Source organism: Microtus pennsylvanicus, chromosome 1, assembly GCF_037038515.1.
Source record: "Microtus pennsylvanicus isolate mMicPen1 chromosome 1, mMicPen1.hap1, whole genome shotgun sequence".
NCBI lineage: Eukaryota > Metazoa > Chordata > Mammalia > Rodentia > Cricetidae > Microtus > Microtus pennsylvanicus.
The window spans coordinates 143,246,650-143,318,738 of record NC_134579.1 but is presented as its reverse complement, the minus strand read 5'-3'; the positions used below and the strand labels follow the sequence as shown (position 1 = coordinate 143,318,738).

Genomic DNA, 72,089 nt, shown 5'->3' with positions numbered 1-72,089 from the left:
AAAAAGGGGGCATAATAACAGACACTGAGAAAATTAAAAAAAATCATTAGGTCTTACTACAAAAATCTATACTTCACAAAATTATAAAATGTAAAAGAAATGAACAATTTCCTAGATAGATACTATATACCAAAATTAAATCAAGACCAGGTGAATAATTTAAATTGACCTATAAACTTCAAGGAAATAGAAGCTGTCACCAAAAGCCTCCCAATCAAAAAAAAAAAAAAAAAGCCCAGGGATGGATGATTTTAGTGCAGAATTCTACCAGAACTTCAAAGAAGAGTTAATACCTACACTCCTCAAAGTGTTCCATATAATAGAAATAGAAGGGTCATTGCTAAAGTCTTTTTATAAGGCTACAGTTATGCTGATTACAAAACCACACAACGACTCAACCAAGAAAGAGTCTTACAGACCAATCTCACTAATCAACCTAGATGCAAAAATACTCAACAAAATACTGGCAAACAGAATCTAAGAACACATCAAAAAATTATTCACCATAATCAAGTCAACTTCACACTAGAGATGCAGGGATGGTTCAACATAGAAAAAAAATCTATCAATGTAATCCATCATATAAATAAATTAAAAGAAAAAAACCCATGTGATCATCTCATTAGATGCTGAAAAAACATTTGACAAAATCCAGCTCCCCTTCAAGATAAAGGTCTTAGAGAGATCAGGGATACAAGGAGCATATCTAAACATAATAAAAGCAATATACAGCAAGCCACAGCCAACATCAAATGGAGAGAAATTAAAAACGATTCCACTAAAATCAAAAACAAGACAAGACTGCCCACTCACTCCACATCTCTTCAAACATAGTTGATATGCTCTGGTTATAGCAATAAAACAACAAAAAGAGATCAAGGGGATTCAAATTGGAAAGGAAGAAGTCAAACCCTTGCTTTCTCCAGGCGATATGATACTATACATAAGTGTTGTAAGAAGAAGACCTGCGTGTTCTTCCTGGCCTCCCAGCTAGGTTGGCTCTCAAATAACCACACAGAAATTGTATTAATTAATTCACTGATTGGCCCATTATCTCTAGCCTCTTATTGGCTATCTCTCACATCTTTATTTAACCAATTTCTATTAATCTGTATATCACCACATGGCAGTGGCTTACCGGGAAAGATTCAGCATGTCAGTCTCTTGTGGCTCCATGGTGTCTCTCTCCTCTGCCCTTCTTTCTCCCAGCATTCAGTTTTTCCATCTTCCCTGCCTACCTAAGTTTTGCCCTATTAAGTCAAGGTGGTTCCTTTATTCATTATCCAGTACAAGCAACACACAGAGGGGACTCCCACATCACCTCCTCTTTTCTGTTTAAATAAAAAGGAAGTTTCTAACTTTAACATAGTAAAATTACATACAACAGGTTTCAAACAAGAATTACAGTTACAATATTTCTATTTACTTTGTCATTTATCATAACTAAGGAAAACTATAACTATAACTATTCTTCAACTCCATCAAAGACTCCATAAGAATATAATATTACCTAAGAAAACAGGAAGTGCATTGTAAGCAACTTCCAAAACTCAAAAATTGGCAGAGACATCTCGCTGCCTGGACAGCCACCCAAAATTTTTCTGTATTGTTGGGGCATCCATCTTTAGCCTACAAGCTCATAGTATCCAGCAGACTTTTTCATGAAGCAGGAAATTTCAATGACAGGTCTGCCTATATTGGCAGTTTGCCAGTCATTTTCTTTTGTATCTTGCATAACGTCTTGCTGACTCTTTCATAAAGCAGGAAACCCTAAGGATCATCTCACCTTTAGACAAGTTAAGCAGTAATTTCTTTGTGGGTACAGCATGTCCAGTTAAGCAGTCCAGGCAAGAGCAGTTTTTGCCCAAATCGCTAACCAACTTCATAAGGAGCCTCTTTGATGCTCATCTTCCTCTTGAAGTAGCTTGGTGCTGCCCAGAGTAGATGTGTCTCACTGTCATGAAAAGTCTTAAGTTCTTAACCATTTTAAATGCCTTATTCTGAAGGTGTCTGAAAGATTTGAAGGATACCTATCTAACTGAAATATACCTCTATACATCTAGAAAATCTAACTGACTAAAATATTGACTATTATAGATGACTATCTATTAACCTATATTTCTTAATTATACATTACATTTTTAAAAATGAGCTACACAATCACAATAACTTAATCAAGATCAGAAATACATATACACACAACAAAATTAACCTTAAATTTTTATCAATAAACCAAAATTCATACCAATGCAAATTAATCATATCTATATTGTAACCTCCTTTAAATGTAAAAAAATATAAACAATATTTGGGAATATGGGTATAGTTTTGTCCATACTGCTTCCTGATGTTTGGGGCACTGTTGATCAGGCCTTTCATGGTGTATCCTGTGTGCTAGGTTCATCTTAGTCAGCGGTTGGGTGAAGTAATTTTTTGAGGGTGTTCACAGCAACTTTTCAGGGGGGCCAAGCTGTGTTTTAACTTATATATTTTCTGTGTGATTATTTTGGGGCTAAGCTGGCTGGGCAGCTGGGATAAACACATGGGCCCTCTCCTTGGAACACATAAATGATGTTAAAGTAATGTTTGTAATACTTTAGAGAGGAGTAAAAATACGAGAGTGCATTGGAGAGTGTGAGAACAAGAAATAACTTCCATGAGAGTGATCATGGAGGGAGTAATCATCTGGAAGCACTCTTCATTTCCTAAAAATATCATCAAGCAGTTTTCCTCCAATCCCCAGAACACAGAAAAGTTTTCATCTATAACTTTATAGTTAGAGAGGGAAGTTTCTCACCAATTGTTCAGCTCAGTGTAGCATACGTGACAAGAAGCATGGAGGAGTCAGGTATTGTAAACGGAGAATATGTGAGTCACAGCACAGGCAGCTCCTACACTATCTGTCTTACAGTGAGCTGCAGGGGATATGATCTGATTAACCTTGTGAGGACATGACCTAAAGCTGCAGATTTGTATCCTAATACAAAGTGGTGGAGATCATGCCTTGACAGTGGATGGGGAACTCAGAGTATGACAGAAGTCTTCCATGCTAGGATATTAGGAGTGGGCTATGCATTTGTTCTTTAAGCCTAGAAGGAAAAGATGGAGAGTTACACATGTTCAGTAGAAGGAAGTCCTTGGTGAAGTGGACAGTAATTGCAGGGGGAATCAAATTGTTTTTTAGTCAAAGTTTATCATCTTTGGTGATCATTTTCTCTTCAGATGTTCCCAAATATGGCAGGGTTTCCTTCTAAATCAATATCAGATCATGGTGGTCCTCTAAAATGTCTAAGTGAGTAAAGGTACAAGCTACCAATGCTGACATGCCGAGTACAATCCCCAATTTCAACGTTGGTAGATGGAGAGAGCCAATTCACTCATGTATTCTAACCTCATTATATGTAAGTATAATTTTTTACCCATACATTGATGTATACATGAATAAACACATACACATATTCTCTCTTGTATCTCTTATTGCTCTTGGATGATCCTGGTCGGTCTGGTATTTGAATTTGTAATGTGTAATCCTCCCAAGAGAGAGGAGCTTTCTAAGCAGAACCTTTACTTAAATTAAATTCAAGTAGATTTTTCTGTCACTAACTCCTACTCTCAAGTTCCCTCCATTTGCTTTCATGATCACCATGACACAGAAGGATAGCTTAAATCTCTGAGCCATGCTGATGTTCCTTTACCACAAATACTCACAGATTCTGCCTTGTCTCAGCTGGTGATTGGCTTCTGCTCTCATTCCAACTGAGTAAGCAGGAAGTGCAATCAAGCGATTTCTAAAAGTGTACAACAAATGACAGAGACAACTGGCTACTTGGGCAATCACCCAAAGTTTCATTTGGAACATTGGAGCAACAAACTTTGGCTAAGGCCTAGCGTAACTTAAAGACCATTTCAGAGGTAAGAAATTATTCAAAGCCATCTTACCCTGTCTTGGCAAGATTTGACAGTCTTTTTTCTTGTATCCTGCTTGTACTGTCTGGACACTGTGCATTTTTGTCAGTGGTTGATGCATGGGCAGTTCCTTGTCCAAAGGCCAGTTTTGCCAAGAAGAAAACAAGCTTCAAGTGGAATGTCTTCAATGCTCAACATTCTCTCAGGGATAGATTGGTGCTGTCAGGAGCAATCATGTTTCACTTCAAAGAACCCTAAGTTATTTAAATGCCATATTCTACATTTCTTTGAAGTGGTTGAAGATTACCTATCTAGGCAGAATGCAATGTCTATGTATCTATAAAGAGCCTGATTAGTCTAACTATAAGTATAGCAAACATAGATGATTATTGCTCTATAATTATTCTTAATACCTATATAACTTATAGACTAAGATTTCATATTAGAATATTTTACAATAAACAACTGTGCAACAAATGAGGACAATGACCTCAAAATGTAAACAATGTATAAGTATCTTGATCAGAGGTAGAAATGTACATAGTAATATGATAAATATATCCTAAAATCATGTCAATATACAAAAATGTTTTAAGTGGGGGTACAAGCATGCATGCATACAATATGACAGAATAACTTTGCCTAGATATACAAATATTGTAGAGAAAAATGGGAATATATTCAATATAATTTAAGTTTGTATCTATATACAAGAATCTATACCAATATAAATTTCCTATAAATAATAGCTCACATGTATTCACTCTGTTACTCACTATTATTATTAGTGTGAGTAAACTAACATGATAAGGCTAAGTCTATCACTTTTTGGTATGATTGCTATTAATTTCTCCCAAAAAATTTACCACAAGCTCTTTGTCATGGTTCATTTTCTTCCCATAACTTTTTTATTTCATCATTAGTAAAAGGCACTATGATATCTGCTGAGTCTATACGTGCTAATTGATGAGGTCTCAATTTTTCTTTTATAATTAATTCAGAGACTTTTTCTACATAATTTTTTAATTTTTTCCTTAGTGTATGTGGTAAAAAGACCCATTCTAAGATAATATCATCCCTCTGCATTAAAATTTCTGTAGGAGAAATTCTAGAAGGCAATATGACTAGAATACAATTAAGATTTGGATTCACCCTATCCATATGTGCTTACTGCAATTTCTCCTCAACAACTGTCAATTTCTTTTCTGCTTCAGCTGTTAATTCTCTGGAACTATTCAAGTCTTTGTCGCCATCTAAGGTTTTGTTTAAATGAATTATTAAATCAGGTGATATCCCAATAGCTGGTAGTAGACTGGAAATGTCTTCTAACAGTCTTTGAAAATCATCAAGACAAGATCTCCTGAGTAAATCGGGACCTTGCAAGAGGACTGAAAGGGGGAGGGGAGCAGAGAAAAATGTAGAGCTTAATAAAAATCAATAATAAAAAAAATCTACAATCAGTCTGTCCTGAATTTTACTTTTTGTGTTCTAATTTTCTGTAAACCTATTCTATAACCCAGGTAATTGACAGAATCTCCTTTCTGTATTTTTTTCAGGAGAAATTTGTAATCCCCATTTTGGCAAAACTTTATTTCTTCAAACATTCTTTCTAAAGTATCTAGGTTTGAATCAGATAACAAAATGTCATCCATGTAATAGAAAATTAAAAACTTAGGAAATTGTATATTATTTCCAATGGCTGACTTACAAAGTATCAACACAGGACTGAACATTCCCTGTGGGTGGATGGTTCATTGATATCTCCTAGTAGGCTGGAAATTATAAGTAGGCACTGTGAGGGCAAAGTTTTCTCTATCCTTTTCTTATAAAGGTATAGTGAAGAAACAATCTTTCAAATCAATAACTATATAGTTTTGATAATAGAGGAGACAGAGGAATTCCAGATTGTAGAGGGCCTATAGGTTGAATTATCCTATTGACAGCTCTAAGATCAGGCACTATTCTCTGTTTACCAGATTTCTTTTTAAAAACAAATACAGGAGAATTCCAAGGGCTGGTTGATTCTTCAATATGGCTAGCATCTAGTTGCTCTTGTACCAGTCATTCTAAAGCCTGCAGCTTTTCTTCAGTTAGAAGCCATTGTTTAACCCATATCAGTTTCTCAGTTAACCATTTTAAAGTTAGGGTTGCTGGTATCTCTAAAGGTTCACTAGTTGCTTATTGTTCTTGTACAGCTCAAACGGCTGGTGACTTGTGTGTATAGTACCTTATAATATCCTTCCCAGAATTATGAGTTCCTGGGGCTGTTAGAATGTTAATCTTGGTATTCCATTGCTGCAGCAGTTCACAACCCCACAAATTTACTGCAATATTATTCATATATGGCCTCAGCTTCTCAGATACAGAAGCAATTAGATGCTGCTGGTGATGTTGAATCCTGTCCTTTTGCCTTCTTTCCCTGTTCATTAGCTCCAATAATTTCCTCAATTATCTCAAATCTTTTTACTATTGTCTTTTGTAAAGCCTGAATCTCCTGGCATGTATATATTTCTAGTTATTTCATTGAGGCACCTAGCCTCTGGTCCTCATTCTGCACATGTGATTCCAATGTCTAAGCTTCTCCTTTAAAGATAACACCTCATCCTTGGCCATTACTTAGATAGCATGCAGATTGCCATCCTGGAGAGATACTCTATCTGCTAATTTATCATAACTTTTTAATAAATTTTGATTGTCAAATTCAACAGTACAAATTCTTTCAGATAATTTTTCAGTACCCTTAGACATGGATTCATTGTTGTTTGTCAAATTATTGTTACCCTTTTTAATAGTATTAATTTTTTCAGGTAACTTTTGATTTTTGATGGTGTTAATCTTGTCAACTAGCTGTTCATTATTAGTCTGTAAAGACTGTATCATTTCTAAAAGTGCCTCATTCTTTCTTAAGGATATAATATGAAGAAAAAAATTGATTCCCAATATCCAATAAATGGATGTACTACCATAACCATATAAGTCTTGCGGAATACAATCTGTAATATTAGCAAAAAGTTACTGAATGTTTCAATGTAAATGTAGTCTTCTATATTGATTTATTAATGAACTCTTATGAGATCTGGTAAATTGTTTTAGGTGTAATAATCTTTATTGTCCAGCAGGTGTCGTGGTTGCAGAGTCATGACTAGCAATCATGCAGCCAGTGGCAACATGAACAGTCCTGAGCCGATTTATTCTCCTGCCTTGGTACTGGTTAAATACTGAGAAATATGCTTTGCTTGAAAAATTAAAGAAATTAAATCAATTCCATACATGGAGCAGAATCCCAGAATTCATGGGCAGGAAGCACAAACCAGAAGCTGCACAAGAAATACCACTCAGCAAGGAATGTGGCAGTGGGGGAGGAGATGTTCATGAGCTTGGGAAATTTCCAAGTCACTGCATGAAGTTAGCTCTGCTGTAGCAGGAGTTTTACAAAAAACTGCTTAGGTAAAAGCAAGCCAAAAGATCAGGGTTGGGAGATTTTCTGGGGTGTGGACTGGTTAGGCCTTTAGACTGTCCACCCAGTACATGTGGAGTCCAAATCCAATTGCAATACTGTTTTGCCAATAGCTTAAACATATTTTTATTTAGCTCTTATATCTTAAATTAACATATTTCCATTATTTTATATTTTACCATGAGGCTCATGGTTTATGGGTAAAGTTCCTGGGCATCTGTTTCCTTTGGTGGCAGCTACATGGCATCTTGCTGACTCTACCTACTTTCTCCCAGTTGGTTTTTACAGCTAGGTCTATTCTGCCCTATCACAGGACAAAACAGCTTCTTTATTCATTAACCAATAAAAGCAACACACATAGAGAAGGCTTCCCATACCATGGTGACTTCTCAGAAAATGGAGAATCAATCTACCTCAAGACCCAGCAATACTACTCTTTGGCATATACCCAAAGAATGCAGACCCATATCATAAGTTTATTTGCTCAACAATGTTCAGAGCAGCTTTTTTTCATAATAGCCAGAAAATAGAAACAACCTAGATGCACCTCAACTGAAGAATGATTAAAGAAAATGTGGTACATTTACACAATGAAGTACTACTCAGTGGTAAAAACCAATAACATCTTGAAAATTGCAGGCAAATGTATGGAACTAGGAAAAACCATCCTGAGTGAGATAACCAAGACCCAGAAAGACAAACACGGTATGTACTCACTTACAAGTGGATATTAGACATAAAATAAACAATATTCACATTTTTATATCCCCACCAGCTAAGAATAAAATGTTATTAGCAGTAAAAATAAATAAATAAAATACATGTGTAATAATAACAATAATGATTGCAGAAGAAGAATGAATTAGAAAGACAGTGGAAGGCATGGGAAGAGGTAGAGGATGAGAATGAGGCGTGAAAATGGTGTAATTACAATAAGCATCTAGAAAATTCTTAAAAAAAACTTTTAAAAGCTTTAAAAGGGGGTCAAAATAAGAGAGAGCAAGGGAAAGTGAGAGAATAAGAAATAAATAGTTGCCATGAGACAGATTATGTAGTGAGGTCAAGAAGCCACTTCTAAGAGTACTCTCCATTTCTGCTCAACATCACTGAACTGTCTTCAGATTCCTCACACAAAGGAGGGTTCTGATCTTCTATAACCTTATAGGGACAGAAGGAACTTACATACCATGTGTTTACATTAGTGTAGTGTATGTGACAAGAATCATGGAGGAGTCAGATGTTGTAAACTGAGAGTAGTCAGGTCATACCACAGACAACTCCCACACTCTCTGTCCTAGAGCAGCTGCAGAACATATGCCTGACTAAGGATGTGGGAAGGTGTGCTAAAGCTGCAAACCTGTGTCCTAACACATAGTTGTAGAGACCGTGGCCTGACATTGGATGAGAACTCAAAGTACGGCTAGACTTTTCTGAGTTAGGTGCTTGAGAGGAGACTCTGGGTTTGTTCTTTATCACAAAGGGTGAGGGTAGAGAGGGACAAATGTTCAGCAATAAGAAGCCCTTGGTGAACAGGAAACATTAAGGGTTGGGGGAAGCAGATCATTTTCTATTCAAATTTTATTATCATTGCCCATTATTGTCTAAAGACTATTGTTCCCAACTATGGCAGTGTTCACCCTCTAAATAAAAATCAGAGAAGGGTGGCCTAGTCTGACATATCCTGACAAGGGTGTCATGCTGGTTTCAATTCCTAGATCCAAATTGGTAGGAGAAAATCAACTTCCTCATGTTATCTAACCTAAATATAAGTGCAATAGCATTTTCTCGCCTATACACTGATATATACATGAATAAACACCCATGTCCTCTTTATCTCTCATACACATATCTAAAAATACACGAGTAACTGTAAATTAGAAATAAACTGTGGCATTAGTTTATTTTGTTATCTACCAACATGAGACCTTCAAATCAATGTCCTAGTAACATCATTCGTCATTCATTCATTCATTTATTCATTCATTCATTCCAAATATTCCAAAGCAGAAGGGGCACTCTGTCATCCCAAAGCCCTAACTGCAATGGATCAGAAGGCAGACAGGCATTTAGAAGGTGAATTCAGGAGCTGATCAGAACCACAAGGAGAGAAAAAAGAAGAGAATGAGAAAGGGAGGTTGAAGATATGCACAGTGTTTAATAGAATATTCTGCTGTTCCAGAGAACATGATTCCAGTTCCCAGAACTGTGAAGAGGCTTCCCAAGAGTACCTAACTCCAGCTCCATGGGGACTATGCACAACCCTTATGCATCCACTAATCACCTGGGCATCTTCTTCTGAGTCTCAGCATAGAGAACCCTGCTACTCCAGTGCCAAGGCCCTTAGCCAACTGTTCTGATGGACACTTTACAGGAAAATCAGGAAGTCCTAGCGGAGGGATAGAGGTCATACGTCCTCCTGATGACTGCATGTCTTCAAGGATTATAGCTAATTATGTCCTGTAGGCAAGTAGGAACAGATGATGCTGATCTCGACAGCTGTTCTGCTCCACTGTCAGGTCTTTGTTCATACCTGAGGCCACTTTATCACCTTTGCAATATTCATAAGAAATGTGTGCTATCACTGGAGAGGAGACGCAGAAACCACGGTGTGTACATCTGTCTCACAGGCCATGGGTGACAGGCAGGATGTCTGTGTACAAGCACATATCCGGTGTCTTCCCCCAGAGGTCTTCTCAGGTGCATGGGGAGCAGAAGCAGCTGTTTCACAGATGCTAACATAGACTCTTGGCAGCTTCTGGAGATGTCTGCTCTATGAAGTGAAAACAAATGGAGAGTTAGATTTTATTCTAGAACTAAACTACCCACTAGTGCAGGATTTTTTCAAATTTCAGGACTTCACAGCTCACATACTGAACAGGAAATCATTTGATTTCTCCCATGGCATGCTCATTACTCCAGAAAGGCAAAGAATATGTCTTTGATCTCACCCTTCCAATAGATTATGCATCTAACACAGGCCTTTATTTGGTCAGGCAGTCACTGATTTCAAACAAAATAACATTTGCCTCTTATCATATCTAATTGTATTCTTTAGAGTAGTGATGTTTTCAGAAATTGGCCTTAGATCCTAGGTACTAGTAACAGTGGTGTCATATAGAGAAAGTTAGGGCCCTAAATTTTTAATCCAGATCTGCCTAAAACACCCATCCCCTCCAGTCATAGTTCTAGTCAGACCTGTGTCTGAAAACATTCATCTGGGAGTGTTGGAGAGATGGCTCAGTGGTTTAGAATTCTGATTGCTCTTGTAGAGGTTTTTAGCACACCCATGACATCTCATAACCAATTTGTAATTCCATTTCCAGGTTATCCAATGCCGCCTTCTGGCTTCTGGGAGAATTGGGCATACTTGTGCTCCACAGATATATACAGTAAAAATAACTATACACCTGAAATGTAAGAACTTGGAAAAGAAGAAAAGAAAGAAAACAGAAACCTGCATTTCAGAAAATATCTTGCTACAACTTTTAACTGTGAAAAACAGAGCATCAAAAGCCAAGACAATGGTTCTGTTTCAAGTTCACTTTTAACACAGTCTTCCCTCTCATAGATTATTCTGTGATTCATCCTTTGAATTCAGGGATCCATGCCTCACCTCAGTCACTATCAACACCTCAGAAGACTGGCCCATTCTATGATTCAGTCTGCTTATTTAGCTGAATAGCAGGTCTACTCATGATCGTGTGTGATTTCTGTACACAAAAGCACTGATGGATATTTGTGAGGGATTCTCAGGAAAGCTAATTAAGAAGTCTTATTATATCCCTTCTGTATGACTTCTTTAAACCTTGGAGGTCACTGTCCCAGCGCCAGAAGCAGGTATCAGTACAGCAGGAGGGACACAACACTCCTTGGTGCAGTGTAAGCAGTGAATTAGTGAGGTTCAGAAGAGACAACAGGCATCTGATTCCAGATCCCAAGTGTATCATCAAGCTCTGAATCTCATCTCACAAATGACAAAGAATATTTTTCCCACACAGCAGAGGACATCCACAATCTCAAGAGTACTAAGGCCCTCCAGCATATAACTGTGAGTCATCTTCTGCCTTGTCCTCTAAGGACAAATATTGGGGGTAGATGTTAGAAAGGCCAACGCTGATTAAAAGAGGCCTTTGCAAAGGTCATAGGTCCCACAGAGTACCATCTTCTTTCTGTTATCTGCACAGCTCTGCTCCCAAGGCAACTATCACAAGCATCAATTCTAGCCCCATGGAGGTTGAGAACAGTAGTCTTAGAACATGCATGTGAGTGTCAGAATATAACCTCTATGTGGATGGTAAATGGTCAAAGTCTCTCACAAGTTAAGAGACTGAAACTCTCAGAGGGCAACTGTACTCTCACTTATTCAATGTCACAAATAACAGAGGACTCTCTGAGTGTATAATCTGGAAATGAATGACTGCCACCTGAGGTGATCCATTTAGCCTGAATATTACTTATGTGTAATATTCTGTTTCCTTCTTACTATAACTGGCTATATACAGAGAGCTAGAGCTTGGAAGATTGGTGACTTTTGGATATTAACACAGAGCTACCGCATAGATACCTAGGCTGGCCAAGGAATCCTGCTCAACTGAGCTGGAGGGACTTCCCCTTCCTTGACTAGCTCAGGGTGATAGACGTAGGGGATATCTCAGATTCAGGCTCAGTACACACATGAGATTCCAGTGGGTTTTTTGTGTGTTGGGCTAGTGATAGATCAAGGGTTTATGTATGCTGCACGAATACTCTTCTAGTAATCTGCACCCCAGCTCTAATTGGGAACTACTCAACAGAGGTGGTAAAGCAGATAGATACTAGAGCCTTCTATACATCAGGATTTTCCTGTTTCTTTGCAGGTATCACATGTGGCTTTATTTGGTTTGCTCCATATTGTTCAGATGATTTGATCATATTCATTTCAGCTAATCATTTGTTTCCAATGTCAAACCTAAACTTTTTCTGCATGTTGTATCTTACCCACCTTTACAGTACTCTTGGCTTATCAACAGAGAGCCCCAGATAACCTATTAGTAACTCTTTATTCCCAAAATCATTAATAATATTTGTAGCTCCTGTATCTCCCTTGCCTAGAACTCTGTCATTGGCATATATAGGCCCAAAGTAAAAAAAAATGCTAGGCTTGGGATGTAGATCCCTAAAATGACACCATCGAGCTTTGGGTAAAGCTTTAATTTCATGGATAGATATAGAAATTAATTCCTAGCTTTTGTCATGGTCACAAAAAAATCCCTATCATCTTGTGAGAATCCATCTACAATTCTTCCTCCTCTCCTTGAATCTCTGATTTCTCTTGGTTTACGTTAGACTGGTATTGGAATGTTAATTGGAGGGTTCTCCCAAGAGGGAAAAACTTCTCAGGCAGAGAGTTTAGTTAAAGTTAAGCAGATTTTTATTTCTGTCACTAACTCATGCATTCTTGTCACCCCATTTGCTCTCATGATCTCTATGACCCAGAGAGAACACCCAGAACTTTGATCCATGTTCATGTTCCTAACCCCTAAACGCTCCTGAATCCTGCCTTGTCTCATGTGGTAATTGGCTCTGCTTTGATTCCAATGGGGCCAAAAGAGACAGGAAATTAATGTGCCTGGGAGTACTGTCCTGTTTCAGGATGAAACTTATATTTTATTGATGCTCTTTCCTTAACTTTTCCCAATGTCTGTTGTAGGCATCTCAGTGTCCCTGAAATCAGTATCTAAGAAGTGTGAAAATTAAGACTCAGGGTGTCCTTTAGCTGTGTTCTGGCTCTGATTGGATACCAGCACCTGTGATGACCATGTCAAACAAAGATGGCCACTCATTTGAAGAATGGGGAACTTTTTGTGGAATCTCCCCATGGAGGAGGACTTAACAGTTTGAAACAGTGTCCTAGTTAGAATTAACTGTCATGCGGAGACTGCCCAAAATCACCTTAGAAGAAAGAAAAGTCTTGAGGCACAGACCATACTATTTAGAAGAACAGATGAATGACACCTGTGCCCGCTGAAATACACCACTGATCAGATTCTGTTCCCAAAGACCTGTCCCACAGAGTATGTGCTCCCATATTATCAACTGCACTGCTGTTGGGCCATGTCCCTATTCTGGCCGACTTCCTTTATTTAGGAACAGGGCACATCAATCACAAGAAGAAGAAGAGGAGGAGGAGGAAGAGGAGGAAAAGGAAGAAGAAAAAGTGAAGACCACGCCAGGAAGAAGAATAGAGACACCCTGCCTCGCCAAAATTAATCAAGACAGACAGAAAAGGACATTCATATTCATTAGAGAATAAGCCCATCAAGATAATCTCTCAATTTTGAACATTTATGCCCCCAATACAAAAGTACTCACATTTATAAAAGCAACAGTACTAAAGATTAGATAACACATTGAACCCCATGCACTAATAGTGGGAGTCTTCAAGACTCTACTGTCACCAATGGACATGTAGTCCAGACAGAAAATAAGTAGAGAAATAAAGAAGCTAACAGACATTATGACTATAATGGACGTAATAGCTATCTACAGAAACTGTACCCAAACACAAAAGAATATAATTTTTTCTTAGCACCCCATGGAATATTATCCCAAGCTGATCATATACTTGGTCACCAAAGCAAGTCTCAAAAGACACAAGAAAATTGAAATAACCACTTGTATTTTATCAAATCATTGTGGATTAAAGCTGGATTTCAACAGCAACAGAAACAACAGAAAGTCAGTAAACAAATGGAAACTGAACAACTCTCCGTGGAATTACCACTGAGTCGAGGAAAAAATAAAGAAGTTAAAGAATTTCGGGAATTCAATAAAATTGGATGCAGAACACATCCAAAGCTTTGGAACACAAAGTGGTGTTAGGAGTAAAGTTCATTTCACTAAATACTTTCATAAAGAAATTAATGAGATATCATATTAGTGACATAACAGTGCACCTGAAAGCTCTAGAACAAAAAGCCAACACTCAAGATGAGTACATGACAGTATGAAATAATCAAACTGAGGGATAAATCAATAAAATAGAAGCGAAGGGAAAAGTATAAACAATATAAAGAATCAATGAAACCTAGAAGGATTATGTAGGACTATTCTCAAGCCACATATCTGTGTGCTTGCTGCCATGATCTCCACCATGATGATAATGGATTGAACCTTTGAAACTGTAAGTGAGGCACCCCAGTTAAATATGTTCCTTTATCAGAATGGCCATAATCATGGTTTTTTTCTTTACAGCAATAGAAACCCTAAGATACCAAGCAAGTGAAAGACCTTTATAACAAGAACTCCAAATCTTTGAAAGAAGAAATTGGAGAAGATATTAGGAAATGGAAATATCTCCCATGCTCTTGGGGACATAGTATTAATATAGTAAATATGTACATCTTAACAAAAGCAATCTACAGATTCCATGCAATTCCCATAAAAATTCTAACACAATTCATCACAGACTTCAAAAGAATAACACTCAACATAATATGGAAAAACAAACAAACAAACAAAAACCCCGGATACCTAAAAGAATACTTTACAATAAAGGAACTTCTGGAGCTATCACCATACCCGACTTCAAGATCTACTATGGAACTATAGTAAAAAATAAAATAGCTGAATTGTCTTCTCATTAAATCAGACATGTGGATCAATGAAAAGGGTGAAGTGGGCAGAGGGACTGAGAGGAGAGGAGAGAGAGGACAGTGTGATCAGGATGCAAAAATACATGAATAAACAAATAAAAAACAACAGCAATGAAAAAGAGAACAGAGTCTCAATCAACCTAGTCAGACAAGGCTGTGCATTTTTGTGAGTGATTGTCTTAATTGATACATGAGGGCCTAGAGCACTGTGGGCAGCATCATTTCTAAGCAGATGGTCTTTGGTTATATAAGAAAGCTAGCTAAGCGTGAACCAGTGTGTGAGCTGGCAAATGAGCCAGGAAGCAACATGATTTTGACCTTGACTTCCTTCAGTGCTACCATATAACATAGTCCCAAGTAGGGAAATGGACTGTACTCTCCCTCCTAAACTGCCCCTTTTCAGGGTGTTTTTATCACAGCAAGAGAAATAAACATACAACAGTTTAGAGGAAAGATACTTCTATTTGAATCAATGTGAATTGTACTCAAGAGCAAACCCCCTCCTGCACCCTCTAGACAAAGAGAAGGTAAGATTTAGACACCAGTGATTGGGCAGAAAACGCATGTGAAATTTCTTATATTAGTGTCCCTTCCTTTTTATTTTTATTTATTTTTTTACCAGACAGAATATCTCTCTGTAATCCCAGCTATCCTGGAACTTGTTCCATATAACATTCTGGCCTAAATCTAAGAGATTCAACTTTCTCTTTCTCTGCCTCCTGAATGCTTTGCATTAAAGGTATTCACCACCATGCCCAGCTGTTTCCTGCCCTTTCATCTTGATAAATAACCTGGAAATTTTCTCTGAAATTTCCTGAGTACAAAGCTCTTTTTGAGAATGCTCTTCCTCTGGATTCACACTACTTCCAAATTTAGTGCAGGGCTTCCCAGAACAAATATGGACTCTTCCTACAGTACAAGGAGTTATGAGTCCTAAAGGGCCCACTAATCAGGATGACAGGCCCTGCCACTCACCTGTGTTGAACGCATCAGTGAAGTTCACAGTTGGCTTCTTGACTATGTTTGCTGTAGCCCTAGACATGAGATTGCAATTCTCCAAGTGATCTCCTTGGAGTGATAAAAAAAAGTCATATTTTCAATACTCCAAAAGTGGCTCCCATAAGTAGACTGCTTTTCATTTCTATCCCTACTAAACCTTGAGTTTCTTCCATAAACCCTGCTCTGACCTAATGGCTTCTTACTAGGTCTGAGGATACCTTTCTGCATGGGAACCATGAAGGTCACCTCACTCCTCACCTCTCTCATAGGGGAAGACGAGATTATGACTCATAAATCATTTAGAAAAGGGGCAAAGGTAACCCAGGAATATGGAAGAGGACATGTGTACACCCAGTACATAATGCTAGAATGTAGCCTTGAAACTCTCCATTGGAAGATGGAGCACACAATCCTTTCAAGGATGCACGGGTCACCTCTTCCCCAACACTGAACACATGGAACTCCTCACACAACTGCTCCTGGGCCTCTCTTCTTGATCACTAATTTGACTGGTGACATTAGTGATAAAGGATTGAGTTTCACCCCTAGTTATCACTCAGCTGGCCTCTTTCCAGACGTCAGAGATATTACTGCAAGGATTAAATAAATACAACTTTGCTAAATCATAGAGAACACTGGTTTGACTGAGGGTTCAGTTGTGTTTCTGTGTCACAAGAACACAGGGACATGGTGGAAGCTCCCTCATTGGTACTGACAGATGCAAGGCAAGAACACAGCAGGTGTCAGCCTTGGGAGGAGCCGGTGTTCTCTGAGGGCATGGGGATGTTTATCAGCCTTGTTGCTCAATGTGCTGCTTGGAGAAGAACTTTAAAGGGAAGTCAAGATGGATGTGGGACAGCACTGAGAGTGGAAGGGATTTAGAAGTGTCTTGGACTGATATCCCACAACTCACAGCCCACTGTATTTTGGGAAGTGCTACTGCCTGAGAAGGATCTCAGCCAGAAAGGAGGAACATCAGAGCCTGAGTTTTTTTTTTTTATTGAAACCGAGGTTCTTTTTCTCAGAGGGAGGACAGCAAGTGAGAAGATTGATGGAGGGGTTCTTTGTGCTTCTCTGCAACCACTGGCAGGGGCTTCTGCTCACAGGTAAGGGTACGCACTCCCTGAATGTGTGGGAAGGGGAACTAAGAAATAGTCTTGAGTCTCCTGAAGAAAACAGGAGTCTAAGATGAGTCTCAAGGCTTGTGTTTGCAGAAAGTACAGTGAGGGACAGACGCTCAGCAGCCTGAAGCTCTCAGAGGACAGGAGGTGATGATGATAAGGGAAAGGACTCAAACAATGAGAATTATATTAGCTGCAATGTTATGTAGACAGCTTTACCCAACCATGACCCTTCGAATGAAATTAAACAGGGGAGAGTTAGCAAGATGTCTCAGTTTGGGAAGATAAGACAACTTGAAGCCAAACCTCAGTTCCCACACAGTACATGGCTAGAGCATAATCCTGCAGGCTCTACTCTACCCTCAACATAGGTGCTGTGGCATGCACCTACCTGCATACCCTGACACATACGTCTCGCAAAGATTTGTGGAGTATATCTTCATATGTGCACAAGGAGACGCCAGCCTTTACAACTACACACATATATTTATATAAGTAAATCTAAAGTCATTTATTTCACACTTAAATATAATTATGTAATTATTGTCATAAGTTGGTCCAAACCTAGGAAATATGAAGAGAAATCCATGAAGATGCATTCCTCCTTCCTTTTTTTTCCTTTATCCAGTTGTGTCTGAGTCTCTTCCAAGAACTGAAGCAGACAAAAAGGTCAGACTTACCCTGCATCATAAATTCCTGGTTCAGCCAGACAGTTGTGGCACAGGCCTTTAATCCTAGCACTTGGAGGCAGAGACAGGTGATCTCTGTGAGTTTCAGGCCAGACTGGTTTATAGAGCAAGCAAGTTCCAGGACAGCCAAAGCTACACAGAGACACCCTGTCTCAAAAAAGAAAACCAGACAAACACAAAATTCCCTAGTTCTAGTGGACATGATGTCAGTATATAGAAAAAATGAAGTCATCGGTTGGTAGGGATTACAAAGGGAACAGAGAAAAATTCAGAATGTGAGGACTTTCAAGAAGAGGAGTTCAGAGATATGTTTCTCCTCATTCCAAATGCTCTATAAGGAGGGATGTGATATACTGAATGGAGAACCAGGTAGACAGCTGAGCAGAAAAATTCTAAGAAGTAAGGAAACACTCAGAGGCTCTGAGTGAATGGAAATCATGCTGCGCATGCCTGCAAATGAGGGTGGGCACAACCTACCCTCACAGCAAAGCTCAGTGATGATCACAACTCTTTAATATTGACGGTTTTTTCAATTCCCTTCTAGCCTCCCTTTTCTCCTTCTGGCATCTCCCCACTACTGCTCATGTGTCCATTGAATCAGTGCCACGCCTAGTGGCTGAAGGTGATAATATCCTTATCCTTGTCAACAATCTGCCAGAGAATCTTTTAGCCTTAGCCTGGTTCAAAGGGCTAACAAATATGAAGCAAGGAATCGCATTATATGCACTGCACAAAAATATAAGTGTTACAGGGCCTGTGCACAGTGGCAGAGAGACAATATATCACAATGGATCCTTGTTGATTGAAAAACTCACCCAGAAGGACACAGGATTCTACACCTTTCGAGCCTATAATAGACGTGGAAGAACTGTATCAAGCACATCCACCTACCTCCATGTGCAAGGTAAGTGAAATGCTGGGAACTCTGTGAGCTGTGTGAGGTCCACTTCACTGGACACACACAGGAGTGTGGTCTGTACCTACATTCTCTGTGCATTGTGGCCCTGTATTGGGGTTGGAGCATTTAGTGAAGGACACATATAGTTTAGAATAACGGCAATAGATTTTAATCCTTCATTTGACTTCATCTAGAACACAGGTAAATATGTGGTGGGTAACATGCCAAGGATATCAGCCTCTGTCTAGTCTCTAGTGGTTCCTGCCAGGCATATTTCCTTAAGAAAGACTCCAAGGGAATCAACATTGTGCCTGATTATGGACTACATGTGCTCTTCACAGAGATGTGAGCACCAGGATGCCCTGCCCCCTGAACTCTGTCCTAGACTGAACTCCAGGTGTCCATGAGAAGCATTTTATAATTGGTGTATTTTTGGCTTCCTGATGGCAGGGAATAGTGTTCCCTAGTATTCAAAATCTTGTGATATGTGGAATCAGACAGTGCTCTGTCATGAGAGCCTTGGTTGGTGTACACCCCTTGGCCATCTTCTTCAGAGAGTCATCAGGGGAGTCTTGCTCAACAAGTATCCAGGCCATTAACTCACTGTCTTGTTTGGCATATGAGATTTCACAGGAAGGTCACAGTACCATAGAAACTGGACCAAGGACAAAATATGTCCTGACAAGAGCTTCTCCTCTGGGTCCCACTTGGGAAATTCTCTCGTGCAGGTAAATAATTGCAGGCTATAGTGATTTGACAGCTTCCCAGAAATGAGCAGTACTTCCCTGGTGATCACCAGGCAGAAATGAAATGGCAGAAAAGTATTTGTCTGAACCAGGAAGTTACCTTGTAACCTTGCACCACTCTGATTTTACATACCTAGAAATCCTGGTCACAGCATTCTCAGACCTACTGACTGCTTCATGTGTCTGCTACACTGCCAGAGATCATTTTCTGTTTCCTACTTCATATGTTTCCTTTGGAAAATTCATGGTATCCAAGGGGAATCAACTAGGTAAAGGTCCAAGGTCTCTCAGAAAACCATGGAGCGCATGTGTAGACCCATTACATAACTCAACAACAGAGAAAGTAGTATTACAGTCTTGAAAGTCTTATAGGATGAAAGAGCTCACAACCTTTTTCTAGGAATCAGGTCACCTTCTCTCACACACCCACGATGTGAGACTCCTGACACATCTTGGACCATTGACCTCAGTCATAACCCAGTCTTTTGGTGACTCAAATGAGAAAAGATTTGTTCTTTTCATGACACATTACACACCTGGTCCTTTGGAGCCTCAAAGACAGTTTTGTCACCTTCCTGCTGGGAGCAAATTCCATGTTCCAGAGCATTGAAAACACAGGGCTGACTGGATGCCCAGCTGAGTTTTGGGCCACACAGTTGTGCATTCTTTCCCTTTCAGTGTTGACTAACCTAGGTCAGGACAAAGCAGAGTGCAGTTCCAGAGTCAACTACTATTGTCTCATCACAGGAACGTACATTACCCTTGACTATCATCACTCTATGTTCTATAGGACAGAAGCATAAAGAAAAGATGGGAAAGGAACTTGAGGCATCACTGAGACTGGAAGGACAGAGCAGTATTTTGAACACAAACTTACCTATAGTCCACAGGACTCTGGGAGGTTATCCTTCCTAGGAAGATGTTTATCTCAGATGGGCAAAGGACATCAGAGCTGTGCTGGGGCAAAAGTACCTCAGGATGACAGATGGAGGGGTTCTATGGTGATATGATAGATATTCATCAGTATTGCTATAGAATAGGGTCATTTCAGGTTCCTTATCCTCAGCTGCCCAAGGAGTTGGGTGATGTTATGTGCCCAAAGAGGGCAGAGGGGCCAAAGTGGGGAGGGTTCTGGATGCAAGCTGGGTGGGATAGGAAGAAAGAGGCAGTATGCAGGGAGTAGAGGCCCTGCAGAGAGCCCAAGAAGGATAGGGGGTTGAGGAACTTCTGAGTTTCCTGTCCCTGGCAGGCTCCACGGGGTCAGAAACTCACCCCAATGTTGGCTCTCCTGGCACTGAGAGATCAGGTCTCCATGCTGGTTGGGTAGCTCATAAACAAAGCGCCTCTACATTAGTCTTTACACTACTCACACACAAGTATAATATGCAAACAACTGTAAAAGATCAAAGCAAATAGAATGATCCAATACTCATTCCCTAATCCTCTCAGTTTCTTAAATAAATCCTTGGGCATACAGGTTTACCAGATATCATTCATTCATTCAGGTTTCCCATATATCTGTTATTTTTTTCTAGGCAGTTCCTTTTAAGAAATAGAAGACAGCTTATAGTTCTTATGATGCCCCATTTCAAGTGGACATTAAGCAAAGAAAGCTATAAAATAAATTCAGGTGTTGGCTGCAACCACAAGAGGAACATAACAACAACGAAAGTCAGAGAGTGAAGACACGGGGTCTATAGAGGATGAGGATGGGCATGCATCACCTCAATACCATCCACTGTAAATGTCAGCAGGAATCTGTTGGTAGTGAAATGGGACAATGTTGACAACTGAAGATAGGGAGTCATACATTGGAAATTACAAGTATGGGGACATACTACCACCAAGTAAGACAGGGAGACAGTCACCCACAAAACTAGACTGAGAAATGGACATAGCTGCTCAGGACACAGGGCTTCATCTTAGTTAAATACAAAAGTCACAATTTAGATGGATCTCTCTCTTCCCTTCTAGCTTTCCTTTGGAACTGTGGGCGTGCTCCCGTCTCGGCCCAGCCCACTATTGAATCGGTGCCACCCATTGTTGCTGAAGGGGAAAATGTTCGTCTATTTATCCACAATCTTCCAGAGAATTTTCAAGGTTTTGTTTGGTTCAAAGGAATATCTGTGTTCAGGGACCATGAGCTTGCCCGATACACATTAAAGGAGAGATCAAGTGTGATGGGGCCTGCAAACACTGGGAGAGAGACAGCAAACAGTGATGGATCCTTGGTGCTTCGCAATGTCACTAAGAATGACATTGGATTGTATGCTTTACGAATCGAATGTGCAGATATGAAAAGTGAAGAAGCACACGTGCAACTCCTGGTGAACAGTAAGTGGTTCTCTGTGATTGCTTGGTGTTGGGTGGGGCTTACACATACAGAACTGTCATTGCTGGCCTAGCCTAATTTCCCTCTGCAATGCACTCCTATGTAGAAGTTTGGGCACTTAGTGCAGGGCAAACTTGGTAGAGACAAATGGCCATAGATCAGACTCCATCTAATGTAATCACTCCACCTGCATCAAGGAAGACCTTAATGGGAAATAACTTACCGTAAAATTTCAGAGCCAGTCTAGTCTTTTAGGGATCTAGACTGGGGAGTCCTGAACCCTGTCAACTTTCCAAGGCAGAATAAAGTGACCAAATGGAGAATTTTTCCAGTACTCTACTCTTACTTCCTGTCCGAACTGATAGGAACCAATGATTTTAGGTTACTAATGTCAAAATAGGGCATGTGTTATCTCGATTTGGAGAATGTCACAATTAAAATCCAGGAACTGGTAGAGATACCATGGAGGAGTATTGCTTATTGGCTTGTTCCTCATGTCTTGCTCAACTTGCACTCTTCCATCACTTCCTTAAGTGGTCTCAAAGCTTTCATATCAATCCCCAATCTAAAAAATGTACTATAGTTTTGCCCACAGGTTGAATAGGTGGTGGCATTTTCAATTAAGGATTTGTCTTTAAAAAGCGACTCTTGTTTGTGTCAAGTTGATGTAAAACCAGCCAGCCTAGTACCCAAGCCTTCTGAAGGCCTGAGCCTGCCTTGAAGATCAGCCTTCTCCCAGATTCCACTTAGACTCAACCCTGAAGGCTGGCAGGCAGAGAAAAAATAGCATCTATAGTGTGACATTAAGGGTTGAGTGTAGCCACAAAGGAAACTGAAAAAAACCTATAATGTAAACATCTCAGTCATGATGAGTTTATGGAAGTCATCAAGTTAACCCTCAATGTGCTGTGTCTGACTGAGAGCAGTGAGGGAACAGCCCTGAAGATACCTGAGGGGAGAGTTCCAAGATGAGGAAATGACAGTTTGGGGGCAGAAATGGAATGGAGGAGGTCATTTTGCTGACCTTCATTAGGTGGTATAGACACACCCATATCTGCAGTTCTAGACTGAGTAACAAACCCATCTGCTCACCACACACAATAATTCCCATGTGACAGCTTTTTTCTCTTTCCTCTTCCAGGCTCCCTTTCTCCATGCTGCAACCCTCTCACCTCTTCTCAACTCATGATCCAATCCATGCCTCTGTATGTTAAGGAAGGGGAAGATGTTTTTCTCCAAGTTTATAATCTTCCAGAAGATCTGCAAGCCTTTACCTGGTACAGGGCAGTATATAGGGTTCCATATTATGAAATTGTTGAATGCAGCAAAATCTTGAATACTGTCACCTGGGGAGATCAATATACTGGAAGAGAGCTGGTGTATGACAACGGATCCCTGCTGCTCCAGTATGTCACTGAAGAAGATGCGGGAATGTACACACTAGAAATTTTGAAAAGTGATTTCAAAATTGAAAAAGCTTATGTGCAATTCCATGTAAACAGTAAGTGACTCTCTATCTCTAGTTGTTGGGCATGGGTTATCCTAATTCATACACCAAGCTGTCAGGACAGCTGTTTCTGATCTCTTCCTGGCAGCATTATGTTCTCACAATAGGGTTTATGCACCTACTCCAGGACATACATTGGGTAAACAAACAATAGTTTAGAATCCCTTACCTATCTTTCCGTGCACAGAGAAGAATGTATGCTGGATAACCCAGCACAAAGAAGTCAGTGCCAGTGCATATTCTTGTGACTCTGACCATGCACATAGCCTCAAGAGAGACTCAGGCAGACAATGGATAAAAAAGCTATTGGGTCCTCACAGAGAGTCCCAGGAAGCCATGACTCCAAAACTGTGCCCCTGACTGTACTCTAGGTTACACTGGGGAGATTTTGACACTGTCAGTTTTGATTTCCTGTTAGGGCTTGCAGGGAAAAAGTCTTTACTACTCTGTAAATCCCTTAACAGTGTCAAACCAGCAGTGTGCTGCCATGACAGTTACAGTCAGGTAGGTCACCTGTGCATTTTCTTCTCATGAGGCTCAGTAGTGTGTGGGCCATTAGCCTATTGTTTGATGGGTTTATGAGACTTCACAGGAAGGTCAAGGCACCATAGGAAGAAACAGAGGCGACAACTCCTCCAAATTTTTCTTTTTCCTCATGGGTCCAGCCTAGGGAGTTTTCTTCTTCAGATAAATAGTAACAGATGCTGCTTATGTGAGTAGCTCCCCTCCCAATGTCATACCATTGCTCATAACTAAGCTTAATTCATAGACACAGCAATGATCATGTACTGTGTGTCCTATTACAGGGAAACTGAGTCAAAGGAAACAGTGACTGAATCAGGGTCACAGAGTCCCTGGGTGACAGATACAAAACACAAGATATGTTTACAGTCACAGCTCCAAACTCTGCCCTCTGGAGACTTTATTAAGAATGAACTAAAGAGGGACTGGTTGAACTCTCTGGGCTACTATCACTTGTCACTCTTCTCTCTTTCATCACAGAGTATGTGGCACAGCCCTTCGTGCGAATCACTAATGGTGTAGTCTCATCACACAGATCTGTGATCTTCACCTGTGTTTCACCTGACACTGCTATCTCCTTCCGTTGGATCTTCAATAACAAACCTCTGCGGCTCTCAAGGAGAATGACTCTGTCCCCAACAAAATGTGGACTCAGAATATATCCTGTACGGATGGAGAATTTTGGAGAGTATAGATGTGAAGTCTTCAACCGAGTTAGTTCAAAGATCAGTCCCCCTGTCTTGTTTCGGTAATGAATGACTGACCTCTCCTTTCATCCTATAATATAATTGCAGAATTTCTTTCTTAATCAATGGGGTACTAAATGGAGAAAATGTTTATGGTGAAATTGTCAGTTATCACTCAAGTATAGCCAGCAAGGATACTCATATCTATAATCTTGGGATGCATATGTGTACAAGATTTAAAATGAGATGCTGTCTCCAAAGAAAAATAAAGACACCAGTATAGTAAAAAGAAATAAAAAGGAGTTAAAACTTTAGGTTTTGAATCAAATATAACCAACCGTCAGAATTCATAGGTACTTATTTCAGGAGCTGCCAAAGTTTTGGTGTTCTGAATCTACTGTAAAAATAGTGGAACATTTGAATAGAGAAAATTATATTCTTATATGGTAAAATACATTCAGTGTTTAACTGACTCACTAATTTAATTAAGTTGAATGCTACCATCACATCGGTCATCCACGTGAAGTGAGGAAGAGTGACAGGAGAAGACTCTGTCCATGCTTCATTGTGGACATAGCTGGTTTCTAAATAGATTTGATCTACAGTTTGTTTGATGTACAAATATAAAGTCCTTAACATGCGGGCAGATCATGCTATTTTCATTCTGAGAGCGGCATTCACAGAGGGACCTTGCACATGGTTGTTTTAATACGTATCTCTTTCACTTATATTCTCCTCTCAGGTATTCATCCAGACCACAATTTCCCCCCCTCCAGTCCTCACTAATCCCCACATTCCCTCTCCCTCAGATCCACTCTTCACTTTTCCTTCAATAAGTGAGCAGACCCCAGGGATGTTAACCATATATGGCATAACAAATTACAGTAGACGTGCCACAATCCTTTATATCAGTGCTGGGTGAAGCAATCCAGTAGGAAGACAAAGGTAAAATGATCAGACATCTTTCCCAATCCCACCGTTAGGAGTTTCACAATAATACCCAGATACATTACCATAATTTATATGCAGAGAGTTGAGTTTAGATCCATATAGAGTCTGTGTTTGTCACTTTAGACTCTATGATTCTCTATAATCCCTGCTATTGATTCTGTGTTCCATATTTTTATTATGCTCTTGAGCCCTCTGATCCCTAAAATCCATCCTCCCCTCCTCTGTGCAGATATCAAGTGTTTGGCTGTCTGTCTCTGCGTCTGCTCCCATCAGTTGCTTTATTTGTCAGAACAAACAACATGTTATACACTTCTCCACTTTTTCTAAATAATAAGGGAAAGTTTTAAATAGCAGAAAAAACTATATACAATAAGTAAAATAACCATATACAAATATACACAGGCAATAATTACATTAAGAATTCATTTGACAAATTCAGAGAAAATACTCCATTGTCTATCCTATATTGGTGAGTTCAATGTATTGTACTAATTAACTTTTTATCCTAATTTGTATTATAAACCCCAAACTAATTTTTATATTTCCCAGTCTCTTACACATTTTGTAAATCTTGTGTGAATTTATTTTCTGAAATTGTTAACAAGAAAAAATGTAGCTACAACTATCTAGTCTTCAACTCCATCAGAGACCTGAGAAGGAAATAATATTAACTGAGTAAAAGAGAAATACAAGCAAGCGACTTTCAAAACTGTGAAAAGTGACAGAAACAGCTGCCTTCTTGGAAATCATTCAAGGTTCTTGTATAACATTGGGGCATCCATCTTTTGCCTACAGGCCTATAATATTTGACAGCCTTTTCTGTGAAGCAGGATATTCTGAAGGGATGTCCTACTTTGCATTGGTAAAGTTTGACAGTCACTTTCTTTGTATTCTGTGTCCAATTTGAAAAACAAACTGTCAGCAGTAAAGGCAAAGGTAATTTTCTCACACTGGTTAACTTTTGACCCCCAAAAGAAAACTCCACATGAAGTTTCTCTGATGTCCATCATCTTCTCTGGTGTTCCCAGAAGCATACATGTTTCATTGTCTTAAAAACAAACCATGTGGCCGGGCGATGGTGGCGCACGCCTTTAATCTCAGCACTCGGGAGGCAGAGGCAGGCGGATCTCTGTGAGTTCGAGGCCAGCCTGGTCTACAGAGCTAGTTCCAGGCCAGGCTCCAAAGCCACAGAGAAACCCTGTCTTGAAAAACAAAAAAAAAAGAACCATGTGTTATTAAAACATCTTAAATGCCACATTGTGCAGATTTCTGAAGTGTCTGAAGATCACCAATCTATATAAAATATATCTGTTTGACTGTGAAAGCATACCTAATGTGACTACAAGTTTGACTATAATAGATGACTAACTACTTGCCTGCATTTCTTTATTATCATAAATAGTGTGTAATAATAGCATTTAAGTACTAGAAATTTTCATGCATTGTTAAATGAGCTGTAGAGGTAAAATAACTTTAACAAGAGTAGAAAGACATGTTCTCTATGTTCTAAAAAATAGCCTCATATTTTAATCAATATACAACAATATCTTAAAGAAGAAAAAAAGCATGCATTGAGTATAACAAAAATAACCTCAATTTTGTATTAAAATAAAAGCAATCCTTACCAGTGAAAAATATTTAAGAAAATATTTAAGAAAAATATTAAGTTGTTATTTTTGGTGAAAAAGTAGATTCAAAAATCTACCCTTTTATCCTTTCATGTGTATACCCCCCTTTCTCAGAATCAATTTAACATCTACCCCTTTATTCTATGATTTCTATATCCTTTTTTTCTTTTCCGAGCAATATCCTTGACTCTATCACCTTTGTTCAGTTATTTTTCCCAATGATTACCGATAATAAGTTGGAACCAACCTCCATAAACAATGACAAATATTCATAACCCATTGAATGACCAAAAATTGCCCACCTCACCTCTTGGAAACATGGGTATCTTGCTACTAAAATTACTTCTTTTTGTTTAGGGATTATGGAATCTTTAGGGGACAATGAAAAAAATTAGGATAATTATCAAGATCTGGGAGAGCTAGCTGTATCAATTGTTGCCCAGTGTTTGTATAATTGAAAAGTACAAGGCTTACCTAAGTCCTAAAATAAATTGTCTGTGAACCTGGACCATCTTAGCTAGCCAACTTGAAGTTGTCCTGAACAGTTTGTAGCCCAAAGCTGAACTTTGGTTGGCATTTGTCAGCTTAGTGGCATTATCATAGTCCAGGTGAAATTGTTGCAGGGTCCCATCTTCTTTTCAGAGACTTTACAGGTTGTTGTTAGGCATGGTCATTGTTCACTACACAAGACTTAAACATTCTAAATGTCGTATACAACAGATCTCAAAGAGGTTAAGGGACCATAATTTGTTATGAACATCCAGAGTACAAAATCTTAATTCTTAGTTACCTTATAAGAGACTCAAACCAGAAATCATGTACAGCTATTAAGCTTTTTTTTTTAGAATTAGTTAGTACTCAACAGGACAACTAATATCAAGATAAAAGTTTAATATATGTATATAATTGTATGGATAAGCATACACACATATACTAATCTTATAAATTTTGAGATAATATTTATACCTTAAGAAAAGCTTTAAATAGATAAAACAAAACCAAAGTATTATGAGATTGGTAGGAATAAATAGTCCCTTAATTTTGGTTTTTCTTCTGTCTAATATCAGCTGGTTCTTCTGACATGAAACAGAGATTTTGTATTTTACTTTAAAAAGCCTGTTTAGGTTTAAAGAGGAAGAGGACCACACTACAAATAACTTTAAATTTAATTTTAAAGTGAACATGGACTTAACAAAAAATCATTTATGGCTGGGTGTTTGTGGTGTACACCTTTAATCCCAGTACTTGCGAGTCAGAGGCAGGCAGATCTTTGTGAGTTTGAGGCCAACTTGGTCTATGAGAGCTTGCTCCAGGATAGCTAGGACTGTTACACAGAGAAACCCTGTCTGGAAAAACAAACAAAAATATCATTTACATATGTGTCTGTAGATAGCAGTAGAACCAAATATTTGGAAAGATTTATGACATTTTATAATATTGGAAATGTGAGATACCAATAGGCCAATTCACTCTTTCTCCCAGGACATTTTCTTTGGATGATTCATCCTTCTTCTTCAGATGTCTCATTTGTCCAGTAATCTTCATACTTTTTATCAGAATGTTTTCATTCTCGTGGTAAAACAAAATCAAAACCTGGCCCAACCCTAACTTGGGGGAAGATTTCCTAAGCATTTACTAGTTCTATAAGTTAGTCTAGATTGAATGATCACACTCTTTGATGAAACATCACCTCTTCTAATCAAGAGGTTTTTCTTATGCATATCTAATCTTTATAATATTTGCTTTATGGTTTCTTGTGAAATTTTTGTTTTGTCATCTAAAGCTGTTTGATTATTAGGAGCAGTATGTCTTTTTTTAAATAATAGTTATTAGTTCCTTTGATTTCCCCACAGTGATAGGGAACAATTGAATCAAATTTGCAAGAGGCCTCCCAAGGTGTTTCATGAAGTTAAAGGGTTGCTTTGTCTATTCCTTGTTGATCTGCATTTATTGTTCCAATGTTGGCCTTTGTTGCTACTTCTGCACACTCCAGAAGTCAAGGGACTGCTGGTGTAGAAGGTCCTTCTGTCTATGTGTTGTTTTCATTGGTTAATAAAGGATCTGCCTTGGTCTGTTGATAGGGCAGAACTTAGGTAGGCAGGGAAGATGGAAATGTTGGATGGGAGGAAGAAGGGTGGAGTCAGAGACACCATGGATCTCCTGCCAGAGTAAGACATGCTGCTGAAACTTAACTGGTAAGCCACTGCCATGTGGCAATACACAGATTAATAGAAATGGGTTAAACTAAGATGTAAGAGTTAGCCAATAAGAAGTTAGAGCTAATGGGCCAAGCAGAGTTTCAATTAATATAGTTTTGGTGTGATTATTTTGGTTCTGGATGGCCAGGACAAACAAGCAGTCCTCTCCTTGCAACATCCTTCTGATTTGATTATTCTTGAAGAAACATTGTTTCTAGAAATTCTATGTCTACAGTCCTATTTTAGGTGACCTTGTTAGTCACAATTAAAACACCTAATATTTTATTTTTCTTTAAGCCTCTGAAAATCACATCTCCTATCCAAGCATCATCATGGGTATAAGATTCAATATTGACTGTATCTCATATCCATTCTTCTATGGGTGCTGATCTTGCTTTTAAAGGCCTAATTGTACTTTTACATTGTGAATTAGCATTTTTCAAAAGTCAGAGATTCAAGTATTATTCATCTAGCTTTTTAATTTGGTATCATTCTATTTATAGATGAAGTCAATATTTGTAAAAATCAGTGAAGTTTTTGTTTGGATTCACTATGAGTTTAATAAGTGACTGAGTTTTCTTTCTGACTTCTTCAATTCTGTCCCAGTCATTCACAGCTACTGCATGGAATAAAGTCAAGGTGTGGTCATCATATAGAGATTGTCTTTGTATATCAGCATAAATATCTTCTCCAAAAACTTAGTCTTGGGAAATTTCAATACTTCTAGCCCTACATTGTTGTTCAACAGTCCTAGACCCATCTTTCTACAAGGTCCTTCAATGCAATTGAAGACCAGTCTTCAATACTACTCTAATCAAGATTTTCCAGTCTTGTGGGACAATTTTGTTGCTAGTTGACTATGAAGTTAACATTTGATTCACAAAAGATGAAAGCATACCCTATAAGACTATGACTGTCTTAAATCTCCTCAAATTTAACATTTCCACAAGAATCCAGTCAATACTTCACAGCTTTGGGGAATACCTGTCAATTGTCAGTTGGTTTTGTAAGGTGACTGGATAAATTAAAGTTGGTTGCTTGATAACCTCGGGCTGTTCTCTAATTCTATCATGTAATGCTGAGCTTGATTATCTTTTAAATTCCTCTGTATTAGTTGATATCTCTTAAGGCTTCTAACCTATCTGTCAAAAAGGCATTATTTTACCTAGTAACTACTTCTGTGGCCTGTATCTTGGCACTCATTTGACCAACTTGGCACTCAAATCAACCAACTTCTTTAGGAAACTGATAATGCTTATAACTGACATTGCATGAATCCTATCTAAGTCAATTATCCAATCATGTTATTGTTTCATTTTAAGCCATGCATTGTATAATTATACAGATGCAGAACTCCCTTCATTGTAATATGATTTCCCCCTTTTAATGTGGGGAAGTCTCCTTTTTAAAACTAACTCCCCCTTTTAAGAATTCTCAATTATCTCTGTTGCTGACTGTGAAATGTGAGGTGTAACACATCTGAGCAGAGAACACAGGCAGTGTATATCCTCTCTGGGAACAGATACCACTGAAAGTGTGTCAGCAGCCTGAAGAGGGGGTCCAGGGAAAGCCCAACCCATAGCAGAAAGGAAGTCAAGGAACCAGTCCTTTGCAAGTGCTGAGATTAAATGTGTGAGCCAGGTTCTCTTGCTAGCCAACAGGCAAGATTTCTGCAATTAGCTGTTCCAACCCTTCTATCCCATTGATCTGACCCTGTAAACTACAAGTCCCACTTTACTCCCAATCCTACCTATCCTATGCAAACTCAGAGGAACTCTGAAGCACAGGCTGTAACTCCACAGAATAGCCCAAGTAGTGAGTGATCACCCACCCAGATAGATACCCCACTCTCTAGGCCTTCAATACCAGGAACAAAACCCTGAGTCTCTCCCAATTCCTTTAGCTCTACTAGCCAGTCAGCAGGCAAGCTTCCTACAGTTAGGCTGCTCCAACAGCCCCACATCATCAATCAGACCCTGTAAACTACAAATCCCACTCTGCCCCCCCAACCCGCCTATCCCACGTGAACTCAGAGGAACTATGAAGCATAGGCTGCAACTCCACAGAGCAGCCCAAGAGGTGAATGTTCACCAACCCAGCTGGATACCCTATTCTTTATGCCCTTGGTATGGGAGCAAAACCTTTGACCCCTCTCCCATATGCTGTACTTTCTCTAGCTAGTCAGGAGGCAAGTTTCCTTCAGACGGGCTGCTCCGATACCTCTATTCCATCTATTGGATCCTGTAAACTACAAGCACCAATCCACCCCAAACTCTCCTATCTTCTGAGATCTCAAAGAAACTCTGAAACACAGGTTGTGACTACACAGAGAGGACCAAGATAATGGAACAAGAGAGCAGACCAAGAAAGTGGACCAAGAGAGTGGGCTAAGAGAGACCTCAGCGTCTCCTTGAGACATAGACAGTAACAGTACAGAGGAGACCAAGACTAGCTCCTAAAAACACAGACAGCAACTGTAAGGATTGGAACATGAGGCAAAGACACTGCCAGCAACAATTAGAGGAAGAGATGAGGAGGCACCAATGCAAGAATTCATTCAATAACCTAAAAAGCAAAATGGTAACATCAGAACCCAGTTGCCATTAAAAAGAAAGACTTGATCATCCTAACCAAGAAGAAGCAGAAGAATACTATTTTAAATGTAACTTTATGAGGATGATGGAGGAGGAAATGAAAAATTCTCTTAAAGAAATGGAGGAAAATACAAACAGAAAATTGGAAGAAAAAATAAATTTCTTAAGAAACCAAAGAAAAACAATTAAACAGGCAAAGAAAACGGACTAAACAATTCATGACTTGAAAACTGAAATAGAGGCAATAAAAAAACAAAAATTGAGGGAAGTCTGTAAATAAAAAATCTGAGTAATGAATGAGAACTACAGATACAAGCATAACTAGATCTTGCTCAGGTGTTGAAGATAATACAGAGGAAATAGATTCATCTGTCAAAGAAAAGGTTAAAGTCAACAAATTCTTAATACAAAACATCCAAGAAATCTGGGTATCAGGAAAAGACCAAACCTAAGAATAATAGGGATAGAAGGAGAAGAACTCCAGCTCAAAGGCACAAAAATATATTCAACAAATTCATAGAAGAAAACTTTTCTAGTATAAAGAAGAATATCCCTGTGAAAGTTAAAGAAGCTTACAGAACACCAAACAGAGTGAACCAAAAAAAGTCCCCTTGCCATATAATAAACAAATTGCAAACCTACAAATAGAGAAAGAATATTAAGAGCTATAAAGGAAAGAGACCAAGTAACAAATGAAGTCAGACCTATCGGAATTACACTCAACTTCTCAATGGAAACAGTGAAGGTCAGAAGGTCCCAGATATATATATATATGCTGCAGATACTAAGAGACCACAAATGCAAGCCCAGACTACTATACCCAGGAAAGCTTTCAATCACCATTGATGGGGAAAAGAAAATACTCCATGACAAAACCAGATTTAAGCAATACCAATCCACAGATGATATTGGATTCCCCTCTGTATCCTGTGAATACTATTTGTTAATAAATGACTGCTTTATACCTATAACAGTGTGGAACAGAGCTACAGGGGGAAAACTAAACTGAATGCTGGAATAAAGGAGGCAGAATCAGAGAGAAGCCATTCAGCTACTGGAGAAAAATGTGCTGAAACTTTTCTGGAAGGCCACGACCTTGTGGTGATGCACAGATTAATGGAGATGGGTTAAATTAAGATATAAGAGTTAGCAAATAAGCTAGAGCTAATGGGCCAAGAAGTGATTTAAATAATACAGTTTCTGTGTAATTATTTTGGGTCTGAGCTGCCAGGTGGCTGGGAAACAAACAAGCAGCCTCCCTCCAACACATGAATCTAGCCCTACAGAAAGTATTAGAAAGAAGACCCCAACCCAAAGAAGCTGACTGTACCCACAAAAACATAGGCAGCAGATAGCCATATACCAGCAAATCCTAAAGAAGGGAAACAGACAAACAATATCATAAAAATAGCAAAAATTAACAATCACTGGTCATTAATATCTCTTAATATCAATAAACTCAATTTACCTATAAAAAGACTCAGGCTAAGAAAATGAATATGAAAGCAGGACCCATACTTCTGCTATAAACAAGAAACATACCTCAACATCAAAGACAGACATTACTTCAGAATAAAGGATTTGAAAAACATTTGCAAATCAAATGGACCTGATAAACAAGTGGGTGTAGCTATCGTAATACCTAACAAAATAGACTTAAAACTAAAATCAGGTCTGCCAGGTCCTCTACAAAAGCAAAATTCTCTTAACTGCTGAGTCATCTCTCCAGCCCCCATGTTCTACTTGTTTTTATGAGTTATCAAATCACTGATAACTCTCGATAAATACTGTGTCATATATTTATTATAAATAAGTTCCTGAGTTAATTCAGATGTTAACTACCATTTTGCCCCATATATATAGATAGATATAGATAGACATCATATACCATAAATGTATTTAAATCTTACTTAAAATAAAAATTAATTTAAAAACAAGGAAATATTTGGATGTTGCATGCACTAATGCCTTAATTTCCTAGCAGAGGTCTGACTACTGACCACAGGCCACTACTTTATGTCATTCTTAAACAACAGATAACCTGCAGATCTACACTGCTGTGATCTGTTTCAGCCATGTCAGCATCACCTGCAACAGCTTTTATCATTCATACTGTGTGTACTTGACTTGCTTCCTAGCCACACACTCTTTCATGTCTGTAGAAGAAGCTGCGGGCAGGCCTGCTTTTCGTCCTGCCCAGCTCCTGCATGGTTAGCTTTACATCCGAAATAACAACACACAAATTGTATTCTTTTAAACACTGCCTGGCCCATTAGTTTCACCTTCTTATTGGCTAATTCTCACATCTTGTTTAATTCTATTAATGTGCGTAGCACCACTTGGTAGTGACTTACCAGGAAGATTCTAGCTTACGTCCATCTTGGGTAGTAGCTTCATCTCATCTGACCCACTTCCCTTCTTCTCAGCATTCTGTTCTGTCTACTCCACCCACCTAAGGGCTGGCCTATCAAATGGGCCAAGGCCATTTCTTGATTAACCAATGAAATCAACACAAACAAATTGATAGATGACAATACTACATCACATGTCCATTGCTTTTTTGTAATACAGATATTCCAAAAAACTGAGGGCCTATTTTATGCCTGTAAGGTCTTTTCTTCTTTCTCTTTTATGCAAAGTTGGTTGGTGATTGTTAATCCCAACCAAGGAGTATCTATAATCTCATTGTTAACTAATCTCTACATAATCAAATAGGGAAGTATCAAATTCATTAGAGGTTACCAGCTCCATTTATGTTCCAAATACTATGACATTTGCAGACCATAGCTGTTACTTCTAATGTGATATATTTCACAAGCAAAGGATACATTCCAATATGTTTACATTATATATGTCTGATTTGTTATTTCAAGAAAAGTCATGATTTTATAAGCTATGGCAGCCTAGAGAAATAACATACAACATGAGTTCTATAGTACATAACTTTACATAGTATGATGGGAATTGGCAAACTATAAAAGTCTAATAAGATATTAATAGGCGATGTGGGAGTGATTTCTTATTAATAAAGAAACTGCCTAGACCCATTTGATAGGCTAACCCTTAGGTAGGTGGAGTAAACAGAACGGAATGCTGGGAGAAAGAAGCTGAGTCAAGGAGTCACCATGGTTCTCCCACTCCAGACAGACGCAGGTTAAGATCATTCCTGGTAAGTCAGCTTGTGGGCTACACAGATTAATAGAAATGGGTTAGATCAATATGTAAAAGCTAGCCAATAAGAAACTGAAACTAATGGGTCAGGCAGTGTTTAAAAGAATACAGTTTCTGTGTAATTATTTCGGGGCATAAGCTAATGCTAGCCGTGCAGGCGGCAGGGGTGCCGGGGACGCAGCCCTGCCACTCCAATTATTACAACAAATAGGAAATATGAATAAAAGAAGAGAAATTTGAGTGAAGTACCACAGAAGAAAAGAACAAATTTTGGGCAGAAATCAATGAAATTAAAATCAGGAAATCAATTATTTAAAATCTGGCACTTTGGAAAACGTCAGTGAAATTACATGGGAAAGAGACAAGAAGGGAAAGACTGGACTCACATGATGAGGTTAATAGGTAAAGGTCATGACTTCTCTAACAGATGAAATGAAATTTTCCATTTAATAATGGAAGAGAATTTAGAACAGGATGTGAGTAATGAACTATGGCTTAGACAACAGTATGAATTCACCTTTTGCAAAAAATATAAATACATATATATTTAATTATCTTCAGGTGCACACACACACAAACACACACACACACACACACACATACACACACACATGTATATGTTCTATTTTTCACTTGCATTATTACTAGGTGGAGTCCAGTTAGAGCAAAGAAGCATCCAGAAGCATACTTTGGGATTGGGCATCTGGTCCCTTACCCATTCTTCTGTCTTCCTGCCCTTTCCAGTTGCTGAGCAGAATAGCTATCCCAAGTGATGAGTTTCTGCATGAAGTGTTTCTGTTGCCACAGGCCTGAATATGGTTCATCCAATTGCTATAATATTTGATAATCATGAGGGGGCTTTTTTATTAAATAACCATTTTTTTGTCATGAAAATATTAATTTGAATATCATCAATACAAAATAAATTTTGATCACTGAAAAAAAAAACTAAAATCAATCAGAAGAGATGGGAAATGATACATGAAGAACATCTATGACCTAAATACAAGAGCACCAACATATATAACAGAAACATTACTAAGGTTTAAATCACACACAAAACCCCACATACTAATAGTAGGAGACTTCAACACCTCACTATCCCCAATGGACAGGTTGACCAGACAGAAACCTATCAGAGAAATAAGAGAACTATTAGATGTCATGACTCAAATGGACTCAACAGTCATCTACAGAACATTCTATCCAAACACAAAAGAATATATCTGCTTCTTAATACTACATGGAACCTTCTCTAAAATTGTCCAAATACTTGGTAACAAAGCAAACCTCAACAGATAAAAAAAATGGATGACCATGGTTTAATGTTAGAATTTAACAACAATACTCATTGCAGAAAGTCTTTAAATTTATGTAAATTGAAGAATGAGCAAATGAACCACCCTTGGGTCAAGGAATAAAGAAATTAAAGACTTCATAGAATTCCAAAAAATAAGGCACAATGGACCCAAATTTATGGGACACTGAAAACAATGCTAAGAGGAACATTTATAGTACTAAGTGCCTGCATAAAGAATTTGAAGGAAGTTCACATTAGTGACTTAAGAGCATGCCTGAAAGTTCTAGAACAAAAAGAAGCAGACTCACTCAGGAGGACTAGAAGACAAAAAATAATCAAATTGAGAGATGAAGTCAATAAAATAAAAATAAAGCAAACAACAAAGAATCAATGATACAAAGAGGTGGTTCTTTGGAAAAAAAATCAGCAAAATAGAAAAACCATTATCCAAGCTAATCAAAAAGCAGAGATAGAATATGCAAATTTAAAAAATTAAAAATTAAAAAAGAACACAACAACAGACACTGAGGAAATCCAGAGAATCATTAGGTTATTCTACAAAAACCTGTACTTCACAAAATTGGAAAAAATAAAATAAATGGACAATTTTTTGGATAGGTACCACATACCAAAATTAAATCAAGATAACATTAACAATTTAAATAGATCTAAAAACCTGCAAGAAAATAGAAGCAGTCATCAAAAGCCTCTCAACCAAAAAAACACAGTGTGGATGATTTATTTGCAGAATTCTATCAGAACTTTAAAGAAGAGCTAATACATATATTCCTCAATGTGTTCCATATAGTTTATACAGAAGAAATATTGCCTAAAACTTTTTATAATGCTGTTACACTGATACTAAAACCACATAAAGTCTCAACCAAGAAAGAGAATTAAAACCTATCTCCCTCATGAATATTGATGTAAAAATACTCAATGAAATACTGGCAAATGGCACCAAAGAACAACAAATGATCAACAAATCATGCAACTTGGTCAGTTCAGCTTCTTCCCAAAGATGGAGGGATGGGTCAACATACAAAAATCTATCAATGTAATCCACTATATGAATAAACTGAAAGAAAAAAAAAACACATGATCATCTCATTGGATGCAGAAAAAGCATTCAACATGTAACATGAACAGGGCCTGCTTATTGGGGTTTCTGTACTTCCCGGTGCCCCACAACTGATTAACCCCCCAAAAAACCATACACATAGGTCTCCATAAATTAGAAGCTGATTGGCCCATTAGCTCTATCCTCTCACTGGCTAACTCTCACATCTTGATTAACCCATTTTTCTGATCTATGTTAGCCATGTGGCTCACTACCTTTTTTCAGTGGGGCAGATCATATCCTGCTGCTTTGGTGGTCTGGGCCGGAGTGGGAGGAATCAACTTCCTCCTTCCCAGAATTCGGCTGTTCTTATTACATCATTTCTGCTTCCTGTCTGGTTTTCTCGCCTATACTATCTGCCTGGCCAATCTACATTTATTTAAAACATGATTGACAGAATACAGACAATTCTCCCGCAGAACAAAATCTAACATCCCTCATGATAAAAGTCTTGGAAAGATCAGCAATACAAGGAACATATCTAAGCATAATAATAGCAATATACAGCAAGCTGACAGCCAACATTAAATTAAATGGAGAGAAACTGAAAGTGACTCCACTAAAGTCAGGAACAAAAAAGGTTTTCCACTCTCTTCATATCTATTTGACACAGTTCTTGAAGTTCTATCTAGAGCACTAAGGCAATAAAAGGGTGATAAAAGGGATAAAAATTGGAAAAAAGTCAAACTCTCGCTATTTACAGATGATATGATAGTATACATAAGTGATACGAAAATATCCTCCAGGGAACTCCTACAGCTGATGAATACTTTCAGTCAAGTGGCAGAATACAAGATCAATTAAAAAGATCTGTAGCCCTGCTATATACAAATGATAAAGAAGCTGAGAAAGAACCAGAGAAACATCACCGTTTACAATAGCCACAAATAACATAAAATATTTTGGTTAACACTAACAAAAAAAGTGAAAGACCTGTTTGACAATAACTTTAAGTCTTTGAAGAAAGAATTTGAAGAAGATACCTGTAAATGGAAGATTTCCTGCATCTTGGATAGGTAGGGTCAACATAGTAAAAATGGCAATCCTACCAAAAGCAATCTATAAATTCAATGCAATCCCCATCAAAATCTCAACACAGTTCTTCACAGATCTTGAAAGAAAAATAATCAACCTCATAAAGAAAAACGAAAAAAAAAAACCAGGATAACTAAAACAATCCTGTACAATAAAGGAATGTCTGGAGTCACCAACATCCCTGACATCAAGCTCTACTATAGAGCTACAGTAATGAAAACAGCCTGGTATTGCCATGAAAACAGACAGGTTGACAAATGGGGTGAAATCAAAGACCCTGATATTAATCAACACACCTGTGAACACCCAATTTTTGACAAAGAAGCTAAAATTACACAAAAGAAAAAATAAAGTATATTTAAGAAATGATGGTAGCATAACTGGATGTCAACATGTAGAAGAGTGCAAATAAATCATAATATCTATCTCCATGCACTAAAGTCAAGTCCAAATGGATTACAGACATCACTATAAATTTGACAACACTGTACCTGATGGAAGAAAAAATGGGAAGTACCATTCAATGCATGGGCTTAGGGAACCATTTCCTAAATATAACCCCAGTAGCACAGACATTGGGAGCCGCAATAAACAAATGGAACACCCTGAAACCGAGAAGCTTCTGTTAAGCAAAGAGACAAAAAGGCAACCTACTGAATGGAAGAAGATCTTCACTAATTCCACATCAAACAATAAACTATTCTCCAAAATATATAATGAACTCAATAAATTAGACCTCAAAATACCAAATAATTTAATTAAAAATGGGGTACTGAACTAAACAGAGAATTCTCAACAGAAGTATCTGAAATCACTGAAAGAATCATAAGTAAAAGTTCAGCATTCTTAGCCATCAGGAAAATGCAAATTAAAAAAACTCAGAGATAACATCTTATATCTTTCAGAATTTTTATGATTAAATACAACAGAGTAAAATTCCCTCATTGCTGGTGGGAATGCAAATTTGTACAACTACTCTGGAAACCAGTTTGGCAGTTTCTCAGAAATTTGTTAATCAACCTAGCTAAAGACCCAGTCATACCACTCTTAGGCATACCCAAAGGATGCTCAATCATACTACATTTGTTCAACTATGTTCATAGTAGCATTATTTGTAATAGCCAAAATTTTAAAAACCCTACATGCCTCTCAACAGAAGAATGGATTAAAAAATGTGGTACATTTATACAATTGGGTAATACTCAGCAGTAAAAACACAATAACATCTTGAAGTTTGCACGGAAGTGGATGGAACTGGAAAAAAGCCAACCTGAGTGGGATGAACCAGACTCAGAAAGATGAGCATGATGTGTACTCACTCATAAGTGGATACAAGCTGTAAAACAAAGGGTAACAAGCTTATAGTAAAGACCCCAGAGTAACTAATTAACAAGAAGAACCCTAAGAGAAACATATAAAGATCCCACTGGTATGTTCAGCTAGTCCAAATTTATCCCATGCTTTTTCAGACCCAGGCCAGTTGGCCTTGGTGAGTTCCCGATAGGACATCCCCATTGTCTCAGTGTGTGGGTGCACCCCTCGCGGTCCTGAGTTCCTTGCTTGTGCTTCGTTTCCTTCTGCTCCTGATTTGGACCTTGAGATTTCTGTCCGGTGCTCCAATGTGGGTCTCTGTCTCTGTCTCCTTTCATCGCCTGATGAAGGTTAATATTCAGGAGGATGCCTATGCGTTTGTCTTTGGATTCACCTTCTTATTTAGCTTCTCTAGGAACATGGATTATAAGCTCAATGTCCTTTATTTATGGCTAGAAACCAAATATGAGTGAGTACATCCCATGTTCCTCTTTTTGGGTCTGGCTTACCTCACTCAGGATAGTGTTTTCTATTTCCATCCATTTGTATGCAAAATTCAAGAAGTCATTGTTTTTTACTGCTGAGTAATACTCTAATATGTATATATTCCATACTTTCTTCATCCATTCTTCCGTTGAAGGGCATCTAGCCAAAAGCATGGGATAAATTTGGACTAGCTGAATATAGCGGACAATGAGGAAGAATGGGAACTCAAGAACAATCTCAGTGGGTTTTTGATCCTACTGCACGTACTGGCTTTGGGGGAGCCTAGGCAGTTTGGATGCTCACCTTACGAGACCTGGATAGAGGTGGGCGGTCCTTGGGCTTCCCACAGGTCAGGGAACCCTGATTGCTCTTCGAGCAGATGAGGGAGGGTGACTTGATCGGGGGAGGGGGAGGGAAATGGGAGGCGGTGGCGGGGAGGAGGCAGAAATCCTTAATAAATAAATAAATTTTTTAAAAAAGAAAATACCCTCAGCTGCTCAGAAAAAAAAAAAGATCCCACTGGGAAGGGGAAATAGACAAGATCTTCTGAGAAAAATGGGAGTAGAGGGTAGGTGGTGAAGAAGGGCAGAATTGGAGGAGGAAGGGAGAAAGGGGCGGGGGAAGGAAAACTTGAAGTAATGGGATAGTGGAGATGGGTGAAGGATAGAGACATAGAGCAAGGAAAGAGATATTTTGATGAAGTAATCCATTATTGGGCCAGAAATAAACCTGGCACTAGAGAAATTCCCAGGAATCCACAATGATGATACCAGCTAAGGCCACAAGCAATAGTAGAGAGTGTGCCCAAACTGGCCTTGCCCTGTAATAAGATGGATGAATATCTTAACTGTCACCATAGAATCTTCATCCAGCTACTGATGGAAACAGATTCAGATATTTACAGACAAAAATTGTTCCAAGCTCCAGGAATCCTCTTGAAAAAAGAGAGGAGGGATTGTATGAGCCAGAGTCATGATGAAGGAACCCACAGAAATACTTGACCTAATCTCTGGGGAGAATATTGACTCCAGACTAAAAGTCAGAGAGCCTGCATGGGACTGATCTAGGCCTTTTGCACGTTTATGACAGTTGTATAGCTTGGTCTGTTTGTAAGTCTCCTAGAAGTGAGGCACTTAGATGAATTCTGTGAATCTGTTTGCCATTCTGAATTACTACTGAAAATTACTTCATTTATGCAAGGGGTCAAGCTTAGTCCTAACACAACTTGATGTGACATAACGTTGGATAAAACAAATACAATGGTCTCACACTAGTTCAGAATTGAGCATGATAAAGGGTTTTTTATTTAGGGGGACTCACAGATCATAGTCCTCCGCATGAGCACGTAACAGGAACTGAATTGTAAGAAGGTGCACCATTTCCACAGCTGGTACCCCCAAACCAGTCTCATAGTAGTGATATCAGCATCATGACATCATTTCAACCAGATAGTGTCATTGTTGTGGGTCCCCATCTTCTGCCTGGAAGCTTCAAAGATTACTGCACGGAAATCTACTGTTCATTGTGGAAAATTTAAGCATTATTCATATAGACATATTCAATGAAAGATACAATATAAACAAATGGGCCTGCCTTTATTAGAAATGAATATAGTGGCAATTGGAAGTATCAATATAGTTGTAGTTACCTGCATACAATGACTCCTGAAAGTTCTCTAGAGGATGTACAAGATTAATGTCAACCGTTTATTGTGTTAAACTATATGTTTCCTTGACTTCTATGGGAACATAGAGAAACACAAAGTGGGCTGAATTAAACAAAGTGAAACAGAGGGAGGGTCTCAGTTTCTCATGAACTGCAAGGCCCATAGAGCCTGAGGAGCCATGGACTATAATCTGAAAAATTTAGGATGCAGGCTTCTGTAGGCAAGTAAATAAGGACAACTCCATGGCTACCTAAACAATTCCATTCATACTCTTAGATTATTCTAAGATTCATTTTTTATCTTTTGTGGTCCTGTGGCTCATTTTGCTTTCTATCAAACACATGGAATCATTGGGCAAAATTATGCTTCCGCATGATTAGGTGAATGCAAGTCCAACTGCCTATGTATGAAATTTCTTTACATGCATGAAGTATTGAGGGGATTTTGTGGGTTCTTCTTAAGGAAGGTCAATGTGAAGCCTTATTATGTTTAACCTTAAAGAGAAAAGCCTTGGATGGCTCTGGCCCAGGCTGGGCAGTGGCTATAAGTACAGCTAGAGGGACACAGCCCTCTGCCATGCAAGGTAGGCAGGGAGTGGGCCTATTAGAACAAACACAGACAATAGGGATCTGAATCCAAGATTCTCGGTCTGTACATTCAAACTTTGCTGGTCAGTTCACACATGACAAAAACTGTTTCTCACACAGAACACAGGAGGCTCACCATCTCTGAGCACTCAGGTCCTCCGGTATCTGACTATGATTTTTCTTCTGCTTGGTTCTCTAAGGACATAGATTGAAGGAGGAGTTTTAAAAGACCAATGCTGGTTACTAAAGGGCCTTTGCAAAGATCAGGGATTCCAGAGGAGGCATCTTCTATATGGTATCTGTACAGCACTGCTGCCTGAGGCCAATACCACAACTGGCCATTCTAACCTCATGGAGATTGATGATGTTATGAACCTAAGATTCAGAATACAAGCTAGCTGTCAGTGCAAAATGGTCAAAGTCTGCAAAGGGTGATAGCATGAACCTGTCAGAGGGCAACTGTACTCTCATTTATTCAGTATCACGAATGACAGAGGACCCTGTGAGTAGGTAATCTGGCAATGACTGACTGCCACCTGAAGTGACCCATTCAACCTGAATGTTACCCGTGAGTAATTTCTGTTGCATCATGACTATAAGTGCCTCCATATAGAGGTCTGGAGCTGGAATGTTTGTGACATTCACCCATTACACAGATGCCTTGGCTGATCAAGTTGCCCTGGTCTAGACCAAGCATATGTAGCAAGAACCAAGGTGCAAGAGGTGCAATGGGGTGGAAGGACTTCTGCCTAGAGCAACTCAGGGTTTTGGACACAGGGTGTATCTCAGACTCAGCTCAGTACACTCATGATGACACAGTGGGTATACATTATACATTGTACCCCTGATGGATCAGGTGCTTGTGCGTGCTACATAAGAAATCTTCTACTACAATCTGTACCCAAGCTCTGGTCAGGACCTCCTTATCTAAGGTTACACTGTAAATCAAAAAGTTGTTATTTTGTAGCACGAATTCTAATTGGTCTTAATAATAAAAACTCAGAGTCAGCTAACAGAGGGTGAAAGCTAAAGGATCAGAGAAGCAGAGTGGCCAGTCACCAGAGTTCTTACTTCTAATGATCACCAAAGGGGTGATCATGTGTCTACAAATCCTCAGACTGCCTCAGACTGCATCCATCTCTATAAATCCTCAGACTGCCTGAGCTCCTGTGTCCTCCTGCCTTATATTACTATCTCTGCCTAGCCACATCACTTCTGTCTCTACCTCCCTAGTGCTGGAATTAAAGGTGTGTGATCACAACTGCTGGGATCACCTTTGTGTGATCTCTGTTTCTCTTTTATGCAGATTTATCTCATGTAGCGCAAGGTAGCCTTGAACCCACAGAGATCTGTCTGCCATTGTCTCCCATAAAGATGTATGCCACCACTGCCTGGCCTCTGTGGATAACTAGTGGCTTAGCTCTGCACTCTGATCTTTATGTAAACTTTATATGTTATAGTATAAAAAAATACCACCACACTATTTTCTTCTCTATACCCCAATTTTTCCTTCCCAATGCTGACATTATATTTGGTTTTATTGTTTGTTCCAGATAGTTTGAATGTTTCAATCATGTTCCCCTCAGATAGTCATTTTCATCTAGGGGCAAACCTCTACATCTCATGCCACACATCAACCAACACACATAAAACTCTTGACTTATCAATGGGAAATAGGAATCCACAGTAATCCTCCAAAAGTCTCTTTATCTAAAATGTAACTACCAATCCTGTTTCTTCCTTGTCTAGAACATTTTGGCATCAATAGGGACAATGCTTTGGTTTATGGGTAGATATAGAAATTAATTCATAACTTGTCTCAAGGGGCAGAAACAAATCTCAATCTTCTTATGAGAGTCCACATCTTTTTTGTCCTCTTCTCTTTGAATCTCTGATTTCTCCTGGGTTACTCTTGATTGGTCTGGAGATGTGAGGGGGTGAGCTCCTTTCAGGTGTGAGGAAATTCCCAGGTAAGGAGACTTTACTTAAGGTCAAGTAGATGCTTCTTTCTGTCACTCATTCCTTCCTTCCCCCCATTTGCTAACATGATTTCTATGACCCAGAAAGAACACTCAGAACTTTGAGCCATGTTCATGTTTCTTTACCCCAAATTCTCCCAGATCCTGTCTTGTCTCATCTGGTAATTGGCTTTTGCTCTGAATCCAATGGAGCCAGAAGAGGCAGGTGATGAACAAGGATAGGAGACCAGTCCTGAGTCAGGATGAAACAATTGTTTTAGTGATGCTCTTCACAGTGTCTGTGGTGGATATCAGAGTGCCCCTGGTTCAGAATCTGGAAGGAAGGAAAAGTAAAATACAGGGTAGTTGTTATTGAGCTTCTTAGGATCCAGCTGTGTGGTGCAGTGGACACCAACACATGTGAGGACCACAGCAAACAAAGAGGGCCACTCACTTGGAGAATGGGGAACTTCCTTGGAAATCTCCCTGTGGAGGAGAAGGATGTTAACTGTTTACAACAGGATCCTAATTATCATCAACTGTTTTCTTGACACAGCCCAAAGTCAAGTAGGTGGAAACCAGAGTCTCACTGGAGTAATTCCTTATTAGTTCAGTCTGTGGACATGTCTGTGAGGGATTGTCTTAATTGATGTAGGAGCACCCAAGCCATTGTGGACAGCACCATTCCTAGGCAGAAGATCCTTGGTTTTACAAGAAAGCTATCTCAAAGTGAGCAATAGAGGAGGCCAGCGAATGAGCCAACAAGTATTGTGTTTTCTGCCTTGACTTCCATCAGTGCTAAAAAATGACTGAGTCCCAGAAGAAAAAAATGGACCCTTCTCTCTCTCCTAAGCTGCTTTTACTCATGATGTTTTTATCATAGCAAGAAAAAAAACTAGGACTTTGTATAAGGAGGAGCAGACAACACATCCATTTGAATCAATGTTCTCTGTACTCAAAATCAGATCCCCTCAGCACCCTATATGCAAAGAGAAGGAAGAATTTAGATCACAAAGATGAACCAAAAAGTTCATTGAAGCCCCTAGGTTAGTGTCTTCTCCTTGGAGTCTTAAGAGAAATTTTCTGAGCATAAAGCTCCTCTAGAGAGTGCCCATTCTCTGGATACACAATGTTTCAATTTTAGTGCAGGTCTTTGCAGGAATAATCTGAGGCCCTTTATAGACAAACCCTTCATGCAATATGAGTCCTGAAGAACACAGTGAACAGGATAACAGGCTCTCCATCCACTTGTGCTGATGGTATCAGGTCACTTCACATTTGAATTGTTGTCAATTCATGCTGTAGCCCCAGACATGAAATTTCAGTTCTCCCATAGATATTCAGGGAGAGATATGAAGACACATGCTCAACACTTAGAAAATGTTTCTCTGAGCTATAACCTTGCCTAGCAGACTGGATTTCATATCTGTCCCTACTAACCTAAAGCTCTCTCCCAAGACCCTACTCTCACCTACTGGATGCTTCTTGTATCTGAAATCACCTTTCTTCAGGGCAACCTTAAAGCCCCATCCCTCCAGGCATCTCTCTAAGGAAAGACAGGATTCCCACTGGAGAATTACCTAGACAAAGGCCATAGGAGGCTCAGGAAAATTGGAGAGGACATTGACTTACCTAATATACAGCTCAGCCAACACATAATGCTGAAAGTTGGTTTGAAGTTCTTTATAGAAAGAGGAAGCCCATGATCCTTTCAGTGACACAAAAGCACATCTTCCCCAACACTGAGGACATGAAACTCCTCATAAACTTCTCCTGGGGATCTATTCTAGATCAAGAATTTGGTTGGCGAAATTATTAATAAAGGCTTGCTCTTAATCCCTTGTCATTACTCAGCTGGACCCTTTCCATCCCTCAGAGAAATTTCTGTCACCTTCCTTACAGGAGCAAATCCCACCTTCCCAGAGCACTGAGAACAGTGCACATGGGGTGCACTTAACAGGGCCCCTCTGTCAAAAAGACACATAGGCAGATAGAGGCTCCCTTTTTGGTTCACACTGACCCAAGGCCATGACACAGCATATTTCATAACTGGGATGAGCTATTGTTCTCTGAGGGCATGGGGATGTTTATCAGCATTGTTGCTAATGTGTTTCTTGGAGGTGAAACATAAAGAGACAACAGTTGAGAGGGATGTGGGGCAGCACTGAGAGTGTATGGAACAGAGCAGTGCCTTAGACTCAGCTCTCACCACCTGAAGCCCACTTGATTTGTGAAGTTCTACTGCCTGAGAGGAAGCTCAGATCAGAGGGAGGAAGAAGAGCAGAGGCTGGAGTTGGGCTGTAACCGAAGCTCTTCTCCTCAGAGGGAGAGAAGCACAATGAGAAGAGAGATGGAGATGTTCTCTGTGCTTCCCTGTAAGTGGGGTACCACTTGGCAGGGGCTCCTGATCACAGGTAAGACACCAGCTCTCTGGGAAATTAGCGAATTTCTATGGTCTATAAAGAGAACGGAATTCTTAGAGAAGAGCCAAGATTTCTGTTGTCATAGGACAAAAATACAGGGAGGGAGAGAAGCTCAGCTACTTGTAGCTATCTGTGGACAGGAGGTGATAAATGATAAAAGCCTCTACTCCCTATTCAAAGTCAATCACATTGCCTGCCATTTCTGAAACCTGGTGTTCCCTATCATGACAGGGTGACTCTTCAAATTGAAATTAAACAGGGGGGGCCACTATGACAAGTTAATCTGTGGAGACATGAGATCTGAATGGTAGATGGAGAAAACAAACTCCTTCTGGCCTTTTTCTGCCTTAAAATATTTCAGAGAATGAATGTGCTCATACACACACTGAGAAGTATGCCTTCACAAGTACACACATACAATACATAAATAAATGTAAAACCATTAAAATCACACTTGAGTATAATTTTTCTTGTTGTCTACAAACCTGGAGCTATGTAGAAAACCCATGTAGAAGCAATTTTCTCTCCCGCTCTTCTTGTCTCCCTTACTCCATTCCTTTCTTCATCCATCTCTCCTTCCTTCCCCCATTCCTTTCTATTTTCTTCCTGCCTACATTCTGTCTTTCCTTCAATCCTTCCTTCCTTGTTTCCTTCCGTCTTTCCATTATCAACTGTTATCTAAGTCTTTTCCTAGAACTGAACCTCCAAAAATATCAGACTAATCTCTGTCCTCAAAAATTCCTGATTCTATTGAATCTGACATCAGCATATACAGAAAATGATTTCAGGGTTTGACTGATACCACAAAGTATACAGAAATAAAATTTAAAAAGTGAGGATTTTCTAGAGGAAGAAGTCAGAGAGGCTTCCTCACACCAATTCGGGGCAATGGTAAATAGAAAGCCAGCCATACACTTGATCAGAGAATTCCTAAGATGAATTTCAATCAGAGGTTCTGAGGTCATGGAGGTCAAGCTACTCATGTGTCAAGGAGGGTACAGAAACCCCTACTCACACACCTAGGCTGAGTTATGATGTCAGCTGTTCAATATTGATTGTTTTTCTCTTTTCCCTTTTAGCCTACCTTTTAACCTGTTGGAACCTGCCCACCACTGTCCAAGTCATTGTTGATTTAGTGCCAACTCACGTTGTTGAAGGAGAAAATGTCCTTCTTCGTGTTCGCAATCTGCCAGAAGATCTTGTAGCCTTTGTCTGGCACAAAGGGGTGACAAAGATGGACCTCGGAATTGTACTTTATTCACTGACCACTGATTTAAAAATCACAGGGCCTGGACACAGTGGTAGAGAGATAGTGTACAAAAATGGATCTCTGTGCCTCCAAAATGTCACCCAGAAGGACACAGGATTCTACACGCTACGATCCTTAAATAGGCATAAAGGAATTGTATCAACAACATCTATATACCTGCATGTATACTGTAAGTGATTCTATGTGAACTATCAGTGCTGGGTGGGTTCATTCCACTGGATACACACAGGATGGTGGCCTGTGCCTACCTCCCCTCTACATTGTGTCCCCATCTTTGTATTTTGGCATTTAGTGTGTGACTTGCAGTGCAGACTTTCCTTTTTTGGTGGTTAGAGACACATGATACAGCAGAGAGAAACTCCAGGGTCAGCTGATATTTTCTTGGTTCAAAAGGATATTAGTTCTGATAACTTGACTGGAACTACAAAAGGAACAGAAAAATAACAAAAAGAGTAAAGGCACGAAGATGCAGGATCTGTAGGGGAAGAGGTCATGAAGACATCATGACAAAACCATCCTACTGTAAATTTGAGCAGAGATCTGACAGCAGCGAAATAGCAACATACAAGTGCAGGGACGCAAATTAGGATGATAAGATACTTACCTACACAGCTAGATGGAGCAATGAACACACCTGTTCAGGATATAGGGCTTCATCTCTCCAAAATGCAAAGTTCTTACTATTGATGGATCTCTCTCTCTCTCCACTTCTAGCCTTCCTTTGGACCTGTGGACCTCTTTCCACCTCTGCCCAAGTCACTATTGAATCAGTGCCCCCCATAATTTCTGAGGGGGGAAGTGTTCTTCTACTCATTCACAATCTCCCAGAGAATATTCGATCCCTTTTCTGGTACAAGGGGATGATTGTGTCCAATGATCTTGAGGTCGCAAGACACATAATAACCATGAATTCAAGTGTGCTGGGTCCTGCACACAGTGGTCGAGAGACAGTGTACAGCAATGGATCCCTTCTGCTCCACAATGTCACCTGGAAGGATGCTGGATTATATACCCTACGAACTCTAAGTACAGATATGAAAACAGAATTAGCACATGTGCAACTGCAGGTGAACAGTAAGTGATTCTCTGTGATCATTCAGTACAGGGTGGGGCTTAGACACATAGGATTATGATGCCTGGCCTGTATCTCCCTTCCCTCTGCACTGTGTCTCAATGTTGGTGTTTGAGCACTAAGTGCATGACACACGTTAGAGAAAAATGATCATACGTCAGACTGTATCTTCTAACTCTACCCCACACATGTCAAGGAAGACCTTGATGGAAAATAATTTAGCTCAGTCTCTTGAGGGAATGTAGAACAGGGAGCCCTGAACTCTGTCATCTTTCCAAGGCTGGACGACTGTGAGAGAGGAATGTTTTGCTAGGACTCAAACCTTACTTTCTTGTATACCTGATAGGGAACAATGTTTTTTTCACTGTCCATATCAAACTGGTGTATTTATTAACCCCAAGTTGAAAGTGTCATAAATAAAATCCATCAACTGAGGCAGGGATCATGGAGGTATGCTGCTTACTGGCTTACTTTACATGGCTTGGTAAGTCCGCTCTTATATATCACCCAGTACATCTAGCCCAGGAGTGGGAATGCCTGCAATAGTCTGAACCCTTCCACATCAATCCCCAATATTTATATATGAAGATCGAGCAGGCAGCAATAGAAAAAGGCCTATCTATAGGCCAAGCTGGTAGTGGCATTTTTAATTGATATCTTGTCTTTCAAGAGGGATCTACATTTGTCAAGTTTATGTTAAACCATGAATCAGCCTAAGTGAGCCTTTTTGAAGACCTGAACCCTGAAGATCAGACTGCTCCTGGCTTTCACTTAGTCCCAGTCCTGAAGAGTGCAGGACAGAGAAGAAAAATATTCTGGGAGGTGAATTTAGAAGTTGAATGGAAACACACACACAAAAAAACAAACCAAAATAAAAATAAAAAACCTGAAACAATAAAAACATATAGTAAAAACCCTGAAAGTTCATGGAAAGCATCCTCTCAAACCCCCCAGTGTGCAGTGTGTTCAGTGTCTGCCTGAGGACAGTGAGGGAGCAGGCATGCAGATACTTGAGGGGAGATTTCCATCCTGAGGAAATGGCACTTTAAGGGGCACTGAAGGAATGGAGAAGGTCACATTACTGACCTTAATTAAGTGGAACAGACATTTAAACACTAGGAACTTTAGGCTGAATGATGAATTTGTCTGCTGAAGATGGAGGTAATCATCTTTACACAAAGCACAATTATCCCCATGTGATGATGGTTTTTCTCTTTCTCCTTACAGCCTCCCTTTCTCCTTGCTGTAACCCTCTCACCTCTTCCAAACTCATGATCCAAACAATACCTCGGTATGCTGCTGAAGGGGAAAGCACTCTTCTCCAAGTTCATAATCTTCCAGAAGAACTGCAAGCTTTTACCTGGTACAAATTGATATCTAGGACCGAGGTCCTTAAAGTTGTAGAATACAGCAGAGCCACAAATTACACCACCTGGGGGAGCGAACACAGCAGAAGAGAGATGTTGTACACCAATGGATCCCTGATGCTCCAGAATGTCACTGAGAAAGATGCAGGATTGTACACACTAGAAATTATAAATAGAGATTTCAAAATTGAAAAAGCAGATGTGAAACTTCATGTGAGCAGTAAGTAACTTTCTAAGGCCTCCACCTGCTGGGTGTGGCTTATGCTACTTCATACACTGAACTATCAAGACTGGGTTATGCTTGCTTGCTTCCCATTGCATTGGGTCCCCACAGTGGGGTTTGGATACTTACTGTGTGTCACACATGTGCTAGACAAACTGCAGTAGATCAGAATCCTTCACCAGTCTCCCCCTGCACAGAGGAGAATGTGTGCTCAATAACTCAGCACAAGATGTCAGCCTCACCACAGGCTCTTGTGGCTATGAATACAGTCCCAAGAGAAACTCTATGGTTTCCAGGCAGGCCCTGGCTGAGGAAGCCATGGGGTCCTCACAGAGAGTACTAGAAAGCCCTGACTCCAAAACTCTCTCCTTGGATTGATTCCAGGTTAACAGTGCTTGGTTTTCACTTCATGTTAGAACTGACAGAGAACAAGGCTTTACTGACTTTCCAAGTCCCATAGAGTGTGGAACAAGCTGTGCACTGCCATGACAGGTGCAGTTAGGTAGAACATCTGGGAATCTTTTTCTCCTGAGTTTCAGTAGGCAGGTGTCTAGGTCATAGCCTATTTTTCTTCCAGGCTTAGGAGACTTAATGGAAGATCAGTGATCTCATAGAAGAAAAGGAGGAGCTTGCTAATCCAGACAATGTCCAGAGCCCAACCTAGGGAATTCTCTTCTACATGTAAATAGCTACAGATGCTTCTGATTTTAGCAGCTCCTACATACCAAGATCGAGGCACTGCTCATAACTAAGCTTAACTCTTAGACACAACAGTGATCATTTACAATTTGTTGTATTATAGGAAAATTGAGACTCAGGGAATACAGTGACTGAATCAGGGTCACACAGACCATGTGTGATAGATCAAAAACACAAGTTATGTATATAATCACAGCTCTAACTTATTTATCCTGGAGGATTTATTAAGCATGAATTAAAGAGGAGATGATTGAGCTCTCTAGGGATACTATCATTTGCTCTCCTCTGTTTCTTTTCAGAGCCTGTGACACAGCCCTTCATTCGAGTCACCAACACCACAGTTACAGTAGAGAGCTCTGTGATCCTCACCTGCCTCTCAACTGACACTGGGATCTTCATCCGTTGGATCTTCAATAATCAGAGTCTGCAGCTGACAGAGAGGATGACACTGTCCCCAACAAAGTGTGGACTCAGCATAGATCCTGTCAGGAGGGAGGATGCTGGAGAGTATCAGTGTGAGATCTCCAACCCAGTCAGTACAAAAACAAGTCTCCCAGTCACCCTATCTGTGATGAATAAATGACCTCTTTTCTCATCCTACAGTAGAATGAGGGCATTAATTTATCAATGGGGTACAACAAAGAGAAAAACTTTGTGATGAAAATGATCAGCTACAGCCAGAAGTTTCACTCATGCCTCTACTCTTGGGATACATATGTCTATAAGGACAGGCAAAGATTTAAAGTGAGACTCTGTCTCTAAAGGAAAATAAAGACATCAATAAAGTAAACAAAAATGCAAAGTCATTAAGAGCTTATGTTGTGTATCAAATATATAGCCAAACCTCAGATTCCCTGGGAAATCATTTCAGGAACCCTCAAACTTTTTGAGTCTGCTGTAAAAATGGGGCAGTGTTTGCACAGAGATAAATGTTTTTTCTCATCTGCTCAGATACATTTTATGTTTAACTAATTCACCTAACATTGATGCTGCATGGACATAAGTAATCCATTCAGTGAGGATGAGTGACAAAAGAAGAATTTGTCCACGCTTCATTGTGGACATAACTGGTTTCTCTCTGCAAAATGTCTGTCTGGGATTTCTGCATCTGTTCTGTTCTCATGTGCTGGCAAAGAAAGCCTCATTGATGACGACTGGTATGAAAATGATCTTTGAGTACAGCATATTATCATTAGAAACTATTTTTTTTCATTTTTTAATTTTAGCAGTCTTATTTGTTTTTATCCCACACATTTTGGGTATCCAGTCTCTTGTTCTAGGTTACACAAGCAGTGGTGGATATGGGTTCCTTCTTGTGAAGTGAATCTTAAGTGAAATCAGACATTGGTTGACTATAATATGTCCCAAGAGTGGTAGAGCTGTATATTGAGGTAGAATGATACCCATCTTTCTGAGTATCAGCCTTGTTGATTTCCATAATGGCTTGACAAGTTGTTTTACCACCAAAAATAGAAGAGTGTTCCCTTTGCTCCACATCAATGCCAGCATGAGCTGTCACTTGTATTATTAATCTTTTTTATTTTCTTTTTAATTAATTTTACATACCAAAGAAAGTTCTCCCTCTCTTCCCTCTTGTCATTCCCCCTTCCTTACCCCATTCCTTGTCCACTCTGCAGAGAGGGTAAAAACACCCATGAGAAGTCAAGTATTCCTACATATTGAATTGAGGCATGACTAAGTCCCTCCCCCACTACATCAAGGCTGAGCAAGGAATTCTACCATAGAGAATGGGCTACAAAAAGACAGTTCATGCACCAGGAATAAATCCTGGTCCCATTGCTAGGGGTCCCTAAGCAGATCAAGTCACACACTGTCATCTACATTCAGAGAGGCTACTTCAGTCCCATGTAGTCTCCCCAGCAGTCAGACCAGGGACCATGAGCTCCCACTAGTTCAGATAAGCCATCTCTGTGGGTTTCCCCATTATGATCTTCAATCTTCTTGCTTCTCCATTTTACTGGACTCCAGGAGCTTTGGGTTATCCTTCTATGTCATGGTGATCATGAAAGAAAATGGAGGAAACTTGAAAGCATGAGTTAGGGACAGAAATACATATTGACCTTAAGTAAACTCTGCCTGGAAGTTCCTCTCTCTTGGGAGGATTGCATACTACAAATTCAAATACCAGTCTAGGTTCACCTAAGATCAATAAGAGACTAGTTTGTTCCCATGCTCATTCACTCCCAGTTCAGTTGGAGTTGGTGAGCTCCCATTAGCTCAGGTAAACTGTTTTAGGGGGTGAACCCCTCATGGTCTTGACTTCATTACTCATACTCTCATTCCTTTCACTCTTCAACTGGATCTTGGGAGCTTGGTCCAGTGCTCCAATGTGGGTCTTTGTCTCTGTTTCCATCTGTTGTTAGATGAAGGTTCTATGGTGATATTTAAGATAATCATCAGTCTGACTACAGGGTAAGGCCAGTTCAGACACCCTCTCCTCTATTGCTTAGGGTCTTAGCTTGGGTCATCCTTGTGGTTTCCTGGGCATTTTTTCTAGAGCCAGCTATCTTGCTAACCCCATAATGGTTTCCTCAATCAGGATATCTCTTTCCTTGCTCTCATATCTGTCTTTCCTCCATCTCAACTATCCCATTACTTCAAGTTCTCCTCAACCATCCTCTTCTACCCTTCCTTCTACACACGGCCCTATGCTCCCAAATTTTGACAGGCAATCTTGTCTGCTTCTAATCCTGGTCTATAAAAAGCTATCATATCTCTGGTATAACCTTAGTTGAGCAGGTCAACCCAGGGATGGAGTGCCAATTAATAGAAGAGTACTCATGTAGCATGCACAATCCCTGATTCATTTCCAGCACAACACACAACACAGTCTCACTGTACAGTGTGCAGTGTATATGTGTGCATGGAGTCAATTCTGAGATGTTCCCCATCTCCATCACCCACAGAAGCAAGAAGGGGCCATTAGACCTCCTGAAAATGGAATTACAATTTGCTTATGAGCTATCCTGGGTGTCCTGGGAACAGAACGTCAGTCCGCTAAAAGTATAGTTATTGTTTTTAACCACTGAATCATCTCTCCAACATTCCCAAGTGGATGTTTACATAGGCAAATATTACTGGTAGATGGTAGAGGTATGTTTGGTACAACTACATTAGTGATTTTTAAATTTAACATTTTCCATATGAGACCATTGTTATTTATATAAGGTCAATCCCTGAAAGGGTTACTGCTTTAAGGAGTACAATGGTGTATGATGAGAGACCAATGTAAAATTGTCTGAAATAGTGACTCCCTATGCATAGAGAGTCCTAAGTTAGCTGCAAGATTCATTGGAAGGATGAAAGCAAAGTCTTTTCATCTGCCTTTCTGTATTAGTGGCAATAACATCCCAGAAAACACATGATTTCCTGTCCAACAGGTGGGCTGCAGAGTCGTGGAATTTTGCAAAAATTCCCCTGAGGCAGGTAGTTTAGTTCTCAAGTCATATGAAACTGTCCATTTGTTTTTGACGCAGAGCAGGCATTTCCTCAAGATGCTGATTCCTGAGATTAACATCTCTGAAAAACAGCACGTCTTCCTCCACAGAAACCTGAAAATGTCTCCAGGGTGAAGAGACTGCACACATGGCTGTATGCAGACAGCTTATCTGAAACCTATGGCTCATGTGTGGCAGATCTACACAGTGAGTTTTCTGTGTCTCAGTTTCCCAATGATAGTATACATGGTTAATAAATGTTGTCATGATGATAAAGTAGCCCCACATATAAACATGGTCCTAATACTGTGAAGGGAAAGCTGTATAGATGAGCAACATCTGTTACTGCTTGCCTGCAGGAGAAAATTCACAGGACTCTAAGCACAAGCAATCATCAAGGGAACCTAAGTCCTCTGTCCCTCTACTTAGAGACCCTGACCATCTTGAGAAGTCTCATAAGCCAATTAACTATTGACTAATGGCCAGGGCACCAGTGCAGCTTGGATGCTTATGCTGAGACCCAGAAAGAAATGCCCAATTGACTATTGGGTACCCAGGGATTGTGTGGAATTCCGAGGGTTAGAGTTAAGTGAGGTTGTGATTACTCTTCACATAGGAGGTAGGGAATGAACTCAGGTCCTCTGGAACAGCAGCAACAAGTGCTATTAAACACTGGATTATCTTTCAGTCCCCCATTTCTCATTCTCTTCTCTGTTCCCTTTTAGATCTAATCAAACCCTGAATTTACCTTCTAAATAACTTTCTGCCTTCCAGTCCATCTCACCTAGGGCTTTAATAGTAGAGAACAATCTTGCTGTTTTGGGATGCTCCAGTACCTCAAAAAAGCAGAGACATCTGTGAGTGAATGAATGAATGAATGATTATACAAGGGCACTGACTTTGAAAGGATTATCATTTTGGTTGCTAATAAAATGGGATTATATTAGAACATAACTTTTATTTGCAGTTACTTATGCGTTTTATATATGTTTGTGAGAGAGTGAGAGAATATGTACATCTTTATTCATGCGTACATCAGTGCATGGGTACAAAAATTCTATTTTACATATAAGAAAGATAGAATATTTGAGTGAATTGGCTCTCCCCATCCACCAAGTTGAAGTTGGGGATTGAACTCAGCATTTCCACCCTGGTAGCTTGTACCTTTACTCTCTGAGCCATTTTGGTGGCCCACCATGATCTGATTTTCATTTATAGGGAAATCATGTCATAGTTGAGAACACCAGTTTTCAGAAAATAATTGCCAAAGATGATACACTTTGACAATAAAACAATCTGGTTTCTCCTCCCCTTACTGTTTCCATTTCCCCAAGGCCTTTCTTCTGCCAAACATTTGTAACTCTCCATCCTCTCCCTTTAGGCTGTGAGAACAAATACTTAGTCCCCTCTCGAGCTCCTATCATAGAAGACTTTGCCATACTCTGAGTTCCCCATTCACTGTCAAGGCATGATCTCCACCACTTTGTATTAGGATACAAATCTGCAGCTTTAGGTCATGTCCTCACAGCTTTAATCAGACCACATCTCTTGCAGCGCCTTCTAGGACAGAGAGTGTAGGAACTGTCTGTGCTGTGACCCGTATGCTCTCAGTTTACAATACCTGGCTCCTCCAAGTTCCTTGTCACTTACACTACACTGAACTGAATAAATGATGTGAAACTTTCATCTGTAACTTTCCTATGTTCTGGGAATTGGGGAAAGTCTGCTTGATGATGATGCCCGGAACTGGAGAGTGCTCACAGAAGAGGTTCCTTGGATTCCCTCCATGATCAGTCTCATGGCAGCTATTTCTTGTTTTCACACTCTCCCAAGCTTTCTCTTGTTTTCCCTACCTTTTAAAACTTTTAGGATATTTTTTAGAATTTTCTTGCATGCTTGTTGCATCTATACCATTTCATGCCTCATTCTCACCCTCTATCACTTTCCATGACTTCCACGCTCTCTCTAATTCATGCTACTTTTATAATCATTACTAGAATACATATATTTATATAAAATTTATCAATGTATGAATACAATCTGCCGGGTCTACTTAGTGTTGCTCATGTGTGTATGTGTTTATGACTGACAATTCGGGATTGGATGATCTATCAGAGGCTCATTCATGGAGAATACTGATTTTCTGTCTTTCAGCATTCATTAATTACTCTAACACTTTACTTTTGGGTGGAGCTATTGGAGATTTCCTCATCCATGCTAGGATTTAAGTTAGTGTTGTCATTATTTAGGTCTTGTTGAATCAGGCATACAATTGAGAATGCTTGGGTGTAAAGTTCTTGTCATATATAGAACACACAATCTCACAGTAGACATGCTGGTCCTCTGAATTTTTACAATCTTTCCACCTCAACTTTTGAAATGATCCCTGATTCTAAACAAGGATATTGTAATATAGATAAATCATTGTGACTGGACATCCTGCAATATCTGTTGTTCTAAACATTTTGACAAATTTTGGAGTTCTTTGTTGGCCTCCATCTGTGCAAATAGAGGCTTTGTTGAGCACTATGAAAGGTACAATTAGCTGTAGGTATAATGATTCATGCTTAAATTTACCTAGAAATTATATTAATTTAGGAAAGTGGCCACACTACGTATTCTTCTAGGGTCTGTGATCTTATTAGCTGAATTAAGCTGTCTAGGATTCCAATACCAGAAATGATTTCATTCCTGTCAAGCATATCTTACATCTAATTATATAGTTGTCTGTTACGTCGAAAGAAATAAATGTCTTCCTAGAAACTTTATGTATAACTGCACATGCTATTTTACTGAGATTTGCAGATATCAGAACTGAGTAGGACTATAGTGATATTTATTTCTGTTTTAATAAAGAGAGCTTGTCTAAAAATAAGAAAAGCCAAGCAGCCAAGCCACTAGGGAAGCCTTACCTCTACCAAGGCAAGGTGGCTATAGACTAAGCAGACTAAATAGACTAAGCCTCTCTCTCCTCTCAATTTTATATTCCCTGTAGTTCTGGAACTAAAGATGTATGACTCCCTAGTACTGAGATTAAAGATATAAGCCACTACCATCTTGATTTGTTTTAACATTGGTCTTTTGTAGTCTAGGGTATCTTTGAACTCACAGAGATCCATCTGTCTATGTCTCCCAAATTTTGGGATTAAAAGATTGTGTCACCACTGTCTGACTTATACTGCCTTAGTTTTGCCCTTTTGATATTCAGGCAAGTTTTATTTATTAGAACATAAAATAAATATCACTATATAGGACTACTAATTATTTCCCTCTGTTTCTAGGTTTCATAGAAACTCTAACTATTCTAAGATCTATTTTTCAGGGAGAAGATGTCTGGGTCAAATCCACTTAGAATCCTCAAAGCTTTGTGTCCCAAACTTGGGGTGTCTCTTATTATTGGGTACAGCAAAGAGTACACAATAAGAACTTAAGTCATAGAGGTGTGGTGTTTTTCTTCAGATCCAGTTAGGGGCTTTGGTATGAGGAACTTGTTCTACCCCCAAAAAACAAGTTTCATGTAACAATCAATAAATATGCTTCTGCATAACTGTGTGAGGTTCAGTGCATCAGAGGCTGTTCCTCTCTGCTGTCACACAGTCAGATTACTTCCTGGAGTTACCTTCTTTCTTTTGTGGTTCCATGTAACTCAGAATACCATCAGATTCCAATTGATATTCCACTATGGATGAATAAATCTCATGGGACTCTACCTCAAAATGAAGAGCTGGAAGCAATTAATGAGTTCTGAGAAAGGGACAATCATTATTATTTAGGAATGGGCCCTCCATAGGTCATCCAATCCCAATTGGTCAGGTAAAACTTAAGTTTATATGAGCAATAGTAAATGGGCCTAACAGATTGTATTTACATATTTATTAATTTGCATATAAATAAGCGTGATATTAAGCATTAAAGAAGAAGTCATAAAGTTGAGATTGAGTGAAAGTATGAGAGGGGTAGAGTGGGAGAGAGAGAGGGGAAAATGGTGTAAATACAATAAGCATGTTAAATTTTTCCTTTTTTATTGATTTTATTGAGCCATACATTTTTATGCTCCCCTCCTTTCCTCTATTCCCCCTTCAACCCTCTACCATGGTCCCCATGCTTCAAATTTACTCAGGAGATCATGTCTTTTCCTACTTCCCATGTAAATTAGATCCATGTATGTTTCTCTTAGGGTCCTCATTGTTGTCTAGGTTCTCTGGGCTTATGATTTGTAGGCTGATTTTCTTTGCTTTATGTTTAAAAGCCACTTATGAGTGAGTACTTAAGATAATTGTCTTTCTGGGTCTGGGTTACCTCACTCAAAATGATGTTTTCTAGCTTTATCCATTTGCCTGCAAATTTCCAGATGTCATTATTCTTTTTCTGCTGTGTAATACTCCATTGTGCAAATGTACCACATTTTCTTTTCTTTTTTTTTATTGAGAAAAGGAAAAAAAAGTTTCTCCCTCCTCCCAGCCTCCCATTTCCCTCCCACTCCTCCCCTCCCCCCTTCCCCTCCAGTCCAAAGAGCAGTCAGGGTTCCCTGCCCTGTGGAAAGTCCGAGGTCCTCCCCCCTCCGTCCCTGTCTAGGAAGGTGAACATCCAAACTGGCTAGGCTCCCACAAATAATGAAAGTTTGACTCCTTCTTTCCCAATTTGAATCCCCTTGATCTCTTTATGTTTTCTTTTTGCTATATCCAGAACTTCAAGAACCATGTTGAAGAGATATTGAGAGAGTGGACAGCTTTGTCTTGTTCCTGATTTTAGTGGAATCGCTTTGAATTTTTCTCCACTCAATTTGATGTTGGCTGCCAGATTGCTGTATATTGATTTTATTATGTTTACATATGCTCCTTGTATCCCTGACCTCTCAAAGACCTTTATTATGAAGGTGTGTTAGATTTTGTGGAATGCATTTCAGCATCTAATAAGATATTCATATGTTTTTCTTTCAGTTTATTTACATGATAGATTACATTGATAGATTTTTGTATGTTGAGCCATCCCTGCACCTCTGAGATGAAGTTGATTTGGTCATGGCAAATTATTTTTTTCATGTGTTCTTGAATTTGGTTTGCCAGTATTTTATTGAGTATTTTTGGGCTTATGTTCATGAGTGAGATTGGTCTGTAATTCTTTGTCTTGGTTGAGTCTTCATGTAGTTTTGGTATCAGGGCAATTTTTTGCAGCTTCATTAAAAGAGTTTGGCAATATTCCTTCTGTTTCTATTATGAATATAGATATTAGCTCAGCTTGGAAGTTCTGGTAGAATTCTGCACTAAAACCATCCAGCCCTGGGCTTTTTTTTGGTTGGGAGGCTTTTGATGACAGCTTCTATTTATTTGCAGTTTATAGGTCCATTTAAATTGTTCACCTGGTCTTGATTTAACTTTGGTATATGGTATATCAAAATAATTTTTCATTTCTTTTACATTTCCCAACTTTGTGGTGTACAGGTTTTATAGTATGACCTAATGATTCTCTAGATTTCATCAGTGCTTGTTGTTATGTCCCCTTTTCATTTCTGATTTTGTTTATTTTGGTTGGATAAGGGTTTGTATATCTTGTTGATTTTTTGAAAGGATCAGCTATTTGTCTCACTGATTTTTTGTATTGTTTTCTTTATTTCTATTTTATAGATTTCAGTCCTCAATTTGAATATTTCCTGTCTTGCACTCCTCCTGGGTGTGTCTGCTCATTTGTGTTCTAGGGCTTTCAAGTGCACTGTTAATTCACTGGTAGTGGCTTTCTCTGCTTTCTTTATGTGGGTATTTACTGCTATAAACTTTCCTCTTAGCACTGCTGAACTCATGTCCTCTTAGCATGAATTGAACTCATGTCCTCTAAAAGAGCAGCCAGTGCTCTTAACCACTAAGCCTTCTTTCTAGCTCCTAGCCTCACTTTTAATGGTGCTTTCCCCATGCTGCTCAACTGTTGAATCACCATTGTACAATGCAGCTGAAGGGAAAAATGTTCTATTTGTTCTTAATGTGAAAAGAATTCTCAGGCTTTTTTCTGATACAAAGGGATAACTGTGTTTGACAGCTGTGAACTCTCAGTTTGTAATAGTTAGCAGTCAACGTGTACTGTCTTGCACACAGTGGCAGAGAGACAACGTACACCAAGGGGTCTCTGTTATTTTGGAATACCATTCAGCTGGACATGGGATTTTTTACCCTATAAGTCTGAAAAGGTGAAGCTGAAAGTGAGAAAAACACATGTGTATCAGAATGTAAGCAGTCTGTGATTCTTTGTGACCTATGGGTGCTAGGTGGGATGTTTCTACTTTGCAAAACTAGGAGTGTTATGTATGGACTGTGATTACATCTTGGCAGTATTGCATGCCCAAAATGGGTGTGAACATTTAGTACAGGACACAACCAATGTAAACAAACTACAGTATCAGCCTCTTTTATTTGAATTCACCCTGCTGAGAAGAGGATGTGTGATAGGGTAACTCAATCAAAGAGCCAAGATAAGCCAATATTATGTGAACCTCATCATAAATATAGCCCTGAGAATTTTCTTTGGGATTCAGGTAGTTTCTGGTAGATTAAAATACAAAATCTTATTATTGGAGGAACCACCAGGAATTCTTGTCCCTAGATCATTGACAAAGATGCCTCACTTCAGATGACTCTGTGGGAATGATGGCAGGGTTGGAATATAACCTGTTAGTGTTAGCAGGACAGAATACTTTATTAGGTGTCTGAAGCTCCTAGCGCATAGAACTAGTGGGTACTATGCCATGAGATCCCCAGTTAGGCTAGGTCACCTGGGAAACTCCTCCTGAGTTTCAGCCTGGAGAACATGGCTTCACAAGTACCCAAGCCTTCAGATAACTTTTCTGATGGTCTTATGAGAGACTTCACAGGACATTCTAGATCCTCAAGAGAATGAAGAGAGAACAAAGGTTTTCCCCACACTTCAATGTCAGTCAAATAGTAACAGACACCAGTGATCTAGACAGCTATTCTGTCTAGTTTCAGGTTCCTGTTCATGTTAAAACTACATTCTAGGTGTTACAACACTCATTACCCATGTTCCTATATCTAGTAAACAGATACAGAAAATACAATGACCATATTAGGCTCATACAGGCAGATATGAAGAACAAGCTCTCTGTCTGATGCCACATCTAGTGTCTCTATCTTGAAGGCCTTCTTGGAATTCCATAGAGCAGGGAGGAGCTTGTTTTTGGAGATTTTACCTTGCTCATTGGTGGTTTGAGGGAACAGCTGGTTCAGAAGGTGAAAAAAAAACCCAGACAGTTAGCTTTGACTCTAGAACTAAAACACTTGCCTCTGGAGAATGTCTACAGAATTCTAGGACTCCATAGGCCATGTACTAGACAGAAAATCATGTGTTTTCTGGTGTGACGCTGTCACTTCTCCTGGAAGGTAAAGGACAGGGCTTTGCTTTGTTCTTACCAATAGATCCTGACTCTCGCAGAGGTCGTCACTGATTTCAAACAATTTTAGAACCTGCCTATCATCAAACTTCATTGTTTTCTCTAGATAAATAACCCTTGCTTGGATTGGCCTTATATCCTCAGTATTAGTTACGATGGTTTCATATGAAGAAAGTTAGTATCTCATATCCCTAGCCCAGATCTGCCCAGAATATCTGTTTCTTTCTGTCAGAATCCTAGCAAGTTCTTCTTGTCTACCTTCTACCAGTCAGATCTGCCTCTGAAAACATCTACCAGAAAGAAATGGAGTGATAGCTGACTGGTTAATAGCACTGGATGCTCTTGTATAGGACTCAAGTTTAGTTGCCAGTACACACATGGCAGCTCATAACCATCTGTTAACAGTTCTAGGTGATTCAATGTCCTCTTGACTCTTTTGGCACCAGCCATAACTGTGTTTCAGAAACATACATACAGTCAAAATAACCATACACATTCAAAAAATTAAAAGAAAGAAAACATCCACCTTCGTTTGAGGAACTATCTCTGCATGGTTATTACCTGTGTGAGCCTGGGGCAAAGAGGCCTTAAAAAAGAAATGATACTGTGTATTAGTTATGGTTTTTATTGATATGAAGAGACACCATAACCGTGGTGATACTTATAAGAAAACATTGAATTGAGCGAGCTCACAGTTTCAGAAGTGTAGTCCATTATCAGCATGGTGGAGAGCATGGTGTGGACAGGCCGACACATGACACTGGAGCTGAGAGTGCTGTATTTGTCAAGAAATAGGACTCACTGGGTGGTATCCTAAGCATAAAGATCTCAAAGTCTGCACCCACAGTGACACACTTCTACCAACAAAACCATTCCTCCTCTAACAAGGCCATACCTTCTAATAGGGCCACTCTATGAAATTATGGGGGCAAATTATATTCAAACTACCACTTTTCACTCTTGGGTACCCATAAGATTATTATAATATCACAATTCAAAATGTATTTAGTCCAACTTCAAAAGCCCCCATAGTCTATAACAGTCTTAACAATGTTAAAAGTCCAAATTTCAATGTCTCTTCTGAGATACACGCAATCTCTTAACTGTTAACCTGTAAAAATAAAAAATAAAAAAATCACATCACATACTTCCAACATATAATGGCAGAGGATATATATTAGCATTTCAAATTGCAGGGAAGAGTGCATAGTGAGGAAATGTTTGACCAATGCAAGATGGAAAATCAGCTGAGCAAACCCCAAACTGTGCATCTCCACGTCTGATTTTGAAACATTATTCAGATCTATAATTCCATGTATCTTTGTTAACTACAGCACACTTATTTTTCTTGGGTTGGTTTTTTACCCCCGTTTTCAGCTCTCCTCAGCATGTATTCCATGACTCTGGCATCTCTAACATCTTAGGGTCTCCAAGGCAATACAGGCTTCAACTTCACAACTTCATGTAATGGCATCTCTAGGTCTTCATTTATGGAGATTCCGGACACTTGCCTGTCCTCAGAAGCTTTCCTTAGGCATGAGAGCAAATTCCATAACCAGTTTCCTCAATCCTTAACTATAAAGTCAGAAATAGTTGGTAAAAGCTAATTTCTGCTATTTTCTGTAGCTGAAACACATACTGCTTATTCAATTACATATTCACCAGCTTTCTGTTATTCACTGCCTAAAGCTTGACTGTTCTGAAACTTGCTCTATAGAATAGGCTGGCCTCAGACTCAGAGATCTGCCAGTCTCTTCCTTCTGAGTGCTATTCCCGAATTAAAGGTGTGCCCCACCACACCTGACTTTAAACTTTTCTTTAGATTCTTTCAACAAGTTGTTAGTTTAGCTGGGTGGGATCTTTCCATGGTTGACCACCCCCTTTATTCCATTTCTTGAACACAGGACTTAATGCTTGCCCATTCTTGGGTATTCATTTTCTTCTTAAATTTTATGTTTTCGAATTTACCCTGCTCCTATTCATTATAAGTGTTCATTAGAGTTACCATTAATAACCACATAACAGAATCTATACCGGGCTGTTTTGAGATTTCTTCTGCCAATAGAATTAATCCAAAACTTTTTCTTTAACCTCAGTCAGACTTTTTGGACAAGTGTAAAAAACAGCCACTTTCTTCATAAAAATATCACAAGAACAATCTCCAGGCAACACATTAAAATTCTGATCTCCTGAAACCTCTTGACTGAGCCCCTAACAGTTCAAATAAAGCTTAGCACCTCTGTCTTCCATGCCCCTACTAATATGACCCTTTAGACAGTGCTTAAAGCATTCCTCTGCTTTCTTAACCCAAAGTACCAAAGTCCAAATTCCTCAAAACAAAGACATGATTAGGCTTATCACAATATCCAAGTTCCTACTACTAACTTCTGTCTTAGGGTCTTTTATTGCCATGAAGAGATACCATGACCATGACAACTCTTATAAGAAATTATTTAGTTGAGGGGGCTCACTTCGGTTTCAGACATTCAGTCCACTATCCTCATGGCAAGGAGCATGGTACATGCAGGCAGATGTGGTACTGGATCTGAGAATGCAACATCTTGCAGCCAACAGAAAGTTGACTGACTTACTCAGGAAGTGACCTGAGCATGAGAAATCTCAACACTTGCCTCCACAGTGATACACTTTCTCCAACAAAACCATACCTTCTCTGACAAGACCATACCTCTTAATCATGCCATTTCCTAAGAGATTATGGGGGATAATTACATTCAAGCTATTGCATCCTGCTTCAAGCCTGTCTGTTTCTCATGTCTCAAGTGTTTGTTCTTACTACTGTGCTATGATTACCTGTTATGGCTATTCAAGTAATTAATCAGACTCAGGTTTGATGGATCATAGCAAGTCTGAGGCTGTGCCAATTTTATTGAGAGTGATCAGACTTACTATAACCTTATCAGAAACAGAATATAGTGGTGATTTCCATGATCAATATAGTTGTAGTTGACAGGAAATAATGAAGTTTTCAAGCTATATGGTGTACACAAGATTGGTGTCTAAGACCAATTGTTGGGCCAAACTATATGCTTCACTGACTTCTAAGAGAACTTTAAAAGATGCAAAGTGAACTGAATGCTTCATCACCTGATGGAAGATACACAGTGCCCCAGGAGACATGAACTCTAACCTGAAAAAAATCTATAACACATGCTTTTCAAGGCATTTAGGCTGAGCCAACTCCATTGTTCCCTGAACCATAACCTTCAATCTTCTAGATAACTCTGAAACTCATCCTTTACATTTGGGGTCCTGTAACTCCTGTCAATCAACATGAAACACTTGGGAAGATTGATGCATGTTACAATCCAGCCTAGGTAGTTAGCTGAATGTCAGGCCCGCTTTTGGTGTCATGTGTGAGCTTTCTGTAGAAACATCAAATCCTGAGGAAGGATGGTAGGTATTTCTCATGAAAACTCAATGGCATATGTTATTCTGTCATATCTAGAGCACATCCTTTAACAGCAAGGACTTGGTTAACACTGGTCCAGGCTTAGCAGTGGAGATGAGTGCAGTTGGAGGGACACAGCACTGCATAGTGTTAGGTAGGCAGTGGTCGGTGAGGACCAAGAGAAGACAATAATGATCCGAGTCCATGTTCTATGAGTCCAGGTTCTAGGACTGTACCATCAATCTATGAAACTCTGTTCACAAAAGACAAAGACTTTCTCACACACAGCACAGCAGGCCCACCATCTCTGAGTACTCTCATTCTACTGCATCTGCTTATGAGTCAACTACCTGGTTCTCTAAGAACATGGATTGGAGGTAGAGTTTAGAGAGACCTACATTGGTTGAAAGAGGACTTTGCAATGATCAGAGATTCCCACAGTAACATCTTCTGTGTGTTGTCTGCTCAGCACTGGAACTGCTTCCCAAGGCCAATATCACAAGTAACAAATCTAAAGGTAATGATGTTAGCCTTGAAGCATGCTCCTGAGATTTGTAATACAATTGTAGAGGGAAAATGGTTAAAACCTATCAGAAGGCGACAAATTGAAGATGTCTGAGGGCAACAGGATTCTGAGTGTCACAAATGACATAGATCCCTATGAGTGTGTAATCTTGAAATGAGTGACTTTGACCTGGAGTGTTCCATTCAACCTGAATGTTACCTGTTTGTCAATTCTATAGCATCATGGATATAAATGCCTACAGATAGAGGGCTACAGCTTGGACACTCAGTCCCTTTTCTGTTGGGACAGAGATCCACCACACAGATGCCTAGGCTGGCTGGGGCACCCTAGCCTGGGCCAAGCACATGTAGTTTGCTTGAGGTATAATATGGTAGGGAACTTCTCCTTCCTAGAGAGGCTCATGGTGATGGTGAAAAGGGACATCTCAGACTCAGGCTCAGTGCACTCCTGAGTGTACAGTAAATCTATTGTGTGTGTTATGCTGGCGATAGATTAAAACTTGTGCATGTGGCACAAGTACTCTTTTATTAAGCTGCCCCTCAGCTTTAGTAGGGACCTGCTTAACTACAGTTATAGAAGAGCTCAAAAAAATACTATGGCCTTCTCTGTATAAGACTTTCCTTAGAGAGTAGGGTACCCATCTTGGTGGCTGATCACTCACATCTTGGTTTAGTCTATGCAGTTACAGCCTGTGCTCCAGAGTTTCTCTGAGGTCATGGGGGTAGGTGTGTTTGGGGGTGGAGTGGTACTTATAGCTTACAGGGTCCAATCTATGGGTGGGGGTGTTGGAGAAGCTTACCTGCAGGAAGCTTACCTGAGTTAGTGAGATCCCAACTCTGGCCTGACAGTGAAGGAGCCAGTATTAGACTCTCAATATGGGTGGCAGTTGTATGACTGGGGCAAATTGTGAGGCCAATGGCAATGAGACCAGGATTTATCTCTACTGCTTATACTGGTTCTTTGGAACCCATTTTATTTGGAGGGATACCTTGCTCAGCTCAGATATAGTGGAGAGGGCCTTGGTACTCCCTCAAAACAATGTGCTATACTTTATTGACTTATTATGGGAAGCCTTACCCTCTCTGAGGAGTGGATGGAGGGGTGGAATGGGAGAAAGTAAGAGGAGGGGAGGGAGGGAGATCTGGAATTGGTATGTAAAATGAGAATAAATTAATTTAAAAGACTTTCCCTTTCCTTATGTTGACATAACATATAGCTTTATTCCATTAGTTCCAGATGGTTCAGATGTTCTGAAACAAATGCTGCTGGGATGTTGCCTTGAAATCTGCTATAGGAAGAGGGACCCCATGGTTCTTTTCAGGTTACAACTACTCCAGAGTTTCTCATGAGTCAGAATTTTGACCTGTTATACTAGTGAGAAATGATTGATCTTCCTCTCTAGTCATCCCTCAGCTGGTCCCTTTGCAGCTCTCACAGTAATCTCTATCACTGTCCTGCTAGGAGTAAATTCCACCTTCCTAGAGCACCGAGAACACAGGGCAGATTAAGTGCTTATCTTGGTCTTTGGGACACATGGACACATAGGGATACCTCATTGCATCTAAGAGGTCCAAGGCCAGGACACAACAGTGTCAGCTTTGGGATGATCTGTTATTCTCTGAGGGCATGGGGATGATTATCGCCTTGTTGCTCAATGTGTTGCTTGGGGGTAAAATATAAAGAGATAAAAGTTGAGGGATGTGAGACAGCACTGAAAGTAGAAGGGACAGAACAGTGTCTTGGACAGACACTACCTATAAAAACCTGTTGGATTTTCGGAAGTTATCCTGCCTAGGAGAACACTGAGCTTAGAGGGAGGAAGGACAGCTTAACTTGCTGGCTGTGTTGGAGCTGAAGCTCTTCTTCTCAGAGGGACGACAGCACAGTGAGAAGATAGATGATGATGTCCTCTGTGCTTTCCTTCAAGAGGTACAACCCCTGGCACAGGCTCCTATTCACAGGTAAGCCTATCTACTCTCTAAGTGTGAAGGAAGGGGAACTCAGAAGCAAGATAGAGTCTCCAAAATTGGACAGGAGCCCCAGGAAAGACTCAGGGTTTCTGTTTGAAGTCAAAGGTCAGAAGGTACCATAAGGTACAGAGGTTCAGCAGCCAGAAATCCTCATCAGACAGGGGGTGATGAGGGAAAATAAAAAGCCCCAAACATTCACTGTTCAAAGTCAGTCATATTAGCTGTCATTTTCTGAAGCCTGATATCCCCAATCATGACTGAGTGACTCTTCAAGGAGATACCAAATTGCGGTGGGCCAGTGAGATTGTTCATTGTCCAGATATACAAGCAAGATAAATTTATTCCTCAACCCACATATGGTAGATGTAGAGAATGGATTCCTGAAGGATAAATCCTCTCCTCCACACAGGAGCTGACACATGCAACTGTAGATGTGCATGCTAGGACACATGCTTCCACACAAGCACCATTGCATGGACTGGCACTTGCACACACTAAGGCAGGTCCTTTATAAACACACACATATAATACATAAGTAAATGTAAAATGTTTGAGTAAATCATTGTCATTATTGTCAAACTTAGGAACTATGTAGATAAATCCATGGGTGTAGTCCTTCCTTTGTTCTTTCCTTCTTTCTTTCTTTCTTTCTTTCTTTCTTTCTTTCTTTCTTTCTTTCTTTCCTTCCTTCCTTCCTTCCTTCCTTCTTCTTTCCTTTTCCCACTGGTATCAGTGTCCTTTATGGAACTGAATCTTACAAAGAGAACAGGACCTCACAAAACTGTGGTTAAAGTAGACTAGAAATCAGATTGTTTGGGACATGAGGTCTTAGGTTGGCTAGAACCACAAGGGAAAGAGGAAAAGTCAGAAAGTGAAAGACACTGTAGCAGAGATCAGAGAGGCATTGCATCTTGCACCAAATACTCTTTATTTGAGGAGGGATATGGGGACAGTGTGTTGGGAGCCAGGCAGACACCTGAGAAAAAAATCCTATATACAGGAAATGATATAGCTAGAGGCTTAGAGGGAATGGAGGTCATACTGCTCACCTCTATCAAGGAGGGTTGACAAACACCTACTTATACACCTCAGCTGAGTGATGAACACACATCAGTGTTGATGTTGACTGTTTTTCTCTCTTTCTGCCTAGCCTCCCTTTTAACCTGCTGGCACCTGTCCACCACTGTCAAAATCACAATTGACTCAGTGCCACTCCAAGTGGTTGAAGGAGAAAGCGTCCTTCTACGTGTCAACAATCTGCCACAGAATCTTCGAAATTTTGCCTGGTTCAAAGGGGTGACAACTATGAATTTCAGAATTGCATTATATTCACTGACCAGTAATCTATGTGTGATGGGGCCTGAAAATAGTGGTAGAGAAGCTGTGTACAGCAATGGATCCCTGTTTCTCAAAAATGTCTCCCAGAAGGACACAGGATTTTATATACTACAAACAGTAATTAGAGGTGGAAAAATTGTATCTACAACCACATACCTCCACGTGTATGGTAAGTGATTCTCTATGAACTCTGGGCTCCAGGTGGTACTCATTTCAGTGGACACACGAAGAAACATCAAACTTATCTTGTGCCTATGTTCCCTTTGTGCTGTGTCCTCATGTTGGGTTTTGAGCATTTGCAGCAGGGCACACATGATAGAGAACAATTGGAATAGGTCAGAGTCCTTCATCTAATGTCACTTTGTAGGCATTTGGATGCATGGCGAGCAACTCAGTCTAGGGTATCAGACACTGTCTAGACTCCTGGGGTTCTCATAAGGAATGTGTCCTTGAGAAAGTCCTCAAGGGACAGAAAGTGGACCTGGTTGAGAATGCAATGGGATTCTCACAAAAGAGTAAACCCCAGGAAGCCCTGGTGGGCTCAACACCAAATAGTTCAACACCAGGTAGCATGGACAAGCATTTTCCTAGGGTTACATTTTAACTTTTTGATATCAGGGAACAGTTTTTTTTAAATAGTTGAGATCACCTCAACTAGTCACCAGTTGTAACCAGCTAGTCCACTGTCATGAAAGCTACCTTTATGCTAGATCCCCAGACATCTTCTCCAGAGACTCACCAGTGAGAACATAGCTCAAGAGGTGTTTATGCCATGCAATAAATATCCTGATGTGCTTATGAGACTTCCAGGAAGGTCATGGTTGCCAAGAGAAACAGAGAACACAGGTCCTCCTGACAATTGCTTGTCCTCTGGGATGCATCTCAGAGAATTCTCCCCTGGAGGCAAAAGATTAGAAGACCTGAGTTATAGAAATGTCTTCTTCACCCAAACCCCTACACTGAGACATACTGTTGCACAAATTCTCACTCGAATTTAATTGGTAAATAAATGTCAGAAATAATGCCAATGAAAAAATTTTACACTATATAGCCAAACCAATGAATTTCTTAAATCCAAGAATATACAGGTTCAAGAATATCTTTCATTCATTTATTCTCTATCAGTATATGAAATTTTCCAGGCAGCATTTTCTTTGAAAATATAAGACAAATCATGGTTTTTAAATTGCTCCATTTTGAATGAGTTTAAAGAAAAAAAAAGCCAGAATGTAAAGTCGAGTGTTGACTGGAACCACAAAAGGAGCAGAACAACAACAACAAAGGCAGAGCTTGAAGTTGCAGGGTATGTAGGGGAAGAGGTCAAACAGGTATCATCCCAACATAAATAAAAAAAATATTTATTGTACCATACATACAAACAGTGATCTGAGGGCAGTATGCCAGGCCATGTTGACAACTGAAGAGAGAGTGCTATATAGTGGAAATGACTATTTGGGGACACTGAGAGCATGGAGGTCATGTGCTAACCTCCACCAAGTAGGAAAGGGAGTCATTCACTGGAAAACCTTGGCTGAGAAATTAACGCAGCTGTTCAGGACAAAGATATTCAACCTATCAAAATGCAAAGGTGCCTATTGGATTGATGGATTTCTCTCTTCTCTTCTAGCCTCCCTTTTCACCTGTGGGCACCCTCCACCCTCTTCCCAGCCCACTATTGAATTAGTGCCACCCCGTGTTGCTGAAGGGGCAAGTGTACTTCTACTTGTTCACAATCTTCCAGAGAATATTAAATATCTTTTCTGGTACAAAGGGGTGTTTGCGGTGAAGAGATTTGAGATTGCCAGACAGATAAGAGAACTAGATTCAAGTGTGCAGGGGCCTACACATAGTGGTAGAGAGTTATTGTTCAGCAATGGATCCCTGCTGCTCCACAACGTCATTTGGAATGACACTGGATTCTACACCCTACGGCTTCTGACTACAGATCTAAAAGCAGAAATAGCACATGTGAAGCTCCAGGTGGACAGTAAGTGATTCTCTTTGATTTTTTAGTGCTGGATGAAGTTTAGACACACAGAACTGCCATGCCTGTTTCCCTTCTTCACTGTGTCTACTTGTTGGGGATTGAGAACTTAGTGCAGGGCATCTATGGTAGAGACAAATGGCCATTGATTAGACTCTGCAGTCTGACTCCCTGCAATATCAAGGAAGATATTGATGGAAAGTAATCCATCATAAGATGTCAGACTCTGTCCAGTATCTTGGGGTCCTATCCATGTATGGGAGGAAAACATGACATCCTCCAAGAGAGGTAAGCAACAGGAAGCCCTGGCCACTGTAATATGTTCCAGACTTGACTACATATGACCCAGGGGATTTTTGTGCAGGATTCAATTCTTACTTCTAAGAGCCAACAGCGAATGAGGATTTTTGACTTTCCATGCCAATCTCTGCTATATATTAGCTCCAAATTGA

At 39.6% G+C, this 72,089-nt stretch overlaps 3 protein-coding genes across 3 annotated transcripts in view; all 3 read left to right on the top strand.

The window, feature by feature from the left end:
- The first annotated feature begins 16,767 nt into the window (after positions 1-16,767).
- Positions 16,768-27,078, top strand: LOC142841770 (pregnancy-specific glycoprotein 22-like). The gene is made up of 5 exons (XM_075958798.1): positions 16,768-17,102; positions 18,351-18,710; positions 21,425-21,784; positions 22,924-23,283; positions 24,292-27,078. Exons 1-5 carry the CDS (start codon positions 17,048-17,050, stop codon positions 24,561-24,563), a joined length of 1,407 nt encoding a protein of 468 aa, XP_075814913.1. The 5' UTR covers positions 16,768-17,047; the 3' UTR covers positions 24,564-27,078.
- A 19,765-nt stretch (positions 27,079-46,843) lies between these two features.
- On the top strand, positions 46,844-52,139 carry LOC142841774 (pregnancy-specific glycoprotein 22-like). The gene is made up of 5 exons (XM_075958811.1): positions 46,844-46,916; positions 48,005-48,364; positions 48,910-49,269; positions 50,495-50,854; positions 51,856-52,139. Exons 1-5 carry the CDS (start codon positions 46,853-46,855, stop codon positions 52,137-52,139), a joined length of 1,428 nt encoding a protein of 475 aa, XP_075814926.1. The 5' UTR covers positions 46,844-46,852.
- Positions 52,140-69,473: 17,334 nt separating this feature from the next.
- The window catches only part of LOC142841781 (pregnancy-specific glycoprotein 22-like), a 5,021-nt gene continuing 2,405 nt past the window's right edge, over positions 69,474-72,089 (top strand). The window contains exons 1-2 of the mRNA XM_075958825.1: positions 69,474-69,822; positions 71,281-71,640. Coding sequence (XP_075814940.1) covers positions 69,621-69,822; positions 71,281-71,640 — 562 coding nt within the window. The 5' untranslated portion in view covers positions 69,474-69,620. The remainder of the gene's footprint in view (positions 69,823-71,280; positions 71,641-72,089) is intronic.

Bases quoted from the DNA above. Each gene is read 5' to 3' on its own strand.
- LOC142841770 (XM_075958798.1), top strand. From the start codon at position 17,048: ATGGAGGGGTTCTTTGTGCTTCTCTGCAACCACTGGCAGGGGCTTCTG. The intron at 18,711-21,424 runs GTAAGTGAAATG...CTTCCCTTCTAG, and splicing joins CACCTACCTCCATGTGCAAG to CTTTCCTTTGGAACTGTGGG. The intron at 23,284-24,291 runs GTAAGTGACTCT...CTTTCATCACAG, and splicing joins TGTGCAATTCCATGTAAACA to AGTATGTGGCACAGCCCTTC.
- LOC142841774 (XM_075958811.1), top strand. From the start codon at position 46,853: ATGGAGATGTTCTCTGTGCTTCCCTGTAAGTGGGGTACCACTTGGCAG. The intron at 46,917-48,004 runs GTAAGACACCAG...TTTCCCTTTTAG, and splicing joins GCAGGGGCTCCTGATCACAG to CCTACCTTTTAACCTGTTGG. The intron at 50,855-51,855 runs GTAAGTAACTTT...GTTTCTTTTCAG, and splicing joins TGTGAAACTTCATGTGAGCA to AGCCTGTGACACAGCCCTTC.